The following is a 72,089-nucleotide window of genomic DNA, read 5'->3' on the forward strand; positions in this document are numbered from 1 at the left end:
TCACATGTCTGTCCTCTTCCTGTGCTGTGTTGTCCTCCCCAAGCTGCCATCCCCATACAACGCCTGCGGCGCTCTGCTCCTCCTCCTCAGCATTCAGGTTAGGGACCTCCAACTCCTCCCTCTCCTCCACTACCTGTGAACCCTCTTGTGCTGCCATCTGCTCCTTATCCAGCTGCCTCAGGGCTTCCTCCCCATGCTCAATTAAATTGCACATTGCCTGGTCCAGCAGGCAAACCATGGGCACCCACTGACACACGGAGGCCCACTCCTCGCTGACCATCTTGCTTGCCTCCAGGAAGGGACTCAGCACCAGGCATACTTGCTGCATCAATGTCCACTGAGTTGCACTGATGATGGGGACTTGCTGTTTGCTGGGAACACTTGGGTCTGAGGCCTGGTGCACACAAAAAACCGCTAGCAGATCCGCAAAATGCTAGCAGATTTTGAAACGCTTTTTCTTATTTTTCTGCAGCGTTTCAGCTAGCGTTTTGCGGTTTTGTGTAGCGGTTTTGGTGTAGTAGATTTCATGTATTGTTACAGTAAAGCTGTTACTGAACAGCTACTGTAACAAAAAACGCCTGGCAAACCGCTCTGAAGTGCCGTTTTTCAGAGCGGTTTGCGGTTTTCCTATACTTAACATTGAGGCAGAAACGTATCCGCAATCCAAAATCTGCAGCAGCCCGGGAGTATGCGTTTCTGCAAAATGCCTCCCGCTCTGGTGTGCACCAGCCCATTGAAATACATTACCCTAGCGGATCCGCACCCGCAAGCAGATCGCAAACCGCAGCGGAAACGCTCCGGTGGGCACTAGGCCTAAGGGTGGCCACTAATCATCCAATCTTTTTCATCCAATCTTAACAAATCTATGTTGTAAAAGAGTAAACTGATAGAATATATTAATTGGATACTATAGGCAGTTCCCTTATATTAGATAGAAATGGTAAGATTGGATGAAAAAGATTGGATCATTAGTGGCCGCCATAACATGTAGGCCCTAAAAGTGGCCACACACGATACAATAAAATTATCCAATTTTACAGTAATTCGATGAATAAATTTGGATTTCCAGAGAAATCGAAAGCTTTCTTTTCATTCGGGCAAGAAATCCGATCGGATTTTCCATTTTTATGTGATAAAAGTTGAGCAGGAGTGCTGGATTTTGCTGATCAATTTTTATGAAAATGTAATGTTGTGTGGTAGATTGTCAGTTTATTAATATATACACCCAAGCAACTTTCTCAGAGTTTCCAATCATTTTTATCATAATTGAGGAAAAATTGAACATACGTGTGTGGTACATTGGTCAGATTTTTGAAATGTTACAATCAGTCAGAGAAATTGATTGCAATCCTTGAATAGAACAGATATTTAAAAAAATTGTATGGTGCGTGGCCACCTTAAGATCCAGCCTGTGCTGACACAGCCGCTCCAACATGGCCCGAGTTGAATTCCAGCGAGTTGGCATATCTATTATCAGGTGGTGTGGCTTGCCATATTGCTGCTGTAAGGTGGACAGGAGTGCAGAGGCAGTGGCTGAGCAGCGTAAAAACCGTACCACCTCCCGGGCATCTTGCAGCAGGGCGTTCATCCCCTGGTAGGTGCGCAGGAAGCGCTGCAACACAAGATTCAGCACGTGGGCCAAGCAGGGGATGTGCTGGAGGTTTTACTGCTGCACTGAAGCCACCAGGATGAGTAGCTGACACCAAAAAGACTGAGACAGGTTATATATATATATATATATATATATATATATATATATATTCTCCTTTTTTTTTCCTTTTTGCAGCGATTGGAAGGATATGACTGCAGAGTTGTCAATGGACCCGGGCAGTGTGAAGGTAGACTTTAGCAGCGACTGAGTCAGGAGGACAAAGCGGACGGCCAGTGCGGCGCCCCAGAAGGGCCATGGCAACTAATTGATAGTACCACAGTTTGATAGTGCTGCCCAAAAAATGATATGCATCTGTGGACCCGGGCAGTGGGAACGCAGATTTTAGTACCTAAACACACGATATACAACATGTTTTCCGGGGTCTGAAGCACGTACAGATGTTCCCGATCATCATCATAGAACTCTTCTTCTCCTGACCCCTCCAACACTTCTGCCACCCCAACATCCCCAGACACAGACCCCTTATCATCCTCAACATAAACTTGGGATGCTGGCCCGAGCCCAACCTCCTCCTCCACATCAGGCCCCATCATCTCCTCAACGGCAGCCCTCAATAATCACCCAGACACCAGACCGAGGGACACAACGCACTCATCCGGGGAGGGCTGCTGACCAGTGACCACTGGCTGCTGGGGTGGATGTCATAACTTGCGTGGGGCGTTGGCTGTTGTTGCTGTTGGGAGTGCTGCTCACAGGTCTGTGAGAAACTCATGATGGGCTCACGAAACATGGTGAACGAACTGCAGTGGCAGTCTGACTGTCTGTAAATAGTAACTGAAGCGAATCACTGGCTAATGAGCTGAATAATACCAGTGAGCAGTACAACCTTAGTGAAGGGTATCACTGGGTAATGAGATGATTAATACCAGTGAGCACAGTACAACCTAAGTGAAGGGTATCACTGGGTAATGAGATGATTAACCACTTTACCCCTGCGCGTACGTATTTCTCCGCCCCTTTTTCCATCCTTTAACAACCAGGGACGGAGAAATACGTACTTTCCGCATTCCCGACGCTGCCCGCGCTCCCGCTCGTAAACACGCCGCCCGCCGCTAGTAAACACGCCGCCGCCCGCTCGCCCAGAGATCAATGAACGGGAAAATCCATTCTTGTTCGTTGATCTAAGCCCCGCAATGATCCGCTGCTCTCCTATGGGCAGCGCGATCATTGTGAGAAAAAACTCACGTGTCCAGCCTCCTTATTCTTCCTCCAAGCTTCCGGAAGGAAGCTTGGAGGTCGCATTAAAACAAAAAGTTACTGTGGCCATCTTGTGGCCAAATAGTAAACTACACCCTACACATTTTTCACATACAAATAAATGACTTTTACACATAAAATTAACTCATTACCTCCCACACTCACCATTTTTTTTTTTTTGTAATTAAAAAAAAAATTAAAAAATTTACAATTAAAAAAAATACATAAATAGTTACCTTAGGGACTGAACCCTCCTTCCAGGCTTTCCTCACACTGGGGGCAACTAAACTAGCTATACTGGGGGCAATTATACAAGCTATTCTGGGGGCAATTATACTAGCTATTCTGGGGGCAATTATACTAGCTATTCTGGGGGCAACTGTACTGGCTATACTGGGGGCAACTAAACTAGCTATACTGGGGGCAAATAAACTAGCTATACTGGGGGCAACTAAACTAGCTATACTGGGGGCAGCTATACTTGGGGCAGCTATACTAGCTATACTGGGGGAAACTAAACTAGCTATACTGGGGGCAGCTATACTGGGGGTAACTAAACTAGCTATACTGGGGGCAACTAAACTAGCTATACTGGGGGCAGCTATACTGGGGGCCAGCTATACTGGGGGCAACTAAACTAGCTATACTGGGGGCAGCTATACTAGCTATACTGGGGGCAGCTATACTAGCTATACTGGGGGCAGCTATACTGGGGCAGCTATACTAGCTATACTGGGGGCAGCTATACTAGCTATACTGGGGGCAGCTATACTAGCTATACTGGGGGCAGCTATACTAGCTATACTGGGGGCAGCTATACTAGGGGCAGCTATACTGGGGGGCAGCTATACTAGCTATACTGGGGGCAGCTATACTGGGGGCAGCTATACTAGCTATACTGGGGGCAACTATACTAGCTATACTGGGGGCAGCTATACTAGCTATACTGGGGGCAACTATACTAGCTATACTGGGGGCAGCTATACTAGCTATACTGGGGGCAATTATACAAGCTATTCTGGGGGCAATTATACTAGCTATTCTGGGGGCAATTATACTAGCTATTCTGGGGGCAACTGTACTGGCTATACTGGGGGCAACTAAACTAGCTATACTGGGGGCAACTAAACTAGCTATACTGGGGGCAACTAAACTAGCTATACTGGGGGCAGCTATACTTGGGGCAGCTATACTAGCTATACTGGGGGCAACTAAACTAGCTATACTGGGGGCAGCTATACTGGGGGTAACTAAACTAGCTATACTGAGGGCAACTAAACTAGCTATACTGGGGGCAGCTATACTGGGGGCCAGCTATACTGGGGGCAACTAAACTAGCTATACTGGGGGCAGCTATACTTGGGGCAGCTATACTAGCTATACTGGGGGCAACTAAACTAGCTATACTGGGGGCAGCTATACTGGGGGTAACTAAACTAGCTATACTGGGGGCAACTAAACTAGCTATACTGGGGGCAGCTATACTGGGGGCCAGCTATACTGGGGGCAACTAAACTAGCTATACTGGGGGCAGCTATACTAGCTATACTGGGGGCAGCTATACTAGCTATACTGGGGGCAGCTATACTGGGGCAGCTATACTAGCTATACTGGGGGCAGCTATACTAGCTATACTGGGGGCAGCTATACTAGCTATACTGGGGGCAGCTATACTAGCTATACTAGGGGCAGCTATACTAGGGGCAGCTATACTGGGGGGCAGCTATACTAGCTATACTGGGGGCAGCTATACTGGGGGCAGCTATACTAGCTATACTGGGGGCAACTATACTAGCTATACTGGGGGCAGCTATACTAGCTATACTGGGGGCAACTATACTAGCTATACTGGGGGCAGCTATACTAGCTATACTGGGGGCAGCTATACTAGCTATACTGGGGGCAGCTATACTAGCTATACTGGGGGCAGCTATACTAGCTATACTGGGGGGCAGCTATACTGGGGGCAGCTATACTAGCTATACTGGGGGGCAGCTATACTGGGGGCAGCTATACTAGCTATACTGGGGGCAGCTATACTAGCTATACTGGGGGCAGCTATACAGGGGGCAAATATACTAGCTATACAGGGGGCAAATATACTAGCTATACAGGGGGCAACTATACTAGCTATACTGGGGGCAACTATTGACGATTGAAGTGTTTTGTGGACAGGTCTGCCACACGATTGCATGTATTTTCTGGGCAAATCTGCCGACATGATTGCATGTATTTTCTGGGCAAATCTGCCGACATGATTGCATGTATTTTCTGGGCAAATCTGCCGACATGATTGCATGTATTTTCTGGGCAAATCTGCCGACATGATTGAACGTATTCTCTGGGCAAATCTGCAGACATGATTGCATGTATTTTCTGGGCAAATCTGCCGACATGATTGAACGTATTCTCTGGGCAAATCTGCAGACATGATTGCATGTATTTTCTGGGCAAATCTGCAGACATGATTGAACGTATTCTCTGGGCAAATCTGCAGACATGATTGAACGTATTCTCTGGGCAAATCTGCAGACATGATTGCATGTATTTTCTGGGCAAATCTGCAGACATGATTGAACGTATTCTCTGGGCAAATCTGCAGACATGATTGCATGTATTTCTGGGCAAATCTGCAGACATGATTGCATGTATTTTCTGGGCAAATCTGCCGACATGATTGCATGTATTTTCTGGGCAAATCTGCCGACATGATTGAACGTATTCTCTGGGCAAATCTGCAGACATGATTGCATGTATTTTCTGGGCAAATCTGCCGACATGATTGAACGTATTCTCTGGGCAAATCTGCAGACATGATTGCATGTATTTTCTGGGCAAATCTGCAGACATGATTGAACGTATTCTCTGGGCAAATCTGCAGACATGATTGAACGTATTCTCTGGGCAAATCTGCAGACATGATTGCATGTATTTTCTGGGCAAATCTGCAGACATGATTGAACGTATTCTCTGGGCAAATCTGCAGACATGATTGCATGTATTTCTGGGCAAATCTGCAGACATGATTGCATGTATTTTCTGGGCAAATCTGCCGACATGATTGAACGTATTCTCTGGGCAAATCTGCACACATTACGTGTATTTTCTTGAGAAAACCTGCACAATTATGTGAATTTTCTGGGGAAAGGGTCACCAAAACTTGGGCCCACTGTCTTTGCATTGCACTTTTAAAGGGAACCCGAGGTGAGAATAATATTGAGGCTGCCATATTTATCTCCTTTTAAGCAATACCAGTTGCCTGGCTGCCGTGCTGGTCCTCTGCCTCTAATTCTTTCAACCACAGACCCTGAACAAGCATGCTTGTTTCTGGTGTGATTCAGTTCACTACTGCAGCCAAATAGATTAGCAGGGCAACTAGTATTGTTTAAAAGGAAATAAATATGGCAGCCTCCATATCACTCTCACCCGGGTTCACGTCAAATTACAGTTAGCTCCGCCCTCATCCGGTTATGGCCACGCCCATTTTTTGCAGCGCCACCCATTTTTTGCCCCTTTGCTTTTTTTTGGGGGGGGGGGTGTGTCTTATAATACCCAGCACCGGGTGTCAAATGCCCTAGGTACGCCACTGAGCTGATTAATACCAGTAAGCACAGTACAACCTAAGTGAAGATTATCACTGGGTAATGAGATGAATAATACCAGTGAGCAGTGAGCACAGAGTACAACCTAAGTGAAGGGTATCACTGGGTAATGAGATGAATAATACCAGTGAGCAGTGAGCATAGTACAACCTAAGTGAAGGGTATTACTGCCAAATGAGATGATTAATACCAGTGAGCAGTGCGCACAGTACAACCTAAGTGAAGGGTATCACTGGGTGATGAGATGATTAATACCAGTGAGCAGAGTACAACGTAAGTGAAGGGTATCACTGGGTAATGAAATTATTAATACCAGTGAGCAGAGTACAATGTAAGTGAAGTGTATCACTGGGTAATGAGATGATTAATACCAGTGAGCAGTGAGCAGAGTACAACCTAACTGAAGGGTATCACTGCCAAATAAGATGATTAATACCAGTGAGCAGTGAGCAGAGTACAACCTAACTGAAGGATATCACTGCCAAATGAGATGAATAATACCAGTGAGCAGTGAGCACAGTACACAAAGGGCTTGATTCACAAAGCGGTGCTAACTGTTAGCACGCCTGTGAAAACCCCCTTAGCACGTCTAAACAAGCTTTTTGCGCATAAAACTTTACGCGCGCAAAACTTTATGCGCGTAAAACTTTACGCGCGTACTGCACAGAGCACAGGGCGCACCGCGCGAAGTGCCCATTAAAGCCTATGGGACTTAGCGCGCGTAAAACTTTGCGCGCGTAAAACTTTACGCGCGCAAAGTTAGCGCACGATCTGATTGAGAAATCCGGTGCTAACCTACTTAGCACCCTGGTTAGCACGTCTAAAGACTTTAGACGTGCTAAGTAGGTTAGCACCGCTTTGTGAATCAAGCCCAATGTCACTTACGAAACTTACTGAAAGACCAGCATTGGCAGTGGCAGTGTGACTGTCTGTAAGAAGTAGCTGAAGTGTATGACTGGCTAGCTAAATACAAGTGAGCAGTACTGAGCACTCTGAACCTGCCTGCCTGCACTAAACACACTAATCAATAGTACACTCTGACTACACTGACTACAGCAATGACTCACTGGCTAGTAGCTAACTAATACAACTGACAAGTACAATATAAGAGCACTGTTAGCAGTAAAAACGCTGGGTTTTGACACAGAAAACACGCTTGCTGAAGGAACAATGGCCAGGAGATGATCCTCTCAGTACCAGAGTCTAGCAAGGACGGAGCTTTTCAATCATGGCTGCCGCTTTATATGCAGGAGGGGAGGGCATAGCCTCCCCTCCTGTGATTGATTGCTAGGGCCTGGCTGGGGGCCTCTGGTTGAGCCAGGGAAGTCACTTCTGCCTACTTCCGCTATTCACGACCTAACCACGAGTTCTGCACCGTTTTCACGAGCGTGAATGCGTTCATTCATGGCCTGTCGAAGCGGCTTTTAGTGAATGAAAATTGACCCACGGCGACGAATACCTGTGGCGAATAGCTGAAACATGGTGGTGGAATCACGACCTCCATCCGAGCATCACTATTCACTGGTACAAACTTTTCTTTAATAAATATGGTATCATTTTCCATTGAGACCGAGCAAAAATAAACAAGATTAAATCAAAATAACATTCAGCACTAATTCACTGGAACATTCTACCTTTGATACGATACAGATATATACTGTATATACATACACATAGATAGATGGATAGATAGATAGATAGATAGATTAGATAGATAGATAGATAGATAGATAGATAGATAGATAGATAGATAGATAGATAGATAGATAGATAGATAGATAGATAGATAGATAGATAGATAGATAGATAGATTAGATAGATAGATAGATAGATAGATAGATAGATAGATAGATAGATAGATAGATAGATAGATAGATAGATAGATAGATAGATAGATAGATAGATAGATAGATAGATAGATAGATAGATAGATAGATAGATAGATAGATAGATAGATAGATAGATAGATAGATAGATAGACAAATAGATAGATAGATAGATAGACAGACAGACAGACAGACAGACAGACAGACAGACAGACAGACAGACAGACAGACAGACAGACAGACAGACAGACAGACAGACAGATAGATAGATAGATAGATAGATAGATAGATAGATAGATAGATAGATAGATAGATAGATAGATAGATAGATAGATAGATATACTGTATATACCACCAACCCATTTACATTATTATTCAGTAGTTGCAGAAGAACTGGCATTGCCTGGGTATGTATTTGGCTGTTGTTGGCTCCACCCACTTTTTCTAACCTTAGAACACAGACATTCAGTGACAAATTTGTGAGCTTTTGGGTTCCTCTGCATCAATTCAGATAATTAGAATAAATATTTGTTGGTTGCTTTGGGCTACAAGACTACACCTTTGTTCAGCACCATATCACAGAACTTGTGATAACTTGACACTCGTCACAGCAGCAGTAAAGGAGATAGAACTAATAGACATCTTCAAAGTTTAAGGAGTTTATTTGACAAGATAGATTTACAGGTGTGTGCATCAGTTATCTTTGTTAAATGTTCATACCTCAGCGAAGCAATCAGTCCTTAGTAAGTCATAATAAATATTTGTTGGTTGCTATGGGCTACAAGACTACACCTTTGTTTGGCACCATATCACGGAACTTGTGATAACCTCAGCGAAGCAATCAATCCTTAGTAAGTCATCTGAGGGCTGGAACCCACTAGAGCAATTTTATGAGCGTTTAGGGAGTGATTCAAACCGCTAGCGATTTTCCTAAACGCACAGCTAATGTTAATGGATGAGCCAAATTCCACTGCAGTGATTGCGAGTACCAAATCATAAAATGCAGGACATGCAGCATTTTTGGCGTTTAGCATTAGCGATTAGCATTAGCATTTTAGCAATGTAAAGTATATAAATGCTGGTGTAATCGCTCATCAAAACCTGCACAGAGCGATTTTGCTTGCGTTTTGAAATTACTGCACACTGTAACAAAATTAAAATTAATTGAAAGGACCAATCAGAATTAAAACTAATCGCTAATCGCTACACAACCGCTGGCAAACTGAATACACTTTTTAAAATCGCTCCTGAAAATGCCCATGAAATCGCTTGCAACCCGCTCGTACAAAATGCTAGCAATTGCGATAAGTTATAGCGTTTTGTAGTGGGTTCCCGGTCTTAAGCGTTTCAGGCACTTGAACTAGTCATTTATTTATTTATTTTTTCATCATAAAAGATTTTGTTGAGCAGATGTTAATTACAAAAATTCAAATAAACTTGTGGCTTTATCGTTCCTAATGTTTACTGTAATACATCTGTTATCTTACATATATTGTAGTCATATATAAGATTCATATCTTTTCAACTAGTCCTTTATGATTTATGATTAGCTCAAGCTTTCTCTTGCGAACATCTATGCAACGTTGCACTGAGACAGCATATAGATAGATGACGGGAAGTTACAAAGTGAATAGAAGTAGAAGTAACTAGAAGAGTAACTAGAAGTGAGCTCCCCGAGACTGCCCATTCCTTATAAACAGCCAGTCAAGGGTTAACACTGGGGACCACCCCGAGTGGGTGGAGTACGCTGTCCATCACATCCTCAGCCTGCCATTTGCTGACCGGAGCATGTGATGGAGTGACCAGCACAATCTTTACTGCGCATGCACTGGAAAATCCCATTGTCCAGTGATCTGTTCCCTTGTTCTTAGGAGAACATTGTTTTCTGTTCTCTGGCCACTGTTTATGGAAATATGAAAACACTTGATGTACACCTCGCTGCCGCCTGGATGCCAGTACATCTTGAGCTGATACCGCTCTCTGGCCTTGTGGAAGACACACAAAATTTTCTAGTGAACATTGTGCTTCTTGCAATGTCTCTATTTCTCTCTAAGAGAAGTTCTCCTTAAAGAGAAACTCTGCATAGAAAGTCTTCTTACTAAAACCAGTTATCTACAGTAACTGAGGGCCCAGAATTCAAGCATATCATCCTTAAATTCCAACAATAATCAGAAATCTGATTTGCTGTTTTTGGCTCAGCCTCCTTTTCTGAATTTGAACCCCAGTCGCCCAATGACCGACTGTAGCAGGTTTGAGGCCTCTGCTATTAACAATGTAAGAATGGTCACAATTTAAATATTTCCCTTGAAAACCAATAGGCGAAATTTGATTGGCTGTTGTAGGCTTCAGCCACTTTCGAAGAATATTAATCCCAGTCACCCAATGACCAACTGTCCGCAGTTTAAGAACCCTGCCATTAAAAGTGTAAGAATGGCTGCAGTTTACATTTTTTCATATGAAGTGTATTTTGGTTCTGCCCACTTTTTGTAACCTTGACACACAGTCACTCAATGACCAAGTATGTGAGCTTTTGTGTTCCTGACATCAAAAATGTGTGAATGGAAACAGTTTATCCAGTAAATAAATCTGATTGGCGGTTGGTGGCTCCACCCCCTTTAGTGAATTTGAGCCCCAGTCTTTATTGCTGTGAGAATAGCAGCCTTTTACATTTTTTTTCCATTGACATGAATTTATGAAATCTGACTGGCTGTTTGTGGTTCCTCACAGGTGAGCAGCGGTGAAACACAGCAGGAGCCGGCACCACCATAGGCCATAATAGTAATTAGGGCTAAAGCTGCGCTCAGTGCGTAATTTTGACGCCGTCAAAAGACGATGCTCAAATTACTTTTAAAACACACTAATTTGGCCGTCAGTAATAGCTTGAAGTCGAATTACATAATTTCCCACCATCCACGGTGACCTGGAGGGGGAATAGTAATAAGCACTGCTGGGACTTGTGCAGGAACAGGGTAAGCCATATATCGGCCTTAGAGATGGCCCGAACATCAGATTTTGGGTTCCCATACCGCGAACACAAACTTCCGCAAAAGTTTTAGTTTGCGCGAACTGAGCAAACTACCATAGACTTCAATGGCCACAAAAGTGATGGAAAAGTTGTTTCAAAGGGTCTAATATCTGGAGGGGAGCATGCCGGAGTGAGATACATGTCAAAAGTCCCTCGGAAAATTACGTATTTGACGCAGAGTAGGGTTATAATCCCTAAAGAGCAGAAATCACATTACATTCCTAAATTGGAGTCATAAGGGCTTTAAAACATCTTGCGTGTGATCAAGTAGTGTAAGTAGTGTGCAGTTTGGGTATCGCCTTTTTGGAAGAATAATTGTGGCCTGGTATTTTCCACTGTGGTGTTCGCCACAAATTTTCGGAAGGCCTCAGAGTCCACCAGCTTGTATGGTAACAGCTGGTGGGCTAGAAGTACTGCCAAGCAAGCTGCCAGACGCCAGGCAAGGGGATGACTGGCAGACATTGGCTTCTTCCGCTCAAATATTTCCTTGATGGACACCTGACTGCTGTGGGCAGAGGAGCAGGAACTGCTCAAGGTGAAAGGCGGAGTGGAGGAGGGTGGCTGTGAAGGTGCAAGGGCAGCAGAGGATAAATCGTCTGAAGATGCTTCACCTGGAGGAGGGAGAGGAGGTGGATGGTGGCTTTGCATTTGTGTGCTGCTTTTCCTCATGTGCTCTTCCTATTGGTGTTTGTGCTTCTTGATCAAGTGCCTTCATAAGGCAGTTGTCCCTAGGTGGGCGTTGCTTTTTCCCCGACTAAATTTTTGGTGGCAGAGAGTACAGATGGCATTGCTGTAATCTGAGGCAGACACACAAAAACATTTCCACACTGCTGAGCTCTGGGTTAACAGCATTCTGGTGGTGGCAGCAGCTGGCGTTGAAGGGTGTGTTGGCTGGCTGTCTCTAGGTGGCGATACATGTGGCTGGACACTGTCACAAGCTGTTTCCGTCAAGCTTCCCCTGCTTCTTAAAGCAACTTGTCTCCTCCTCCTACTCTGTGTCTCCCCCTCTGAACTGTCCCCCTGTTCAGCTTATCTTCTGGAATCCCACATGACATCCATACCATTATCATCATCATCATCCACAGCTTCACTTGTATCAGACACCTCCAAAACTGCATCAACAACAGGTACTTCATCATCTTCGCACCTTACTTCCATAGTGACACCTAACTGAGACATATGAGGTGGTGTAACATCCTTAGCGCCTTCATCTTGTACCAATAATGCTCCTGCATCAGTAAATTCACCACAAACCTGTGTGAATAACTCCTGCGAACTCTGAAATGGAGCGGCTGTGGTGCTAATAGTAGCGGTGATGGCTGCCGGCTGAGTGATAAGTAGTTGTGGGCTGCCCGAATCAGAGTAGGAGGAAGAAGGTGTGTCACAGTTCCGTCCGGAAGCTGAGGTGCTCTTTGTTATGAAGTCAACTATTTCCTCATAATCTTGGTGGTTGAGGGTACGTGCCCTCTGACCACTCTGCATTGGACAAGGGCCATACGAAATCACACCAGCACGACCTCTGCCTCTGCTTGTCATTTTTGTGTGTAATCACAAAGAGGCACGCAATCCGTGTCAAATACACAGCAGTTGTGTGTGTGTATCACAGGGCTGTGTACTTTAACACAGACAGAGACATATCGTATAGTACGTTCAATCACAAATACAGTTGCAAGCTAAGCGCTGCTTATGATACACCGTATGCTGGCGTGCTTGCAATATTGTTAGAGTATAGTAGAATTATACAGCCCAGCAATGACTGTGTGACCTGTATGCAGTGTAACTGTAACCCTGTAACGATTTAAAACGTTACCTCTGTGGTGGGAAGCAGCGCAGCTGCTTTCACACCTGATGTCACCTCTCTGGCCAAGCCATCCCGGGTGTCGCTTCCCGACTCAGCTGGGACAGGGATCTCTGTTGCAGCAGCTTGGGTCCACACGCCTGCACATGGAGCAAAAGGACCTTTACATGGAGCTAAAGGGCCTTAATGGGCAGAGGAGACAGATCAGCTGACTTTGTGGTCAGCTGACTTCCACCTGTCAATCTTCCTTGCAGGTTGGTTCAGCCCCTCGGGCGGGGCTGCTTGAATCTGCTGTCAGTATTTAAACCTGGAGTTGTTACTCTGTCTTTGTCTGTCATCGTGTACACTTGTGTGTCAGTACTCAGACCATAGTCAGATCCCAAAGTGTGCTAGAACCGGCCGGAGCCGGGGATCCACACTTAGCCAGATTCTGTTGATAGCTTAAAGTACTAATTGAATTGTATCTGTGTACTAGCATAGTTTCCAAAGGTGTTGACGGCCAAGGATCTCACACCTTAGCATTAGGAATTGAACTGTATTATTTGTTATGACTTTCTGCCTGCCTGACTAATCTTGTGAACTCTGATTCTGTACCTTGCTATTTCTGATATCCTGTTGCCAAACTCTGCTCGTTCCTGGACTCTGTATCTGCCTTCTGATTCTGGACCCTGCTAATCTGATACACCGTTGCCAAACCCTGCCTGTTCATTGGATTCCGTGTCTGTCTCCTGAGTCTGTACTTTGTCTGTCCGTGTGTTGACGACCTGGCTTGTCCGACCTCGAGAACTGGCCTTACTGTTAGAGGCAGTTCCCAGACCTGTAAGTGACACCCCCTCTTTGGTGTCACTCACGCTCTGTCCTTCCTACCTTCAGCTTAGCTCCTCCCCCGGGAAATTCTAGGCCTTGGAAGGAACTTTCCTCTGTGTATACTCAAAGTGTTACTATTGCCTAAACACTCACTTGTAACTCAGGTGTCCAGAGGTTAGAATATATATCTGATTATCGGTGATACTGCAGATCATCAATAATCGGGTATATTTTGCATTCTCGGTGATACTGCAGTTCACCGGTAATCAGACCCTCTCTGTGTTACACCGATCGTTACTGAACGCCAGACCTGTTAGTGACACCCTCTCTCTGATGTCACTCACGTTCTGTCCTTCCCTCTCCAAGTCTGACTCCTCCCCGTGGAGAGTCCAGACTACGGAAGGAACTTGTTGCTGAGCAGTGTTCCTATTGGCTCTTGCACCTGTCTTCCAGGTGCGGTCCTCAAGGTATTACTGTTTGCACCTTACACTTACACTCTCCACAGGTTAGAGCTGTGCTATTTGTATCTCTGAGACTGCAGTAAGGTCTGAATCACCTGCTCCACAGGTGACCATTAGAGCTGTGTTATTTGTATCTCTGAGACTGCAGTAAGGTCTGAATCACCTGCTCCACAGGTGATCATTAGAGCTGTGCTATTTGTATCTCTGCGACTGCAGTAAGTTCTGAATCACCTGCTCCACAGGTGACCGTTAGAACCGTATTTATCTGTCTGTGCCTTCCAGCCTCACTGGGGGGGCCTTGTGTCTAGTCTGTTCTGTTGGTGTCCTGAGTGTTCCTTAGTAACTCCTGTGGTAAGGTCTTGTAAAACCATTAGAGTTACGGTGGCACCAGACACACACTTACGCTCTGCTCTCGTTCTTGCTATACTGGCATTATTGGTGATTCTGCGGATCACACATAATCGAGCATAGCGCCTGTATTCTTGGTGATCCCGCAGATCACCAGTAATCAGTCATCTGCGTAGTGGCATTAACCGTCACAAACCCACACAGATATCAATAACAGATACAGTTGCAAACTAAGCACAGCTTATGATAGACAGTTTGCTGGCTTGCTTGCAATATAGATAGAAGAGTATAGTAGAACTACACAGCCCAGCAACTCACTGTGGCCTATAAGTGTACCCCACACAGATATCAATAACAGATACAGTTGCAAACTAAGCACAGCTTATGATAGACAGTGTGCTGGCTTGCTTGCAATATAGATAGAAGAGTATAGTAGAACTACACAGCCCAGCAATGACGTGGCCTGTGTGGCCTGTATGCAGTGTGACCAGTCTCACACACACACACACACACACACACACACACACACACACACACACACACACACACACACACACACACACACACACACACACACACACACACACACACACACACACACACACACACACACACACACACACACACACACATAGAACAATATTAGCCCTCAAAAGGGCTTTTGATTTGAGGTGCTTTCAGCAATAAGCAACAAACAGGAGCGCCTGGCTAACTGTCCCTGTCTCTGCAGCCATGTCTCTCCCTTCCACTCACTACAGCAGCAGCACCAGAATGAGAACATTGCCGGTGCTGCTGCATTTTTATAGGGGGGGCGGGGGTCCGTGGATGAGTGCAGCCTGACTGGCTGCCATGTGTCTGCTGACTGTGATGTAGAGGGTCACAGTTTAGCCCAATGACTAGGTATGGGAGGCGGGTCGAACACGCGATGTGTGTGCGTCCTGCCGCAGATGCGAACAGCTGAAATTCATGCGAACTACCCGCCAGGTGAACCATTTGGATCATCTCTAATCGGCTTTATCCTGCACTCAAATCTCCCAGTGGCTATTTCATAGGTATGCTGCAGGGGGGGGGGGGGAGTGAGACCCCCAGAACATATCATCCCAGGTAGTAAGGGATCTGTATACCAAGTTTCATTAAAATCGGTCAAGGCATTTTCGAGTGATCGTGGCTCATACACACACTCAATCATCTGATTTTATACTTATAGATTTAATGTACAGTATATATCAACAACATCTTTCCACGGTGCTTTACACAGTATATAATGCTTTTACTAACTGTCCCTCTGAGGAGCTCACAATCTATTCCCTATATGTCCATTGTAGTCTAGAGCCAATTTTACGGGGAAGCCAATTAACTTATCTGTAAGTTTTTGGGTTATGAGAGAAAACCATGTGTTTTGGGTCATTGTCAGGGTTGTGATGGGAAACCCATTCATAACTCATGTTCAATGTCCTGGTACATGGCCCCTTCGATACGGTGAAGGTGTCTTGTCCCCTTAGCATACAAATACCACTAAATCATGATGTGTCTCCCACCATGGTTGATGGTGGGGATGGCATTTTTTGGGTCATAGCCTAGGCAGCATTCTTTCTCCTCCATTCATGGCGAGTTGAGATGATGCCAAAGAGCTTAATGTTGCTCTCATCTGACCAAAAACACTTTAAGCCAGTTCTCCACTGGATCTTTCAGATGTGCACTCGCAAACTGCTGATGCTTTTTTTTATAACATTGCATCATTCTGTCATACTTGTAGTTTACAAATCACACTCTATATTTTAATTTGTAAACAACTGAGGAGTTTTTCCCCTTTAGGATCAATTTAGGAGTAAGTTTTACCTTTCAGCGCTCCTCCCTTTCATTTGCCAATTACTTTTTTACTACTAATCACAACAAAATTATCTATACCCTGTTTTTCCGCCACCAATTCGGATTTATTTGGGCAGTGCATTATGCTAAGAATTATTTTATTTTAAATGTGTTTTAACGGGAAAAGGAAGGAAAAAAATTAAAAAAAAATGCTTTTTTTCAGTTTTATGTGCTACTACAATAAAAACTCACACATTTTATTTGCCCATTTGTCCCGTTTATTACCCTGATTAAATTATGTCCCTATCACAATGTATGGACAATAATATTTTTTTTTCGAAATATAGGTGTAATTTCAATTTTTGACCTCTAGACACACTTTATTTTGCTCTTACATTGGAAGTAACGCATGTATGCAATACATTGATTTTTGTCCATGAACATTGGCATCTCATTGATGCTGGTATTCATTGATAAAGGGCACTTAGATCAGTGAATGGGAACTGTGTTCCCATTCACTGATCTGTATACTAAAGGATCCCGATGAGAACAGCAACTGACAGGAGCACCCACAGAGGCGATCATGGCAATAGACTAATATTTACGTCCCTGGAACTTCAGATGAATTCCTGCAGGATATACCGCATATGGACCCATATGCAATACATTTTTTCACCTGAGTTATCTCCTAGGAGATAATATTTATCTTCTCTGTAAACTAAATTTTCAGCATTTTACAAGTGAAAATGTACCCAAAAGTTGGTGAAAAAGTACTATCAAATTTATTTTGAGTATTTTCTTGCTTGCTGGTGACTTCAAAAGCATTTTATGACTAGAGATGGGCCAAACCTCCGATTTTCGTTTCTCGAACCCCGTTCGCGAACCTTCGCGGAAGGTTCGGTTCGCGGAAAAGTTCGCAAACCGCAATAGACTTCAATGGGGATGCGAACTTTGAAAAATAGAAAAAATTATGCTGGCCACAAAAGTGATGGAAAAGATGTTTCAAGGGGTCTAACACCTGGAGGGGGGCATGGCGGAGTGGGATACATGCCCAAACTCCCGGGGAAAAATCTGGATGTGACGCAAAGCAGCGTTTTAAGGGCAGAAATCCCATTGAATGCTAAATTGCAGGCCTAAAGTGCTTTCAAACATCTTGCATGGGTATACATCAATCAGGGAGTGTAATTAGAGTTCTGCTTCACACTGACACACCAAACTCCCTGTGTAACGCACCGCAAACAGCTGTTTGCGTAGTGACGGCCGTGCTGGACTGGTGTGCACCATGGCGAGAGTGTAGGCCGTGGTGGTTTTCAAGCCCATATGGTCGCCGGGCTGTGGTAGTTCAATGATAGAACAACAGTGACTGTCCAGCTGATCAAATTTGGTCTGACCACAATGAAGCAACGACCTTATTATCTACTTGTATGTAGGTAGGCATAGGTAGGAGTCCCAGTATAGGTAGGTAGGCATAGGTAGGAGTCCCAGTATAGGTAGGTAGGCATAGGTAGGTGCCTCACTAGTTAGCTAGGCATAGGTAGGAGTCCCAGTATAGGTAGGTAGGCATAGGTAGGTGTCCCAGTAGTTAGCTAGGCATAGGTAGGAGACCCAGTATAGGTAGGTAGGCATAGGTAGGAGTCCCAGTATAGGTAGGTAGGCATAGGTAGGTGTCTCAGTAGTTAGCTAGGCATAGGTAGGAGACCCAGTATAGGTAGGTAGGCATAGGTAGGTGTCCCAGTAGTTAGCTTGGGATAGGTAGGAGACCTAGTATAGGTAGGTAGGCATTAGTAATGGGCGAACAGTGTTCGCCACTGTTCGGGTTCGCCCGGATTTTGGCCTGTTCGGGTTCGGTTCGGCACCCCCGAACACCTCATGGTGTTCGGGAGGGTGCTCGGGCACGCTGCCCGAACCCGAACAGGCCTACTTTGTTCGGCCGAACACAGCCGTGTCTGGCCCAACATAACCCCCTATAGGGTCCCAGCATAAAGGGAGAGCATGCCCCGCGTCATCGCGTGTAAACAGGAAGTGCGTCAAGAGAGGGCGGAAGTACCAGATGGTACTAGCGTCTAGCATCTCTGGCTGCCCGCTTCCTGCCCTCCTCCTCAGGTACCTTTGGGGGGCTTAAATTTAACATTATTGGGAACCGGCAAAAGGGAGAGCTTAGCGGGGAGGGGTGGGGGGCATTTCCGACCCCCTCCCCCCCCGCGCGCGCTCGGGGCATGCTCTCCCTTCATGCTGGGACCCTATAGGGGCCCCAAAGGGACATGCTCGGGGTAGGTTCGGGGTTCGGCTCGAACATGCCGAACATCAGGGGCATGTTCGGCCGAACCACCCCGAACATCCAGATGTTCGCCCAACACTAGTAGGCATAGGTAGGAGTCCCAGTATAGATAGGTAGGCATAGGTAGGTCAATGAGGAAAAACAAAAGATGTGCAATCTTGCGCTAACGCAGGTGAGAGGTCAAAGTGGACCGCAGACTGATCACACACTGGCAGCTCCTCAAACACTCGGCTGTGAGCGGACTACTGGAAAAGGAAGCAAAAGACAGGAGGAGCGCTCCGTAGTGTGATACCGTTTAATAAAATGAAAACTGCGCAATAAAAGATACACTTACTAGATGTATATGAACAGTAGGCATTTAAAATTGGCATATAGCCCAGAATAAAAAAGGACATCCCCTCTTGGAAGCGAAACCTGAAGCTGCAGTGGCCAGCGGCAGCAAGGATCCAGATGGTAAATGGATGACAGGTGTCCCTTCGGGGTGACTGTGTGCAGGTTACGTCAAGACGCGTTTTGGCGTGTCCACTCCTTCGTCAGTTAACGTCGAAGGCGTGGACATGCCTACTGTTCATATACATCTAGTAAGTGTATATTTTATTGCGCAGTTTTCATTTTATTAAACGGTATCACACTACGGAGCGCTCCTCCTGTCTTTTGCTTCCTTTTCCAGGCATAGGTAGGTCCCCTAGTATAGGTAGGTAGGTAGGTGTCCCAGTGTAGGTAAGTAGGTGCCCCAGTTGTTAGGTAGGCATAGGTAGGTGTCCCAGTATAGATAGTTAGGCAGGGCCTGGCTGGCACAGTAATAACAATTGCCAAGGTCCAGCTGCAACAGATAGGGCTGTATAATGTCAGTGTCATTGAGCAACACACACACACACACAAAAAACACATCAGGAAAACATTAACTCTCAAAAGAGCTGTTGAGGGGTGCTATTTTAGCTATAACAATCAGCCAGGAGCAAGCCTAGAGCCTAACTAATCTTTCCCTAGGAGAAAAAATCTGCAGCAGCTCTCCCTAGTCTGTCTATTTGCAGCAGGCAGACGAGTGACTGTAATGGCCGCCGGAGGCGGGTGGGGCTCCAGGGCTTAGTGTAGCTGTGCCTGCTGACTGTGATGCAGAGGGTCAAAGTTGACCCTCATAGTGCATTATGGGCCGAATCGAATTTCCGCAAAAGTTCGCCTGGTCCAGGTGAACGCGAACCACCAAAGTTTGCTTGGAACCGTTCGCCGGCGAACCGTTCTGCCCATCGCTATTTATGACAAGTTGTAAAAATATCACCTAGGAGAAAACTCAGGAGAAAAACTGAATTGCATACGGGCCTCGGTGCAGTAAATAAATAAACTATAAAACAGAGCAGAGCTAATGAACCTTTGAACTTTCCTGCTGTAAAACCTTATGTCAAGCTGTCTCTCACTGCTTCATGTTTGTTTAAGTGCTGCAGAAGACAGGACTGTCTTCGACCCAAGTTGGGTCGCAGAGCTCAGAGAAGCTGTTTTGCATGGATAACAAACAACTGAATTTTCTTAATTCTTCCTGTACTGCAAAGCAATATGAGGCTAATTTAGTTGCTACCAACATTCTATTTCTTAGCTGTACTACACATGCAGTTCATTATATCATAAGTTTATTTTCACTTCAGGCTTGCTTTAATGATTGTTATACTAAAATATAAAAAATCTATGTAAGTAAAATAAAGTTCAGCCAGTAAGATTCTATATTTTTACAGAAAAAAATTTAATTAGTAAGCTTTTGTCTTGTGTTTTTAAGGTTCCAAGATCCCAGTGCTCACCGATGTGCCCTCCAGGGACAAGAAAAAAGCAGATCTCTTCACTATCTTCCTGTTGCTATGACTGCGTCCCATGTTCTGAGGGAGAAGTATCCAATAAATCTGGTATGGCTCACCAGTGCTGCTGTTTTTGTCAGGTTCACATAAAATTGAACAATAACATCAGAGATACAAGTATGGAAATGTAGCACTGAACATCTGATGAGTTTGGAATGTAAATACGTAATGTGCCAAGCCCACAGTAGTTAATCAGTTACTGGTACCTATGAAATCCTATGAGGAAAAATGTATCTCCCCAAATTGCCCCCATGACTATTTTAGTGGTGACAGACATCCTGCTAGATGCCAGTGACCATATGAGAAATAGCACCAACCAGAGCCTACTACAGCCTCAAGTCATTTGCAGCCTGGTAATCTAATGTGCTAGGTCAGTGCTGTGTTATAAGTGTGTGGATGGCAAGTTTTGGGGTTGCCTCTTATTCCCCACTTATATGCAGATGATACACAACTGTACCTCTCGGCCCCAGACCTTAGCTCCCTACTTACATGTGTTCCTGATGGTTTGTCTGCTATGTATCCTTTTTCATGACCTCTCACTTAAAACTTAATATCAGTTAAACGGAACTTATCATTTTTGACTCAACCCTGTTCAAACTCATACACCTAACCTACAAAACTCTCCACAGTCTCTCTCCCCTGTATGTCTCCTCACTACTAGTTTTCAGATACAAGCCCTATTGCAATCTCAGATCTGTACATGACCTTCTATTGTCCTTTTCTAGAATCACCTCCTCGCATTCACGTATACAGGATTTCTCACATGCTTCACCACTCCTCTGGAATCCCGTTTCACAACACATCCATCACTCTCCAACCTTTGATATCTGTAAATGATCCTGCAAAACTCACTTTCTCTGACATGCATACGCTCTACCTTCTTCCATTCTCCCTAAAACACACAGCCTCTCTAGGGGCCTGATTCACAAAGCGGTGATAACTCAGTTATCACGCCTAAAAGACTTTAGGCGTGATAAGCTTTGCACCACTGAGTTAGCACCGATTTGTGCTCTTTATCGCGCGCAAAGCCCCGCGCGCAAAGCTTTGCGCGCGCAATCGCGCAACTCCGCGCGCAGCGCCCATAGGGTTTAATGGGCGCATCGCGCGCACTGCACCATGCGCCGCGCGAATTCGCGCTAGTTTCTTCTTATCATGCCTAAACTGAGTTTAGGCGTGATAAAGGGCTTTTCACTGGCGTGCAAACACTTTGCACCGCTTTGTGAATCAGGCCCTTTGTGTCTTGGAATTTGTTACACAATGGGCTTGATTCACAAAAGAGTGCTAACTGTTAGCACAGCCGTTTTCGCATGAATTTTCGCATTGCGCGCGATCGCGAATTTTCGCGTGAAAACGATAGCGATTTAGTGCGCGTTTGCGCGTGAAAACATCATTATTGTTTCGCGCGAAAAATCACGACCGCGCGCAATGCAAATATTCGCGCGAAAACGGCCGTGCTAACAGTTAGCACTCTTTTGTGAATCAAGCCCATTGTATTCATCATGTTATTTTTGTCACTGTAATTACCAATTCCGTATTTTTTCACCAATTCTGTATCTTGTATATTGGTGTACACCATTGTCTGTATTATTATGTGTAACGTTTGCGGAATAGTTTTCGCGGTCAGCGCACAAGATGCGCACTGACACAGCGAAAACCCTCCACAAGCGTATAATTGGGTGAACCCAGGCTAGGTGCAATGCATCAGCAGAGGGCAATTCCCACCAGCAGATGGTGCTGTGGAGTGCAGACGAGCACAGCCTCTGCACGGCCACAAATGCCAGATGGGAATTGTACAGATCTAAGACAGTGCGGGGCTGAACAGCCCTTAAAGAGAAGAGCACAGAGATAGGCTAAATGTGTGTTCCCCAATCTAGTCGCCACCCAGCGACGGTGAACACACATTCGCAGAAACAAAGTATGAACGCGATCGCGAGAGAGGCGATTGCCAGAAGTGACACAAGACTGACCAGAACAGAACACAAGAGTAGCAAAGGTACAGCAAACGACAATGAGAAAATAACGAAAATAACAAACGCTAACTAAACGCGAACACCGCACTCATTCGCAACAGCGAACGCGTTTACAGCGTGATCTTCACACGTTAAGCGCAACAGAGACAAGCACGCCTAACCAACCACCGACAGACAAACACGAAACAGAGGACTGAGCGCTTGCTTAACGGTTACCTCACCGAGCCTACAGCAAGTGTTCGTATCAGACAAGACAGACAAACGGACGGGAAACAGGATAGGAAAGATCCACTGCTCTTTCCGCCAGAGCGAGTGCGATCCGGGTACAGGAACAAGAAAGCAGATCAGAAGGATCCACAACCGCCTCCGCTAGGGGCTAGTGCGATCCAAGCACGACAGACAGATAAGATAGCAGGGAGCAACCGCTGCTCCAGCTATACTCCAAGAACAAAGATCAGAAGGATCCACAGCCGCTACCGCTAGAGGCTAGTGCGATCCAAACAAGACAGACAGATTAACAGAAGGGGCTACCAGTAGCGACCGCTGCTCTGGTTAGCACCCCAGACAGACAGAATGATTTCCTGACAACCACCGTTGGTGACAGGACAATCGCAACAGAGAGGCAATACAGACAACACAGATAACAACCTAACTGCACTAGGGAAACTGCCTAGTGCAGTCCCAATAATTACTCTAAGATAACTTTGACAAGAAATAGCATGGCTGACACTCTAGGAGTGTTTCAACAAACCCTGAAGGGATGACCAGCAAAGGACTCTGGGAAACATAGCTTTTTATACTGCCAGCCTACAAAGGAGTTAGCTGGGTGATTTGCATAACCAATGTATGAAAATTCCTCAGCAGCAGAGCAGATCAGAAACTTGCAAAGGAAAGACAGGTCTATCTTCCAGAGACCTGCAGCCCACAGACTAGAGGAATGGTCAAACAGCTGTCTGCCTGTGCAGCCAGCTGAGCGAATCATTACATTATGTACCTCATGTTTGTTTCTTACTTTGTGCAGCGCCACAGAATATGTTGGTTGCTTGATAAATCAATAATAATATTAATAGTAATACATTTCTGAGTGTAAGGGGGCTCTATAATCAGAAACAAAGATGAAAGTGCCATATGATAATTAGTAAAAGTTAAGTATTTATCTTAATATTCATTTCCAAGCAGGCCGCTGTATGTCTGTCTGTGTGTCCTTCCGTCCCCATTGACTTTGACAGGGAAAATGTGCAAATCGCTGCCACTCATACAGTTTTGAAGCTACCAAAGCACCACACTTGGACCAAATATTCTTGATGTCAACCAGAATAAAAATGTAATTTTTGTGGGGGATGCCCAAAAGTGGGGGGAGCTAGTTTCTATATGCACCTCCTCCTACAATTTTAGGGGTACAGTTATTTAACTTTTCACACGCCTTCGGCCCATAGTGGTGTAGCTTTGCTTGGGCACTTTTTTAAGTGATACCATCCTTCGGCCCACCAAGGGTAGACTTTGGAAAATGTCAAACTGCATCAGCTCGTACCGCTCTGAAACTAAACACACCAAACATGGGTCACATATTCATGAGATCAACCTAAAAAATGTGATCACATCTTAGGGATTCAAAAAGTGGGTGGAACCACTAACTGCCAGTCTGATTTCACCCTTTGACTTCAATGAGAACATTTAAAAATGTGTCATTCACACAGTATTAAAGCCTAAATCCCCAAACTTGGCACAGTCGGTCACTGGGTGACTGTGGTTAAAATGAATAAAGTGTGGGTGGAGCCTACCACAGCCAGTGGGTAGAGCCTACCACAGCCAAACAAATTTCAGCCATCAATTTTAAATGGGAAAATTTAAACTGCAGCCCTTCTTGTTAATGGTCAAGTCACAATTGGACAAAATCAAATTGGAGAACTCAGATTTGGCCTATAAAATTGCACAGTTGGTCCAGTCTGTTTGGTCCAATTGTGCAATTTGATTGGTCCAATCGCGTTAGTCGCATAATCAATCTGATCCAAACCTGCAATTTGTTTGGTCCAATCATGCAAACAGATTGGTCTAATTATGCAGTTTGCTTGGTACAGTCATGCAAATCAATTAGTCAAGTCTGATTGGTCCAATTATGCAATTCAATTGGATCAATCTGAGTGATCCAATTGTGCAAATCATTTGGCCCAACCCTTTTGGTCCATTTGTGCATTCAGGTGTTGCTGCTCACAGTGAAAACTTGCTGCAGATTTCTATTGGGAGAGATAATACATGGTTTCTGCTGCTTGGCCAGCAGATGGATTTCCTCAGTTTTTTCACCTCCCAGTCCCATACTGTTTACAGTACTCGGGAATTAAGTATAGCACCATCTTGTGGCCAACAAGTTAAAATGCACCTGTCAGGAACCGGCCCGCGGCACGCCTGCGTATACGGTTCCCGACTGCGAGTTTGACTAGATCAAGCGGGGAGCAGCCTTATTCAAATTACAAACAAGGCTGTGACCCCTCAGAACACTTCTCACTGCCACCACTAGAAGTTTGCTAGACACGTCCACTCTGCTGTCGAGTGCTCAGCGCAATCCGCGTTTTCGTATTCGGGTCAGCTTTATGCTTTAGGCAGAATACGGGAACGGCACGCACACACACACACAGTTGCAATCTTACACTGTAGTGAAGCAAAACCTCTAACAGTCGTTCCGGACGATACTGTTAGCCACTCTGCTGTCAAGCTACTCGCACTGGCGTTTTCGTACGTTGGGTCAGCTACACGCTTTAGGCCAACGTATGACAAACGCCCCCACACACAATGTAATTACAATCTCATACGGTAGGGTTGCTCAAACATACAATTAGGCATGGATTTATACACAGTTGCACTTCAGTCTCTTCTAGGCTATGAGTGTTAGTTTAGTACAGTCGAAGTCAAGCTTATTAAATAAAGATTTAATATTCCAGGAAAACGTGGAACAGTGCAGAAAGCAATATATACAACAGATGTACAAAAACCAAAGTAAAAGTTACAAGATAAAAGTTACAAAAATACACGCAAGGATATTTGCGTAAAAATAAAAATTGGGGTTAAAACGTTACCAACTTGAAGGTCTAAACGTTGTCGGCGGGAGCACGCCATTTGTTTCGACCAGGAGTCGAGATCATCCCTAGCTATGCGCTATCTCCAGGAGAAGATACCTGTGACTGTCCTGGACCAACTTAAATAGTCCGAAGTGTCCCCTGGGGCATTTAATGTCCAGCCCCCAGGAACTAATGCAATTTCCCCATTTGTGACATCACCAAACGCTTGTCCTAGTTTTCCTGTGATATGCGAACTTTAAAGGGTTCCTTTTTTAGCTTTTTGAAGGTTGCAGAATTCACCAGGTAATATTGTATCCTAACAGACATCAAAAGGCTTCCTCAACATTATTTTCTAGCATCAAAGTTTTCCTGTCTCCGTTTTTAAAGTCTGCAGAGATTTCCAACCCCTTCCAGCCGGCTGTCATGTAAATTTCAAACCTTCAGGTGTCCACTTCTCCTGTCCCCAAGACTCTGGTAGTCTTGCTTTGTATAATGGGACAATGGCTGACTTTAGAGTTCAAAAGCCAGGCCGACCAGCCTATTCTTCCTCAATTGGCAGCTAATTAGCAGTAGACACCTCTTCCCCTGCTGGACAATGAGGGCAGAGGTAATGTACATTTACATACAGAATTTACATGTACATTCAGGCTCCCATTAACCGTTTCCTGGGGCCAGGTGGCACCTTCAAGAGCCAGACTAGCTTTTAGCAGACATAGTAGACAGAAAAATGACAGAAATATGTTCCTGTATTCCCTAACATCATCAGCACCCCAATGTATCACCACAGCACCCACATACACTATTGTATAGAAAAAGAAATATATTATTTTATTAATGTTTAACCCCTTTCACCCCTACCCTATAGTTACCAAAATAAAACACTCGTTAAAAAAAAAAAGAAAGAAATGGCATGATTTAAGAAAAAAATAATAGTTACCTTAGGGACTTTTTATGTATGTCATAAAGGGTATACTACTGTTATTGTAAAAAAAAAGGCTTGTAATTATTGTAGTATTATAAGTGTAAAAAATACACATTTGTTTCCAAATAAAATATTATTGCCTTACATTGTACTAAGGACATAATTTAAATGTTGTAATAACTAGGACAAATGAGCAAATAAAATGTGTAGGTTTTATCTATCGTAGCCCATTTTATTTTAAAACTATAATGCCTGAAAACTGAAAAATAATGATTTTTTCAATTTTTTGCTTATTACTAATGCATATAAAAGAAATGAATTCCTACCAAAAGTACCAGCCAAAGAAAGCCTAAAATATTTCACCAATTGACTCAGGAAAAAAAACTAAAGTAGTAGACTATAAAAAATATTTTAGTTTAACCACTCTGCGACCGACTAATGCAGAATGGTGGCCACAGAGTGGCTTCGTTGTTCCTCGGCGGCATCTCTGATCAGCGCTGGCAGGCTGCTTTTTCTATTTATGCGGCCAAACATTTTTACATAGCGCTGACATCTTATGCAGCGCTGCACCGAGGATTGTCTTGTCACTTAACTGTCCCTCTTATGGGCTCACAATCTAATCCCTACCATAGTTATATGGGCCAATTTAGGGGGAAGGGGGGGGATATAAAAATGCAAACATTTTGCGATTTCTTTATAAATAAAAATAGCAGCAGTCAAATACCACCAAAAAAGTATATTTGTCAGAAGAAAAGGGGGTAAAATATACCTTTTAATTTGTAAGTGCCGAATTGTAAAAAATAGCGTGGTCACTGGGGGGTATAAACCTCTGGTCCTCAAGTGGTTAAAGGGAACCTAAACTGAGAAGGATATATGGATTTTTCCTATTAAAATAATACCAGTTGCCTGGCTCTCCTGCTGATCCTGTGTCTCTAATACTTTTAGCCACAGCCTCTCAACAAGCATGCGGATCAGGTGCTCTGACTGAAGTCAGACTGGATTTGCTGAATGCTTGTTTCAGGTGTGTGATTCAGCCACTACTGCAGCCAAAGAGATCAGCAGGACTTACAAGCAACTGGTATTGTTTAAAAGGAAACATCCATATCCCTCTCAGTTAAGGTTCCCTTTAAAGTATTGGGAAGTTTAAATTTCCAAAACTCCTACCCTGCTCCGGAAAAAAAAGTATTTTCCCTCCTCCATTTTAAGATGTTCTCAAAAACTACAAGGTCTTTTTTGATCTTGTTCATATATCCGCATACATTGAGCCAGACATACATAGCAAATTTGGTGATGATACCATGTATGGGGGCTTCGCAAATTCGCAATTAACTGGGAAAGTGAGCTACATGGACATCAATGTAGACTGGTAGAAATACCCAAAACTTTGTGTTAAAGTCAGAATTCCAACTAGAAACTTGGCAATCCCAACCACCCTAGATAGATGTAGTCGATATAGGTTGTTTTGGGAAAATCCATTTATTTCTTTAAATCTTATTGCTCAAGTGAGCTTATTCAACTGCATTTAGAATGCTTGAAAACAGGCAGGGAGTTTTGTAAAATTTCATAGATTTAATCTTCATCTCTTGTCAGTTTGCCATTGAACTGCTTGTAGACCATATTAGAACAAGCAGGGAGGGAGTGCAGCAAAATTGTATTTCAACGCTCACTACCAAGTGTCATTGCTGTGATACTGATTATTAACCTGCTGAGCGGTCTGGACGAGCTCAGCTCGTCCAGTACCGCCGGAGCCTGCCGCTCAGGCCCTGCTAGGCCGATTTGGCTCAAATAAAAAGCAGCACACGCAGCCGGCACTTTGCCAGCCGCGTGTGCTACCTGATCGCCGCTGCAGTGCGGCGATCCGCCGCATGCAGGGACGAAAGAGGGTCCCCCCAGCCGCCTGAGCCCAGCGTAGCCGGAACAAAAAGTTCCGGTCAGCGCTAAGGGCTGGATCGAAGGCGGCTGACGTCAGGACGTCGGCTGACGTCCATGACGTCACTCCGCTCGTCGCCATGGCGACGAGGTAAGCGAAACACGGAAGGCCGCTTCCTTCCTCCTTCGGCCTTCCTTGTTACTTCTGGCCGCCGGAGGTGATCAGAAGAACGCATCCGGAGCGCCCTCTAGTGGGCTTTCATGCAGCCAACTTTCAGTTGGCTGCATGAAATAGTTTTTTTTTTATTAAAAAAAAAAACCCTCCCGCAGCCTCCCTGGCGATCTTAATAGAACGCCAGGGAGGTTAAACTGCAGACTAAATTGCAGCATGTAGATAAGGCCAGGAAGGGACTGGTGAATGATTTTATTTACTTTATGTGATACTCTGTCATTGCTGTGTCACGATATTACCATGGCACAGATTTTGATTTTTGATTTTTAATATGAACATGTTTCCCAGAGATTAAGGTGCTATTAATTAGGTCAAGCACCATAGTGGGTTATTTAGTAATAACACTATTACACTGTTATTTCTTAGCAAGGATTAAAGGAAACCAGAGATGAGAGGGATATGGAGGCTGCCATATTGATTTCCTTTTAACCAATACCAGTTGCCTGGTAATTCTCCTGATCCTGTGTCTCGAATACTATTAGCCATAGACCCTGATCAAGCATGCATCACCTCAGGTATTCTGACTCAGCTGACTAAGGTTTTACTGGATTAGCCATATGCTTGTTCCAGGGTTTTGACTAGTGTTGGGCGAACATCTAGATGTTCGGGTTTGGGCCGAACAGGCCGAACATGGCCGCGATGTTCGGGTGTTCGAGCCGAACTACGAACATAATGGAAGTCAATGGGGACCCGAACTTTCGTGTTTTTTAAAGCCTCCTTACATGCTACATACCCCAAATTTACAGGGTATGTGCACCTTGGGAGTGGGTACAAGAGGAAAAAAAATTAGCAAAAAGAGCTTATAGTTTTTGAGAAAATCGATTTTAAAGTTTCAAAGGCAAAACTGTCTTTTAAATGCGGGAAATGTCTGTTTTCTTTGCACAGGTAACATGCTTTTTGTCGGCATGCAGTCATAAATGTAATACAGATGAGAGGTTCCAGGAAAAGGGACCGGTAACGCTAACCCATCACAGATGTTCATTGTTCATGTTACTTGGTTGGGGTCCGGGAGTGTTGCGTAGTCGTTTCCAATCCAGGATTGATTCATTTTAATTTGAGTCAGACGGTCTGCATTTTCTGTGGAGAGGCGGATACGCCGATCTGTGACGATGCCTCCGGCAGCACTGAAACAGCGTTCCGACATAACGCTGGCTGCCGGGCAAGCCAGCACCTCTATTGCGTACATTGCCAGTTCGTGCCAGGTGTCTAGCTTCGATACCCAATAGTTGAAGGGGACACAGAGCACAATGCTATACAGTGGCGGGTGAGCGGTGTACTACTGTTCCCAGCAGAGACACAGAGTGGCAGTAAACACAATGCTATATAGTGTGGGGGAGCGGTGTACTACTGTTCCTAGCAGCGACACAGAGCACAATGCTATACAGTGGTGGGTGAGTGGTGTACTACTGTTCCCAGCAGCGACACAGAGCACAATGCTATACAGTGGTGGGTGAGCGGTGTACTACTGTTCCCAGCAGCGACACAGAGCACAATGCTATACAGTGGTGGGTGAGCGGTGTACTACTATTCCCAGCAGCGACATAGAGCACAATGCTATACAGTGGTGGGTGAGCGGTGTACTACTGTTCCCAGCAGAGACACAGAGTGACAGTAAACACAATGCTATATAGTGTGGGGGAGCGGTGTACTACTGTTCCCAGCAGTGACACAGAGCACAATGCTATACAGTGGTGGGTGAGTGGTGTACTACTGTTCCCAGCAGCGACACAGAGCACAATGCTATACAGTGGTGGGTGAGCGGTGTACTACTGTTCCCAGCAGCGACACAGAGCACAATGCTATACAGTGGTGGGTGAGCGGTGTACTACTATTCCCAGCAGCGACACAGAGCACAATGCTATACAGTGGTGGGTGGGTGAGCGGTGTACTACTGTTCCCAGCAGCGACACAGAGCACAATGCTATACAGTGGTGGGTGAGCGGTGTACTACTGTTCCCAGCAGAGACACAGAGTGGCAGTAAACACAATGCTATACAGTGGTGGTTGAGCGGTGTACTACTATTCCCAGCAGTGACACAGAGCACAATGCTATACAGGGTGAGCGGTGTACTACAGTTCCCAGCAGAGACACAGAGTGGCAGTAAACACAATGCTATATAGTGTGGGTGAGCGGTGTACTACTGTTCCCAGCAGCGACACAATGACTGGGGGGACCCTGGCTAGCCTGGCTGGAGATAGAACTACCCTGCCTGCCTACCCAAAGCTAAACCCACAGACAAATGGCGGAGAAATGACGTGGATCGGGTATTTATTTACCCGAACCACGTGACCCGTTCGGCCAATCAGAGCGCGTTCGGGTCCGAACCACGTGACCTGTTCGGCCAATCACAGCGCTAGCCGAACGTTCTGGGAACGTTCGGCTATGCGCTCTTAGTTCGGCCATATGGCCGAACAGTTTGGCCGAACACCATCAGGTGTTCGGCCGAACTCGAACATCACCCGAACAGGGTGATGTTCTGCAGAACCCGAACAGTGGCGAACACTGTTCGCCCAACACTAGTTTTGACTCAGACACTACTTATGTCAGATGATCAACAGGGCAGCCAGGCAACTGGCATTGTACACAAGGAAATAAATATGACAGCCTCCACATCCCTCTCACCTCAGGTTCCCTTTAACACTGCAGTAGAAACTGGCACTCTGCCGACTGTTGTCCATGAAAAACAAAAAAGTTTGTATTTTTTTTTTCCACAGACAGTGATAACTGCATAAAATGTCTGGACCATGAGTGGCCCAATGAGAACAGGACATCTTGCATTACCAAGACAATGGACTTTTTGTCTTACACCGATAATGGGATCTCTCTAGTGTCTATAACTGTTTCAATTCTGCTTTGCCTTTTGACAGCTGTGATATTGGGAGTTTTCATTGTGTATGAGAAGACACCTATAGTAAGGGCCAATAACAGAAACCTCAGTTATTTTCTTCTGGTTTCCATCATGTTGAGCTTCCTATGTGTATTTTTCTTCCTGGGTCGTCCTGTGGACATAACCTGCTGGCTGCGTCAAGTGTCCTTTGGTATCCTTTTCACATTTGCGCTTTCTTCATTGTTAGCCAAGACTGTCATGGTGTTTGTGGCCTTCAAAGCCTCCAGACCTGACAGTGGGTGGAGACAATTGATGGGTCTCAAACTATCTAATTATATAGTAGTCATTTGCTCGTCTGTCCAGTTTCTAAACTGCTTTGTATGGCTGACCATGTTTCCACCGTATCAGGAACTAGACACACGCTCGTATCAAGGAAAGATCATAGTTCAGTGTAACGAAGGTTCAGCTATTGCATTCTACTTAGTCCTCGGATACATGGGGATTCTGGCAACTGCTAGTTTCATTATAGCTTTTTTCACCAGGACATTACCGGACAGTTTCAATGAAGCCAAGTACATCACCTTCAGCATGCTGGTGTTCTGCAGCGTCTGGATTGCCATGATCCCTGCCTATCTGAGCACCAAAGGGAAATACATGGTTGCCGTGGAGATATTTGCCATATTGACCTCAAACTTTGGACTTCTAGCTTGCATATTCTTTCCAAAATTTTATATTATTTTTTGGCACCCTGAATTAAACACAAAAAAGCATTTGCTTGAAGACAGACACAAATAGTTGTTTATAATATAAATATACAAACATACAAACATACTATATATATATATATATATATATATATATATATATATATATATATATATATATATATATATATATATATATATATATAAATATATATATATATATATATATATATATATATATATATATATATATATATATATATATATATATTTCCAATGACTGATTAACCAGATAACCAGATGTGATATCTTCCTATCTATGTATAACCCATGTCTCCTACCACATCCTAGCTGTGTGCCTATACCTACCAGTTCTATCCTTAGGCTCCTGTTTGCTGCTACTTCTGTATTATCCTGAGCCTTTTCAAATATAAAGCTCCTTTAGAAGATCAGAGACACAGTGTTGGAATGTGTGGAGTCAATTCATCCCCATGTTGTTTATATAAGTGATAAGTTTGTAAAAGTGATTGCTTCTAAACACCTATAAGGTATTGCACTAATCCCAGGATAAAGTGCAACTTTAGTGCCAATAAAATCACTTCACTTAAAATCCATAACACTATTTCTGGTCATCAAAGGACTTGCCCATTCTCCTCTCTCCCGTCTGTAGTGATTATTACTTAGAGGGCCTGTATGAACGCTCACCCCTGAGCAGTATGTGGGACTGGATCAATCCCGGTAGTAGGAACCTTGTCATGTCAAGCAAAGCATGTATTAAAAAAAAGAAAAAAGAAAAGGAGCAGGCACTGCTCTCTTTACCAACTTTTACATTTATTTAATAGACATGGGCCCATATGCAATTAATCTTTTTCTCCTGAGTTTTCTCCTGGGAAATCATTTTTCATCTTGTATGTAAAATAAGTTTCAGCACTTTGCAATTGAATAAGTACCAAAAATAGGTGAAAAGTTGAAATACAAATTATTTGGGGTATTTTCTTGCTTGGTGGTGGTTCAAAAGACATTTTATTTACAAGTTGTAAAAATATCACCTAGGAGAAAACTCAGGTGAAAAAGTTAATTGCATATGAGCCCTGCTATGGTATATCTTAACCACGTCAGCCCTGGAAGCAATTCTCCCCTGTCAGTGCTCCTCCCATTCATTTGCCAATAACTTTATCTCTACTCATCACACGTAAATTTTCTATATCTTGGTTTTTTTTGCCACAAATTAGGCTTTCCTTGGGTGGTACATTTAGCTAAGAATTATTTTATTTCATATGCATTTTAACAGGAATAATAAGAAAAATGGAAAAAAAAACATTATATCTAAGTTTTCAGCCATTATAGTTTTAAAATAATACATGCTATCATAATTAAAATCTACACATTTTATTTGCCCATTTGTCCCGGGTTATTGCAACATTTAAATCATGTCCCTAGGACCATGTATAATAGAGTTAATAGTGTTTTAATAAATATTAAATGTATTTATTTTTATATTGTAACTTTAATATTACTTTTTGGCCCATAGATGGCACTGTACACTCTCCTGGAAGTTACCAGGAAGTGTACAATCCTTTTTTTGTTCTTTTTTTTTCTACTTTCCGTTTTATGAATCAACATACCTCTTGATTTGAGGCATGTTGATTTATTCACAGGAAATCAGTTGACTGGGGGGACACTCATTTCCCTTCCCTAATCGATCTCCTACAATAGCCGCTGGGACCAAGCGCGGACCCACCGGGAACAAGTGAGCACCCGCAACAACGTTGCTGTACGTATATCTATCCATCCAGATTGCTGATAAACGACTCCTGCTGGACGGATATACAGTATCCGTACAGTTAGGCATAACTGGTTAAAGGGCAGTCTCTACAGAGCAGACGTGTAAAACTATTTCTGCCTACAGTGGACATTTATGGGCAATTTTGATTCCTCATATTCCATTGCCACGGACATCTAAAAGGCATTTAGTGCAAAGTGTTGGTTCGGTGCTTACTTAATTAATTTCTTGTTAGTCTGTGAGTTTATTAGCTTCTGTACTGTGTAATAGTTACTTCACAGGCCAGCATCCGTTGTGATCTGTGACTGTCATCTGCCCGACCATATTGATTGATTGCGTCCGGCCGTGTTTGACCGACTTTAATTGTCACTCATTGTCACACGACTTAGTTATTGTGTAGTACACAAGGGATTTATAGTTATTTGCGTACTACTACTACCTAACACTACTACTACTCTTTTACTTCATTTCTACTGTTAGTCTGTGAGTTTATTAGCTTCTGTACTGTGTAATAGTTACTTCACAGGCAAGCATCCATTGTGATTTGTGACTGTCATCTGTCCGACCCTATTGATTGATTGCATCTGACCGTGTGTGACCAACTTTAATTGTCACTCACTGTCTGCCACACGACTTAGTTATTGTGTAGTACACTAGTGATTTATAGTTAGTTGCGTACTACTACTACTACTACCACTACTACTACTACTACTACTCCTTTACTTAATTTCTACTGTTATTCTGTGAGTTTATTAGCTTCTGTACTGTGTAATAGTTACTTCACAGGCCAATATCAGTTGTGACCTGTGACTTTCATCTGCCTGACCCTATTGACTGATTGTGTCCGACCTTGTGTGACCGACTTTAATTGTCACTCACTGTCTGCCACACGACTTAGTTATTGTGTAGTACACTAGGGATTTATAGTTAGTTCCGTACTACCAGTGGTGCTCAGCAGAGCTCGAATATTCGAGTAGCTCGAATATTCTAGCTCTTTTTCAGCTATCCGAGCTCGGTATTCGAGCTCCGAATAGCTGTAGCTATTCGAATGGGCTATCCGAGTACACTCGAATAGCCCATTCACTATTCGAGCTATTCGAGCAAACGGCGCTATTCGAGCTCGGTACCGAGCTCGAATAGCGTCATAGCCCAGATTGATGTCCTTAGAGCCAATCAGAGGGCTCCCAGGCCCTCTGACGGCAGCCAATCACAGAGGGGGACCCTGGCCAGCCCCTACCCTATAAATAGCGGCCGCCATGTTCCGTTTCTCCATGCTTGCCTGAGACTTGTACAGAGAGAGAGTTGCTCCTTTGTGCTTTGGCTTAGCAAGTGCTCTATTGTGATCATTTACCTAGCGTTTTTGCTCACCTACACCTGCCATATACACCTATATTGTTGTTAGTTAGATAGACATTGTATTTTAGTTAGTAGCTTGTGTGTTACATTAGAGACAGGCAGCTGCTGCAAGCTTACAGGTTTAGGCCTCAGGGGGGCCTTGCCTCTGTGGGCAGCTGTCCTCTGTTTATTTCTCTCATCTATACCAGTATTTCTGCTGTCCTTTACTAATAGTATTGTAGTTATACTGTACTAGGAGTAGGACACTCACTGACTGTCACTGTTTATAGGCTACTAGCTAGCTCCTGCGTGTGTGCACTCACTCACTGTCTGTGTGTACACACACTCTATTTCCTTCTGATTACTGATAGATTATTGTTAGTTAGTTGTACTTACTGTTACTACTTACTCTTACTGTACTAGGAGTCTAGGACACTTAGTCAGACAGTCACTGTGTTCATAGGCTACTAGCTCCTGCGTGCGGTCACTCACTGTCTGAGTGTACACACACCACCCACACTCCATTTCCTTCTGATCGCTGATTGATTATTGTAATTAGTTAGTTCTACTTACTGTTACTACTTACTCTTACTGTACTAGGAGTCTAGGACACTCAGTCACTGTGTTCATAGGCTACTAGCTCCTGCGTGCGGTCACTCACTGTCTGAGTGTACACACACCACCCACACTCCATTTCCTTCTGATCGCTGATTGATTATTAGTTAGTTCTACTTACTGTTACTACTTACTCTTACTGTACTAGGAGTCTAGGACACTCAGTCACTGTGTTCATAGGCTACTAGCTCCTGCGTGCGGTCACTCACTGTCTGAGTGTACACACACCACCCACACTCCATTTCCTTCTGATCGCTGATTGATTATTGTAATTAGTTAGTTCTACTTACTGTTACTACTTACTCTTACTGTACTAGGAGTCTAGGACACTCAGTCACTGTGTTCATAGGCTACTAGCTCCTGCGTGCGGTCACTCACTGTCTGAGTGTATACACACCACCCACACTCCATTTCCTTCTGATCGCTGATTGATTATTAGTTAGTTCTACTTACTGTTACTACTTACTCTTACTGTACTAGGAGTCTAGGACACTCAGTCACTGTGTTCATAGGCTACTAGCTCCTGCGTGCGGTCACTCACTGTCTGAGTGTACACACACCACCCACACTCCATTTCCTTCTGATCGCTGATTGATTATTGTAATTAGTTAGTTCTACTTACTGTTACTACTTACTCTTACTGTACTAGGAGTCTAGGACACTCAGTCACTGTGTTCATAGGCTACTAGCTCCTGCGTGCGGTCACTCACTGTCTGAGTGTACACACACCACCCACACTCCATTTCCTTCTGATCGCTGATTGATTATTAGTTAGTTCTACTTACTGTTACTACTTACTCTTACTGTACTAGGAGTCTAGGACACTCAGTCACTGTGTTCATAGGCTACTAGCTCCTGCGTGCGGTCACTCACTGTCTGAGTGTACACACACCACCCACACTCCATTTCCTTCTGATCGCTAATTGATTATTGTAATTAGTTAGTTCTACTTACTGTTACTACTTACTCTTACTGTACTAGGAGTCTAGGACACTCAGTCACTGTGTTCATAGGCTACTAGCTCCTGCGTGCGGTCACTCACTGTCTGAGTGTACACACACCACCCACACTCCATTACCTTCTGATCGCTGATTGATTATTGTAATTAGTTAGTTCTACTTACTGTTACTACTTACTCTTACTGTACTAGGAGTCTAGGACACTCAGTCACTGTGTTCATAGGCTACTAGCTCCTGCGTGCGGTCACTCACTGTCTGAGTGTACACACACTAAATTTACTTGTGATTACTACTGATTATTGTAACTGCTAGTTGTACTTCCTGACTGTTACTACTTACTTACTGTACTAGGGGACACTCACTCAGTCACCTCACCAACCAACCCACTCCATTAAAGTACCCCACTTTTCACCCGCCCTTTTACAAAACTTTTGTCTATACGCCCAAAACATTGAAGATGTCTGGAAGTGGCAGCCAGCGCGGTTTGGGCAAGGGGAAGGGCAGCAAGGGAATCAGGAGGAGAGGGAGCAGCATTGTGGCAAGCCGCGGCCGCGGGCGCGCCACCATGCACAGTTCCGCAGCAGCAGCAGCAGCGTCAGTGGCTAACATTCCTCCCATAGCCACTGGCCGTGGACGCCTTGGGCGCCGCCCAGCAGGAGCATCTGCAACTCACGCTGCAGAGACACAGCAGCAGCAGCGTGTAGCACCTGCTCCCATTTTCCTCCAGCCGGGTCGGAAACGTCCCATTGAGGAAAAGGATGCAGACACTGTGGTGCAACTCATGACGGAGGATGAGCAGCCCGCCATCAGCTCTGCATCCGAGGCCTCCACCCTCACCACCACCACCACCCCTGTTCGCAGCAGCCGCCCAGCAGGGTCTGGGGAGGAGGCCAGTTCACCGTCACTCGCCGACCTGTCATTCAGCAGTCTTTTGACCCCAGGCATCATGAGTAAATTGTCTGCTGTTGTTGGCGATCTTGAGGAGGAGATGCTGATGGGCACTTTGGGGGATGAGGGATTGGACAGCAAGACTGTGGCGACAGTCAAGCAGCCCATCCATGCATCAGGAGAGGAGTTTGGGGGGTCCTCATCCCAGCAGGACATGTTTCAGGAGGGGGAGGATGATGATGACCCGGTGACAGACAGAGACTGGGTGCCACCACCTCCAGGGGATGTCGTCCTCAGCAGCTCTGAGGAGGAGGAGGAGGATGCGCTTGTGGGCCTTGCAAGGAGGCGCATCATTGCAAGCATTGGCAGCGTCCCACAGCCTGCTGGTGTCTCAGGCTCAGCAGCAGCAGCAGCAGCATCAGCCAGTACCACCCCCAGCCGCACCCAAGCCCCCCCCCCAACCACCACAGGGAGACAGGCAGCAGCGCTTCCATGCCGTAGGGGGAAGTTTCTGTCACCAATCTGGCGGTTTTTCACCATGCCCACTGTGTACAGCAAGTACGCCACTTGCAACCACTGTCAGCGGAAGTTGAGCAGAGGTGCAGACCCCTTAAAGTTCAGCACCAGCTCGCTCATCAACCACCTTGCGGCTAAACATTTCCACCAGCATGAGGAGTTCCAGAGGCTGAAGGCATCTGCTGCTGGCAGTGGCACCACACCCATCACTGCACAGCCTTCAGCAGCAGCAGCAGCAACAGCAGCCACCCGCCCTCCTGCTCCTCCAGCAGCACCAGCAGGAGTGCGGAAACGCACTGCTCCTCCCCCCTCTGCAACTCCTGCCGCCGACACTGAGGCCTGTTCTGGCAGCCAGTCCTCAGTGGCCTCCTCTGCTGTGTCTGCTGATTCCCGTGTCAGCAAAAGGCCACGCCAGAGCCTTTTGAGCGAGTCCTTCCAGGGGGTGGTTAGGGCTCTGCCTCCCAGCAGCCGTCGCGTGCGGCAGCTGAACGGCTTGCTGGCACGGGCCATGTGCTCCCAACTCCTGCCGTACACGCTCGTGCAGGAGGGGAGCGACATTCGTGCGCTGCTTGCTTGCGCAGCCCCAGACTGGCAGCTCCCCAGCAGACACTTCTTTGCCCGCAAGGCCATTCCTGCACTGCACCGCTTTGTGATGGCCAATGTGGAGCGAGGGCTGGAGCACGCGGTTGGTGAAAGGGTCCACGTCACCATGGACTCCTGGAGCAGCCGCTTCGGGACAGGCCGCTACCTGTCCTTCACTGTCCACTGGGTCAGCTTGGTGGAAGGGGGTGAGGATGGGAGAGCAGCAGCGGGCACAGCAGCAGCAGCAACACAGTGGGTGGTGCCACCCCGCAGGCTCAGGGGAACTGCAGCAGGTTCCTCCGATCCTCTGCCATCCTCCGGCACACCTGGCCAAACCCCCCGCCTCAGCAGCAGCGTGAAGGCCCGCCACTGCCAAGCGCTGCTGCACTTGGTCAGCCTTGGGAAGACCAAGCTGACGGCAACCCATGTGTTGGCCAAACTCCAGGAGCAGGAGAGGATTTGGCTGACCCCCAGAGGCCTCAGAGTCGGAGAGGTGGTGGCCGACAATGGGGCCAATCTGGTTGCCGCAATAGACAGGGGAAACCTGACCCACATCCCCTGTCTTGCCCACGTGCTGAACCTGGTGGTGCAGAAGTTCCTGCGCACCTACCAGGGGATGGGCGAACTGCTGGAAACGGCAAGGAATGTTGTGCGTCACTTCCGGCGCTCGGCTGCAGCCTGTGCGAGCCTGGAAGATGTGCAAAAGGAGCTGGATCTGCCACGCCATCGGCTGATCCTTGACGTTCCGACTCGCTGGAACTCCACCCTGGCGATGTTGGAGCGTCTGGTTGAACAGAGGCGCGCTGTCAAACAGTACCTTGCCCTGGCCACTGTTTCCGCAGCTCTGAGAAGGGACAAGACCAGCAACTTCCCGTCCATCGTCCCCGATGATGACTGGAGGCACATGCAGCAGGTGTGCTTAGTGCTGGCTCCCTTCCTGCAGGCCACAAACATGGTGAGCAGGGACCATGCTATGGTCTGCGAGTGGGTGCCCCTGGTTTCTCTGCTGAACAGGGCCCTCGATGCTTTGCTGGAACAGGGAGCGGCAGCCTTGGACCAGCAGGAGCGGCAACCAGCTGCGCAGTCCACCTCTGAGGGGGAGGAGGAGGAGGACTTGGTGGAGGTCCCTGACCTGGCTGCTGATGAGGGGGATCAGCACAGCGCAGCTGAGTTGGTGCGGGGGTGGAGAGAGGATGAGGCGGCAGAGGAGGAGGATGAGGACAGCACTGACGTCGATGTGCCAGCAGACGTGGCCCGCCTCTTCCCAATGGCAGCGCACATGCTGACGTGCCTGCGCAGGGACCCCAGGGTGATCCAGATGAAGCAGAGGGAGGACATCTGGATCAGCATGATGTTGGACCCACGCCTCAAGGGGAAGTTGAGCCAGTTCCTGCCGCCTGCAGGAGGAGACCCAGCGCAACAAATAAGGAGCTTGCAGCAGGCCCTTGTTGAGCGCTTGGAGGAAGCCTTCCCCCAGCCTTCCACCCCCACTGTCCAGCAGCCAGCACAGAGGCAGCAGCAGGTGCCTGCATCCAGCAGCAGCAAGCGCCCCACAGACCTGCTGTCTCTCAGCCACGAGCTCTACAGGACTGTAGAGGCTCCGGCAGCAGTGACTAGAGAGGAGATGCATGCAGCAGCATCCTCCTCCGGTCACAGCCAGCGCCTGACCCGCATGGTGGCTGACTACATGGGGTCGTACAGCGGGCTTGACAGCGATGCCCCTGTTGATCCCATGGAGTATTGGGTCAAGCGCATGGAGATCTGGAGCGAGCTGGCGCAGTACGCCCTGGAAGTGCTGTCCTGCCCCCCTTCCAGCGTGCTGTCCGAGCGCTGCTTCAGTGCAGCTGGTGGCGTGGTCACCGAGAAACGCTCACGTCTGTCTCACAAGTCTGTGGACAGACTGACGTTTCTCAAGATGAACCAGGCGTGGGTGGAAGGCGAGTTCCTGGCCCCTGTTGTCGGCGAGAGGGGGACATGAACTGGCTGCCGGAACCATCGTTAATGTGCCTTACCACCCTTTACCACCTCCTGGCTCCTGCTCACTAAGCCAGCCTGGTTCACTTTGACTATTACGTCGCCTGCAGCCACACATTTTACACCTACAGTGGGCTGCTGTGTACTGCCCTTCTGCTGTCTGTCTGTGTTTCCCACTGCCAGGGTACACAGAATTACCTTCTTCTGCTGCCACTCTGCCACCAGCTATTACGTCAAACAATAGCTATATTGGTTGCAAAACCAAAAACCAAAAAACCATAAAAAAAAAAAAGGTTTAATTTTTCTGAGGTGCCCGGGTTGAAAACTGTGTTGTCCCAGTTGTGTATTGGACACAATGTGGGCTGCACGACCGCTGTCTGGGACCTCCTGTTGTGTTTATTTACAGCCCTGGTATCACCGCTAGGTACCAGGGCTATTATGTCACGCTGCCTACCTGCTGCCACACTCACACTGCTCCTCCATACCTCCTCCTGCTGCTGCTGCTGCTGTCTGTCTGTGTTTCCCACTGCCAGGGTACACAGATGATTTACCTTCTGCTGCCACTCTGCCACCAGCTATTACGTCAAACAATAGCTGCTCGCCTACTCCTCCATTCCTCCTCCTGCTGCTGCTTCCTGTCTGTGTTTCCCACTGCCAGGGTACACAGATGATTTACCTTCTGCTGCCACTCTGCCACCAGCTATTACGTCAAACAATAGCTGCTCGCCTACTCCTCCATTCCTCCTCCTGCTGCTGCTGTCTGTCTGTGTTTCCCACTGCCAGGGTACACAGAATTAACTTCTGCTGCCACTCTGCCACCAGCTATTACGTCAAACAATAGCTATATTGGTTGCAAAACCAAAACCAAACAAACCATTAAAAAAAAAAAAAAAAGGTTTAATTTTTCTGAGGTGCCCGGGTTGAAAACTGTGTTGTCCCAGTTGTGTATTGGACACAATGTGGGCTGCACGACCGCTGTCTGGGACCTCCTGTTGTGTTTATTTACAGCCCTGGTATCACCGCTAGGTACCAGGGCTATTATGTCACGCTGCCTACCTGCTGCCACACTCACACTGCTCCTCCATTCCTCCTCCTGCTGCTGCTGTCTGTCTGTGTTTCCCACTGCCAGGGTACACAGATGATTTACCTTCTGCTGCCACTCTGCCACCAGCTATTACGTCAAACAATAGCTATATTGGTTGCAAAACCAAAACCAAACAAACCATTAAAAAAAAAAAAAAAGGTTTAATTTTTCTGAGGTGCCCGGGTTGAAAACTGTGTTGTCCCAGTTGTGTATTGGACACAATGTGGGCTGCACGACCGCTGTCTGGGACCTCCTGTTGTGTTTATTTACAGCCCTGGTATCACCGCTAGGTACCAGGGCTATTATGTCACGCTGCCTACCTGCTGCCACACTCACACTGCTCCTCCATACCTCCTCCTGCTGCTGCTGCTGCTGTCTGTCTGTGTTTCCCACTGCCAGGGTACACAGATGATTTACCTTCTGCTGCCACTCTGCCACCAGCTATTACGTCAAACAATAGCTGCTCGCCTACTCCTCCATTCCTCCTCCTGCTGCTGCTGTCTGTCTGTGTTTCCCACTGCCAGGGTACACAGATGATTTACCTTCTGCTGCCACTCTGCCACCAGCTATTACGTCAAACAATAGCTATATTGGTTGCAAAACCAAAACCAAACAAACCATTAAAAAAAAAAAAAAAGGTTTAATTTTTCTGAGGTGCCCGGGTTGAAAACTGTGTTGTCCCAGTTGTGTATTGGACACAATGTGGGCTGCACGACCGCTGTCTGGGACCTCCTGTTGTGTTTATTTACAGCCCTGGTATCACCGCTAGGTACCAGGGCTATTATGTCACGGCGAGCTGCCTGCCTCATTGACTGCCTGCTGCCACACACTCATCCTCCTCCTCCTGCTGCTGAATTTACCTCCTGCTGTCTTTGTGTTTCCACTGCCAGGGAGCACATACAATGGCGCTTCCAACATGCGTGCGCCCACCAGCTATTTGTTACGCTCAAAAATAGCTGCATTTCTTTAAAAAAAAAATTGAAAAGAGAAATACGTGAAGAAGAAGAAGACGATATTGAAAAGGAAGGAGAAGATGAAGATGAAGAAGAAGAAGAAGATGAAGATGAAGAAGAAGAAGAAGATGAAGAAGAAGATGAAAAAGAAGAAGAAGATGAAGAAGATGAAGAAGATGAAGAAGATGAAGAAGAAGAAGATGAAGAAGAAGAAGAAGAAGATGAAGAAGAAGAAGAAGAAGAAGAAGAAGATGAAGAAGAAGAAGAAGAAGAAGAAGAAGAAGAAGAAGAAGAAGAAGAAGAAGAAGAAGAAGAAGAAGAAGAAGAAGAAGAAGAAGAAGAAGAAGAAGAAGAAGAAGAAGAAGAAGACAATATAGAAGAAGAAGAAGAAGATATAGAAGAAGAAGATCGAGAAGAAGAAGAAGAAAGATAAAGAAGAAGAAGAAGAACAAGTATATACAGTAACACTACTGAACAAAATTAAGGACACAACTTCTCTTTCCACATTTTTTTTTAAAGGAACATCCCCACATAATCACTTGCTGTTGTTACTTGGAAAAAAAGAGGTTTCTTGCATCATTCACCCTCAAAACAAGTGTTGGAAGCTATTTAAGGCCAATTCGAATAGTCAGCTCGAATAGTTAGCTCGAATACCGACTCGAATAGTGAGCTCGAAGTCCGAGGTCGAATCGAATAGTAAAAATTATTCGACTCGAATATTCGACTGACCTCGAATAATTTACTATTCGAATTCGACCAAACTCGAATTTTAAAAAGGGGTATTTGAGCATCACTACGTACTACTACTACCTACTACTCGTTTACTTAATTTCTACTAGTAGTCTGTGAGTTTATTAGCGTCTGTACTGTGTAATAGTTACTTCACAGGCCTGCATCCATTGTGATCTGTGACTGTCATCTGCCCGACCCTATTGATTGATTGCGTCTGACCGTGTGTGACCGACTTTAATTGTCACTGTCTGTCACACGAGTTAGTTAGTAGACTACACTACTGTTAGTAGTACTACTACTATTTAAATAAAAAAAACAAAAACCTTTCATTATTTTTGTTGTCACTCAGTCACCACCAGTCACCACCAACTCAGACTCTTTATTAAAGTTTACACCCTTTCCCGCCCTTTTCTACACATGTATATTTTTTTCTTATTGTATTTGTATAATTGTACAATGACTGGCAGAGGTAAAGGGCGAGGCACCAGCAGAAGAGGCAGCACCATTGCAGCAGCCACTGCCAGCACCAGCAGGTCTGTGACTGATCCGCCGTCAGCCACTGAGTGTAGAGTTGTGGAGGAGGGAGCAGAGGCGCAACAGCAGCGTGTTGCGCCCATCTTTGAGACGGGTCATCGCCCCGGCCCATTTCGGACAGTCAGGTGCTGGCTGTGGTGGAAATGATGGTGGAGTAGCAAGCCACCGTTTCTCCAGCACCAGTGAGACCAGTGCCACCACCACCAGCCTACAAATCCCTGTAAGACAAAATCAGAGAGAGAGATGAGGAGGAGGAGGTGTTTTTAGTGTGCAAAAATGCTTTTCAAGCATTTTAAAGGGTACTTCCGGTTTGTCTATCCGGATATCCGAATAGGTCAGATATCCGCGGATAATGCGTCCGGATATCTGCGTTCACGCGGATATCTAAAAGGTCGGATTCGGATATCCGAACCAGGTCTGGATATCTGGATATCGGGATCCGGATCAATTCGGATTTTAAAAAGTACTATCCGAGCATCCCTGGTGGCTTAATCACCGAGAAGCGCTCTCGTCTGTCCCCAGAGGGCGTGGACAGACTGACATTTTTGAAGACCAACCAGGTCTGGATTGAAGGCAGGTTCCAGGCACCTGTTGTCAGCGAGAGGAGGACATGAGGTGCCTGGGAATTATTGTTTGACATCAACCTTCAGTCCCTGGGTCCTGATAATTTGGCCTGGTTTTTCTTTAGTTGCTGTGGTACTAACGCTAGGTACCATGGCCTGTGACATGCCTGCTGACACACGTTACTCCTCCTGCTGCTGTATTTAACATTCTGCTGTCTGTGGTCCCACCGCCAGGGTCCACAGAATACATTGCCTGCTGCTAAACAGCACTCCTCCTCCTCTTGCTGCTGTATTTATTTATTTATTGTATTTATAAAGCACCAACATATTACGCAGTGCTGAGTTTTATCCTCCTGCTGTCTGTGTTCCAACTGCTAGGGTCCACAGAATACATTGCCTGCTGCCAAACGTCACTCCTCCTCCTCCTGCTGTAGTTATCCTCCTGCTATTTGTGTTCCCACTGCTAGGGTCCACAGAATTATGCGCTGCTGCCATGCGCCCACTAGCTATTATGCCACTACAATAGCTATATAGTGTTGTAAAAAAAAAATGTGCTGTCCCAGTTGTGCATTGGACACAATGTGGGCTTCATGACTGCTGTCTGGAACCTCCTGCTGTTGTTTTTTATTTACAGCTGTGGTACCAACGCTAGGTACCAAGGCCCCGTTACATTGCCTGCTACCAAATGTCACTCCTCCTCCTCCTGCTCCTCCTGCTGCTGCTATATTTAACCTCCTGCTGTCTGTGTTCCCACCGCCAGGGTCCACAGAATTATGCGCTGCTGCCATGCACCACTAGCTATTACGCCACAAATTTAGCTATGCTGGTGTTGAAGAAAAATGTTAACAACAGTAGAGTTCTGTAAGGAAAAAAACATCAAGTTGGGTACAAGAGGAAGAATATGAACACAAAACAAAAACAAAAAAAAAGATGGTGGTGGTGAAAAAGAAGAATAACCAGGTGCAGAAGAAGGAGGAGAAAAAGAAGAAGAAGAAGAAGAACCAGGTGAAGAAGAAGAACCAGGTGAAGAAGAACCAGGTGAAGAAGAAGAAGAAGAACTATGTGAAGAAGAAGAAGAACGAGGTGAAGAAGAAGAACCGGGTGAAGAAGAACTAGATGATGATGAAGAACAAGAACCAGATGATTGAAGAAGAAAAAGAAGAACCAGATGATGAAGAAGAAGAACCAGATGATGATGAAGAAGAACCAGATGATGATGATGAAGAAGAAGACGAAGAAGAACCAGGTAAAGAAGAAGATGAAAAACCAATTGAAGATGAACCAGAAGAAGAAGAACCAGGTGAAGAAGAAGAAGAAGAACTTGAAAAACCACATGCAAGTGAAGAAGAAAATGATGAAGATGACAGTAATGATTAATGATGAGAAAGAATATGGTAAAACAGAAAAAGAAGACGTTGAAGAAAAAGATGGAGAGAACAAAAAGAAGGTGAAGATGGAAGAAGAATAAACAAGAAATGCAGAAAAAAAGTTTTCCATCAATTTTTTTTAATTACACCTATTTAAATGTGATTTCCCTTTAAAAAAAAAAAAAAAAGGCCATCCGAATTTGCGAACACAAATTTTTCCCGAATTCAGTTACCAATCACGAATTAAATTTGAATCGAATTCAATGGTCGCGATCAAATTTGAATCCAAATTTGCCCCGGACCCGGATTCGAATGTACTCGAATTTAATTTGGGTACATTCGAGCACGCCTGCCAGTTACGCAGGAGTCCACCCGAATTCCACCACTCCATGCCAGGCTCCAGTAGCGTTCCTACAATAGGGCGCAGGGGGGCGTGGCGCACCGGGTGACAGCCAGCCAGGGGGTTGTCGCCACGACCCCCCATGCAGCCGCAGCAGGGGAAGAGCAGCGCTAGAAGGAGGGGTGACAGTGATAGCGGCGGGGAGGGGGGAAAGATCCCCCCTCCCTCACCTGGGTCCCCTCCTTCCGCCTCTCTTCCCCTCCAAATGACAGCGGGGGCAGCGGGCAACTTAGAGTAAGGGCGGGCGGGCGGGCAGAGACTACTCACTTTACGTCTGGCTGCGTTCCAGCAGCTGGAGCCAGTGGTGCTCAGCAGAGCTCGAATATTCGAGTAGCTCGAATATTCGAGCTCTTTTCCAGCTATTCGAGCTCGGTATTCGAGCTCCGAATAGCTGTAGCTATTCGAATGGGCTATTCGAGTACACTCGAATAGCCCATTCACTATTCGAGCTATTCGAGCAAACGGCGCTATTCGAGCTCGGTACCGAGCTCGAATAGCGTCATAGCCCAGATTGATGTCCTTAGAGCCAATCAGAGGGCTCCCAGGCCCTCTGACGGCAGCCAATCACAGAGGGGGACCCTGGCCAGCCCCTACCCTATAAATAGCGGCCGCCATGTTCCGTTTCTCCGTGCTTGCCTGAGACTTGTACAGAGAGAGAGTTGCTCCTTTGTGCTTTGGCTTAGCAAGAGCTCTATTGTGGTCATTTACCTAGCGTTTTTGCTCACATAGACCTCCTATACACACCTATATTGTTGTTAGTTAGTTAGACATTGTATTTTAGTTAGTAGCTTTTGTGTTACATAGAGACAGGCCAGCTGCTGCAGGCTTACAGCTTTAGGCCTCAGGGCCTTGCCTGTGTGGGCAGCTGTCCTCCTGTCCTCTGTTTATTTCTCTCTATTCTATACCACCAGTATTTCTGCTGTCCTTTACTACTGATTGTATTAGTATTGTAGTTATATACTGTAACTGTACTAGGACACTCACTGTCACTGTTCATAGGCTACTAGCTGCTCCTGCGTGTGTGCACTCACTTTCTGTGTACACACTACACACACTCTATTTCCTTCTGATAACTGATTGATTATTGTAATTGATTATTGTAATTAGTTAGTTGTACTTACTGTTACTACTTACTGTACTAGGAGTCTAGGACACTCAGTCACTGTTCATAGGCTACTAGCTCCTGCGTGTGTGCACTCACTGTCTGTGTACACACTACACACACTCTATTTCCTTCTGATATCTGATTGATTATTGTAATTAGTTAGTTGTTTGTACTTACTGTTACTACTTACTCTTACTGTACTAGGAGTCTAGGACACTCAGTCACTGTTCATAGGCTACTAGCTCCTGCGTGTGTGCACTCACTGTCTGTGTACACACTACACACACTCTATTTCCTTCTGATAACTGATTGATTATTGTAATTAGTTAGTTGTACTTACTGTTACTACTTACTGTACTAGGAGTCTAGGACACTCAGTCACTGTTCATAGGCTACTAGCTCCTGCGTGTGTGCACTCACTGTCTGTGTACACACTACACACACTCTATTTCCTTCTGATAACTGATTGATTATTGTAATTAGTTAGTTGTTTGTACTTACTGTTACTACTTACTCTTACTGTACTAGGAGTCTAGGACACTCAGTCACTGTTCATAGGCTACTAGCTCCTGCGTGTGTGCACTCACTTTCTGTGTACACACTACACACACTCTTTATTTCCTTCTGATAACTGATTGATTATTGTATTTGATTATTGTAATTAGTTAGTTGTACTTACTGTTACTACTTACTGTACTAGGAGTCTAGGACACTCAGTCACTGTTCATAGGCTACTAGCTCCTGCGTGTGTGCACTCACTGTCTGTGTACACACACTACACACACTCTATTTCCTTCTGATAACTGATTGATTATTGTAATTAGTTAGTTGTACTTACTGACTGTTACTACTTACTTACTTACTGTACTAGGGACACTCACTCAGTCACTGTTCATAGGCTAGCTCCTGCACGTGTTTGTGCGTGTGTGCACTCACTGTCTGTAGTGTACACACACTAAATTTACTTGTGATTACTACTGATTATTGTAACTGCTAGTTGTACTTCCTGACTGTTACTACTTACTTACTGTACTAGGGACACTCACTCAGTCACCTCACCCACCAACCCACTCCATTAACGTACCCCACTTTTCACCCGCCCTTTTAAAAAACTTTTGTCTATACGCCCAAAACATCGAAGATGTCTGGAAGTGGCAGCCAGCGCGGTTTGGGCAAGGGGAAGGGCAGCAAGGGAATCAGGAGGAGAGGGAGCAGCATTGTGGCAGGCCGCGGCCGCGCCACCATGCACAGTTCCGCAGCAGCAGCAGCAGCGTCAGTGGCTAACATTCCTCCCATAGCCACTGGCCGTGGACGCCTTGGGGGCCGCCCAGCAGGAGCATCTGCAACTCACGCTGCAGAGACACAGCAGCAGCAGCGTGTAGCACCTGCTCCGATTTTCCTCCAGCCGGGTCGGAAACGTCCCATTGAGGAAAAGCATGCAGACACTGTGGTGCAACTCATGACGGAGGATGAGCAGCCCGCCATCAGCTCTGCATCCGAGGCCTCCACCCTCACCACCACCACCACCACCACCCCTGTTCGCAGCAGCCGCCCAGCAGGGTCTGGGGAGGAGGCCAGTTCACCGTCACAAGTTGGCGACCTGTCACTCAGCAGTATTTTTACCCCAGGCACCATCAGGGTATTGTCTGCTGTTGTTGGCGATTTTGAGGAGGAGATGCTGATGGGCACTTTGGGGGATGAGGGATTGGACAGCAAGACTGTGGCGACAGTCAAGCAGCCCATCCATGCATCAGGAGAGGAGTTTGGGGGGTCATCATCCCAGCAGGACATGTTTCAGGAGGGGGAGGATGATGATGACCCGGTGACAGACAGAGACTGGGTGCCACCACCTCCAGGGGATGTCGTCCTCAGCAGCTCTGAGGAGGAGGAGGAGGATGCTCTTGTGGGCCTTGCAAGGAGGCGCATCATTGCAAGCATTGGCAGCAGTAGGCAGGTCCCACAGCCTGCTGGTGTCTCAGGCTCAGCAGCAGCAGCAGCAGTATCTGCCAGTACCACCACCAGCCGCACCCAAGCCCCCCAAGCCCCCCCCCCAACCACCACAGGGAGACAGGCAGCAGCGCTTCCATGCCGTAGGGGGATGTTTCTGTCACCAATCTGGCGATATTTTACCATGCCCACTGTGTACAGCAAGTACGCCACTTGCAACCACTGTCAGCGGAAGTTGAGCAGAGGTGCAGACCCCTTAAAGTTCAGCACCAGCTCGCTCATCAACCACCTTGCTGCGAAACATTTCCACCAGCATGAGAAGTTCCAGAGGCTGAAGGCATCTGGTGCTGGCAGTGGCACCACACCCATCACTGCACAGCCTTCAGCAGCAGCAGCAACAGCAGCCACCCGCCCTCCTGCTCCTCCAGCAGCACCAGCAGGAGTGCGGAAACGCACTGCTCCTCCCCCCTCTGCAACTCCTGCCGCCGACACTGAGGCCTGTTCTGGCAGCCAGTCCTCAGTGGCCTCCTCCGCTGTGTCTGCTGATTCCCGTGCCAGCAAAAGGCCACGCCAGAGCCTTTTGAGCGAGTCCTTCCAGGGGGTGGTTAGGGCTCTGCCTCCCAGCAGCCGTCGCGTGCGGCAGCTGAACGGCTTGCTGCCACGGGCCATGTGCTCCCAACTCCTGCCGTACACGCTCGTGCAGGAGGGGAGCGACATTCGTGCGTTGCTTGCTTGCGCAGCCCCAGACTGGCAGCTCCCCAGCAGACACTTTTTCTACCGCAAGGCCATTCCTGCACTGCACCGCTTTGTGATGGCCAATGTGGAGCGAGGGCTGGAGCACGCGGTTGGTGAAAGGGTCCACGTCACCATGGACTCCTGGAGCAGCCGCTTCGGGACAGGCCGCTACCTGTCCTTCACTGTCCACTGGGTCAGCTTGGTGGAAGGGGGTGAGGATGGGAGAGCAGCAGCGGGCACAGCAGCAGCAGCAACACAGTGGGTGGTGCCACCCCGCAGGGTCAGGGGAACTGCAGCAGGTTCCTCCGATCCTCTGCCATCCTCCGGCACACCTGGCCAAACCCCCCGCCTCAGCAGCAGCGTGAAGGCCCGCCACTGCCAAGCGCTGCTGCACTTGGTCAGCCTTGGGAAGACCAAGCTGACGGCAACCCATGTGTTGGCCAAACTCCAGGAGCAGGAGAGGATTTGGCTGACCCCCAGAGGCCTCAGAGTCGGAGAGGTGGTGGCCGACAATGGGGCCAATCTGGTTGCCGCAATAGACAGGGGAAACCTGACCCACATCCCCTGTCTTGCCCACATGCTGAACCTGGTGGTGCAGAAGTTCTTGCGCACCTACCAGGGGATGGGCGAACTGCTGGAAACGGCAAGGAACGTTGTGCGTCACTTCCGGCGCTCGGCTGCTCGGAACTCCACCCTGGCGATGTTGGAGCGTCTGGTTGAACAGAAGCACGCTGTCAACCAGTACCTTGCCCTGGCCACTGTTTCCGCCGCTCAGAGAAGGGACAAGACCAGCAACATCCCGTCCATCGTCCCCGATGATGACTGGAGGCACATGCAGCAGGTGTGCTTAGTGCTGGCTCCCTTTCTGCAGGCCACTAACATGGTGAGCAGGGACCATGCTATGGTCTGCGAGTGGGTGCCCCTGGTTTGTCTGCTGAACAGGGCCCTTGATGCTTTGCTGGAACAGGGAGCGGCAGCCTTGGACCAGCAGGAGCGGCAAGCAGCTGCACAGTCCACCTCTGAGGGGGAGGAGGAGGAGGACTTGGTGGAGGTCCCTGACCTTGCTGGTGATGAGGGGGAGCAGCACAGTGCAGCTGAGTTGGTGCGGGGGTGGAGAGAGGATGAGGCTGACGAGGCAGAGGAGGAGGATGAGGACAGCAGCACTGCCGTCGATGTGCCAGCAGACGTGGCCCGCCTCTTCCCAATGGCAGCGCACATGCTGACGTGCCTGCGCAGAGACCCCAGGGTGATCCAGATGAAGCAGAGGGAGGACATCTGGATCAGCATGATGTTGGACCCACGCCTCAAGGGGAAGTTGAGCCAGTTCCTGCCGCCTGCAGGAGGAGACCCAGCGCAACAAATAAGGAGCTTGCAGCAGGCCCTTGTTGAGCGCTTGGAGGAAGCCTTCCCCCAGCCTTCCACCCCCACTGTCCAGCAGCCAGCACAGAGGCAGCAGCAGGTGCCTGCATCCAGCAGCAAGCGCCCCACAGACCTGCTGTCTCTCAGCCACGAGCTCTACAGGACTGTAGAGGCTCCGGCAGCAGTGACTAGAGAGGAGGTGCATGCAGCAGCATCCTCCACCGGTCACAGCCAGCGCCTGACCCGCATGGTGGCTGACTACATGGGGTCCTACAGCGGGCTTGACAGCGATGCCCCTGTTGATCCCATGGAGTATTGGGTCAAGCGCCTGGAGATCTGGAGCGAGCTGGCGCAGTACGCCCTGGAAGTGCTGTCCTGCCCCCCTTCCAGCGTGCTGTCCGAGCGCTGCTTCAGTGCAGCTGGTGGTGTGGTCACCGAGAAACGCTCACGTCTGTCTCACAAGTCTGTGGACAGACTGACGTTTCTCAAGATGAACCAGGCGTGGGTGGAAGGCGAGTTCCTGGCCCCTGTTGTCGGCGAGAGGGGGACATGAACTGGCTAAGAACCATCGTTAATGTGCCTTACCACCCTTTACCACCTCCTGGCTCCTGCTCACTAAGCCAGCCTGGTTCACTTTGACTATTACGTCGCCTGCAGCCACACATTTTACACCTACAGTGGGCTGCTGTGTACTGCCCTTCTGCTGTCTGTCTGTGTTTCCCACTGCCAGGGTACACAGATTTACCTTCTGCTGCCACTCTGCCACCAGCTATTACGTCAAACAATAGCTATATATCTGTGTAATTTGTTTTACAAACAAAACCAAAAAACCATTAAAAAAAAAAAAGGTTTAATTTTTCTGAGGTGCCCGGGTTGAAAACTGTGTTGTCCCAGTTGTGTATTGGACACGATGTGGGCTGCACGACCGCTGTCTGGGACCTCCTGTTGTGTTCATTTACGGCCTGGTATCACCGCTAGGTACCAGGGCTATTATGTCACGCTGCCTGCCTGCTGCCACACTCACACTACTCCTCCATTCCTCCTGCTGCTGCTGTCTGTCTGTGTTTCCCACTGCCAGGGTACACAGAATTACCTTCTGCTGCCAGTCTGCCACCAGCTATTACGTCAAACAATAGCTGCACACATAATTACTCCTCCATTCCTCCTGCTGCTGCTGCTGTCTGTCTGTCTGTGTTTCCCACTGCCAGGGTACACAGATTTACCTTCTGCTGCCACTCTGCCACCACCAGCTATTACGTCAAACAATAGCTATATATCTGTGTAATTTGTTTTACAAACAAAACCAAAAAACCATTAAAAAAAAAAAGGTTTAATTTTTCTGAGGTGCCCGGGTTGAAAACTGTGTTGTCCCAGTTGTGTATTGGACACGATGTGGGCTGCACGACCGCTGTCTGGGACCTCCTGTTGTGTTCATTTACGGCCTGGTATCACCGCTAGGTACCAGGGCTATTATGTCACGCTGCCTACCTGCTGCCACACTCACACTACTCCTCCATTCCTCCTGCTGATGCTGCTGTCTGTCTGTGTTTCCCACTGCCAGGGTACACAGAATTAGCTTCTGCTGCCACTCTGCCACCAGCTATTACGTCAAACAATAGCTGCTCACATTACTCCTCCATTCCTCCTGCTGCTGCTGCTGTCTGTCTGTGTTTCCCACTGCCAGGGTACACAGATTTACCTTCTGCTGCCACTCTGCCACCAGCTATTACGTCAAACAATAGCTGCACACATAATTACTCCTCCATTCCTCCTGCTGCTGCTGCTGTCTGTCTGTGTTTCCCACTGCCAGGGTACACAGATTTACCTTCTGCTGCCACTCTGCCACCAGCTATTACGTCAAAAAATAGCTATATCTGTGTAATTTGTTGTAAAAACAAAACAAAAAAAACCAAAAAAAAAAAAAGGTTTAATTTTTCAGAGGTGCCCGGGTTGAAAACTGTGTTGTCCCAGTTGTGTATTGGACACAATGTGGGCTGCACGACCGCTGTCTGGGACCTCCTGCCTGCTGTGTTTATTTACAGCCCTGGTATCACCGCTAGGTACCAGGGCTATTATGTCACGCTGCCTGCCTCATTGACTGCCTGCTGCCACACACTCATCCTCCTCCTCCTGCTGCTGAATTTACCTCCTGCTGTCTGTGTGTTTCCACTGCCAGGGAGCACATACAATGGCGCTTCCAACATGCGTGCGCCACCAGCTATTTGTTACGCTCAAAAATAGCTGCATTTCTTTAAAAAAAAAAAATTTGAAAAGAGAAATAAGTGAAGAAGAAGACGATATAGAAGAAGATGAAGAAGATGAAGAAGAAGAAGATGAAGAAGAAGAAAAAGAAGAAGAAGAAGAAGAAGGAGAAGAAGATGAAGAAGAAGTAGATGAAGAAGAAAAAGATGAAGAAGAAGAAGATGAAGATGATGAAGAAGAAGAAGATGAAGAAGATGAAGAAGATGAAGATGAAGAAGAAGAAGATGATGAAGAAGAAGAAGAAGATGAAGAAGAAGAAGAAGAAGATGAAGAAGAAGATGAAGAAGATGAAGAAGATGAAGAAGATGAAGAAGAAGATGAAGAAGATGAAGAAGAAGATGAAGAAGATGAAGAAGATGAAGAAGAAGAAGATGATGAAGAAGAAGAAGATGAAGAAGATGAAGATGAAGAAGATGAAGAAGATGAAGAAGAAGAAGATGAAGAAGATGAAGAAGATGAAGAAGAAGATGAAGAAGATGAATAAGAAGATGAAGAAGATCAAGAAAAAGAAGATGAAGAAGAAGAAGATGATGATGAAGAAGATGAAGAAGATGAAGAAGAAGAAGAAGACAATATAAAAGAAGAAGAAGATATAGAAGAAGAAGATATAGAAGAAGAAGATACAGAAGAAGAAGAAGAAGAAGATATAGAAGATAAAGAAGAAGAAGAAGAAGTATATACAGTACTGAACAAATTTCTGGACACAACTTCTCTTTTCAACTTTTTTTTTTTAAAGGAACATCCCCACATAATCACTTGCTGTTGTTACTTGGAAAAAAAGAGGTTTCTTGCATCATTCACCCTCAAAACAAGTGTTGGAAGCTATTTAAGGCCATTTCGAATAGTCAGCTCGAATAATGAGCTCGAATACCGACTCGAATAGTGAGCTCGAATTCCGAGGTCGAATCGAATAGTAAAAATTATTCGACTCGAATATTCGACTGACCTCGAATAATTTGCTATTCGAATTCGACCTAACTCGAATTTTGAAAAGGGGTATTTGAGCACCACTGGCTGGAGCGCTCCGTCGCCGTCACATGCCTCTTCTCCGCCTCCAATGCTGTGACACGCATTGGAGGCGGAGAAGAGGCACGTGACGGCGACGGAGCGCTCCAGCTGCTGGAACGCAGCCAGACGTAAAGTGAGTAGTCTTTGCACGCCCGCCCGCCCTTACTCTAAGTTGCCCGCTGCCCCCGCTGTCATTTGGAAGGGAAGAGAGGCGGAAGGAGGGGACCCAGGTGAGGGAGGGGGGGATCTTTCCACCCTCCCCGCCGCTATCCCTGTCACCCCTCCTTCCAGCGCTGCTTACCCCCTCCTGGAGCAGCTATACTGGGGGCAACTAAACTAGCTATACTGCGGGCAGCTATACTAGCTGTACTGGGGGCAACTAAACTAGCTATACTGGGGGCAGCTATACTGGGAGCAGCTATACTGGGGGCAACTATACTAGCTATACTGGGGGCAACTAAACTAGCTATACTGGGGGCATCTATACTGGGGGCAACTATACTAGCTATACTGGGGGCAACTAAACTAGCTATACTGGGGGCATCTATACTAGCTATACTGGGGGCAGCTATACTGGGGGCAACTATACTAGCTATACTGGGGGCAGCTATACTGGGGGCAACTATACTAGCTATACTGGGGGCAACTATACTAGCTATACTGGGGGCAACTATACTAGCTATACTGGGGGCAACTATACTGGGAGCAACTAAACTAGCTATACTGGGGGCATCTATACTAGCTATACTGGGGCAACTAAACTAGCTATACTTGGGGCAACTATACTAGCTATACTGGGGCAACTATACTAGCTATACTGGGGCATCTATACTAGCTATACTGGGGCAGCTATACTGGGGGCATCTATACTAGCTATACTGGGGCAACTAAACTAGCTATACTGGGGGCATCTATACTAGCTATACTGGGGGCATCTATACTAGCTATACTGGGGCAACTAAACTAGCTATACTTGGGGCAACTATACTAGCTATACTGGGGGCAACTATACTAGCTATACTGGGGCAACTATACTAGCTATACTGGGGCAGCTCTGGAGGCAACTATACTAGCTATACTGGGGGCAACTATACTATCTATACTGGGGGCAGCTATACTATCTATACTGGGGGCAGCTATACTAGCTATACTGGGGGCAGCTATACTAGCTATACTGGGGCAACTATACCAGCTATACTGGGGGCAACTATACTAGCTATACTGGGGGCAGCTATACTGGGGGCAACTATACTAGCTATACTGGGGACAACTATACTGGGGGCAACTATACTAGCTATACTGGGACAACTATACTGGGGGCAACTAAACTAGCTATACTGGGGGCAACTATACTATCTATACTGGGGCAGCTCTGGGGGCAACTATACTATCTATACTGGGGGCAACTATACTAGCTATACTGGGGGCAACTATACTAGCTTCACTGGGGCAGCTATACTGGGGGCAACTGTACTAGCTATACTGGGGGCAACTGTACTAGCTATACTGGGGGACAACTATACTAGCTAATACTTTAAATTACAGTTAGCTCCGCCCTCATGCGGTCATGACTACGCCCATTTTTTTGCCGGCTGTGGCCACGCCCATTTTTAAGGGGGGTGTGTCTTTTAATACCCAGCACCGGGTGCCAAATGCCCTAGGTATGCCACTGCCAGGCTCACTTGTCATGATCACTCTCTGTCACTTCCTGTTGCTCTACACTAACTCATTGGACCTTCTGGGATCACCCCCATTGATCTCTGCTGTGTCTTCTAACAATGGAGCCCTGGCAAAAGCATCTTCATAGCTTCCACTGGGGCTCCCCTTCGCTCCGCTAGGTGGACCAATAAGAATCATCCTCTTAATTCTCAAACATTGCTCAGTTAAAGCTGACAATTGAATTTACCAGCAAATCCTAAACATTGTCTTGCAAGCTTCTTATGACCTCAAATTGCATATGTGTCTGCTAAAATCAGAATTTTTGCTAAAGGTTCTTGCAAAATGTAAATGTGACTTTCTTTGTACGTATAAAACAAAGAGATTCTAGAAAAGAACACAGAACAAAAAACTACTGAACACAATAAAGCTGCAGCTATGCCTAAATTTGTTTGTCATTGGATTGTATTATACTGATCTCTATAGAATCCCAGAGAAAAGCTCATCTCTCTGTAACACTTGGAGCCTGGGTAGGACTATGTTGCCGAGTCTTACGGAAGATGTTTTGCTTACCTTCATCCTGGGATTTGTTCTACTCTCAGCTCGGGTGTTAAACACATCAGCACCTTTAATGTGTTCCCTAGTGTTGGGCGAACACCTAGATGTTCGGGTTCGCGAACGTTCGCCGAACATCGCCGCGATGTTCGGGTGTTCGCGCCGAACTCCGAACATAATGGAAGTCAATGGGGACCCGAACTTTCATGCTTTGTAAAGCTTCCTTACATGCTACATACCCCAAATTTGCAGGGTATGTGCACCTTGGGAGTGGGTACAAGAGGAAAAAAAATATTTGAAAAAGAGCTTATAGTTTTTGAGAAAATTGATTGTAAAGTTTCAAAGGAAAAACTGTCTTTTAAATGTGGAAAATGTCATGTTTCTTTGCACAGGTAACATGCTTTTTGTCGCTATGCAGTCATAAATGTAATACAGAGAAGAGGTTCCAGAAAAAGGGACCGGTAACGCTAACCCAGCACCAGCAGCAGCACACGTGATGGAACAGGAGGAGGAGGCGCAGAAGGAGAAGGCCACGCTTTTTGAGACACAACAACCCAGGCCTTGCATGAGGACAAGAAGCGTGCGGATAGCATGCTTTTTACCGCCATGCAGTCATAAATGTAATAAAGATGAGAGGTTCCATAAACAGGGACCGGCAACGCTAACCCAGCAGCAGCACACGTGATGGAACAGGAGGAGGCGCAGGAGGAGAAGGCCACGCTTTGAGACACAACAACCCAGGCCTTGCAGGAGGACAAGAAGCGTGCGAATAGCATGCTTTTTACCGCCATGCAGTCATAAATGTAATAAAGATGAGAGGTTCCATAAACAGGGACCGGCAACGCTAACCCAGCAGCAGCAGCAGCACACGTAATGGAACAGGAGGAGGCGCAGGAGGAGAAGGCCACGCTTTGAGACACAACAACCCAGGCCTTGCATGAGGACAAGAAGCGTGCGGATAGCATGCTTTGTACCGCCATGCAGTCATAAATGTAATAAAGATAAGAGGTTCAATAAACAGGGACCGGGCGGCAACGCTAACCCAGCAGCAGCAGACGTGATGGACAGGAGGAGGCGCAGGAGGAGAAGGCCACGCTTTCAGGCGCAACTCAGGCCTTGCATGAGGACAAAAAAATGCGTGCGCAAAGCAATGCAATGAGTAGTTTTCAGGACACAATGGGCTATTCGGAGGAGCTATTCCCACCCCCACAATCTTCTACCTGTGAAAGGTCAATGGAACAGCCACATATGTTGTGCCCGGATTCACAACCTTTTTCTGTGGAAAATGCACCTCGCACTGAAATGCAAGGCGAGGCCGAGGATGAACATGACGTCAACAACTCAACATGACGCAAAATGGGGGGCGGAACAGAAAGCTGCTTTCAATGTTTTGAAGGCCTTAATTGCCTCCGGTGGCCAGTTAGATGCATCATTCATCACACCCAAATCCCAGAGCAATGTGTGCAGGAATTTGAATCGCAGGAGGTGTACCGAGATCATCTGGACAAGTGACCAAGTGACCAAGTGACCAAGTGACAAGTGACCAAGTGACAAGTGACAAAGTGAAAAGTGACAAAGTGACCAGTGACAAAGTGACAAAGTGACAAAGTGACTGACAAAGTGACAAAATGACAAAGTGACAAAATGACAAATTGACAAGTGACAAGTTACAAAGTGACAAGTGACAAGTGACAAAGTGACAAGTGACAAAGTGACAAAATGACAAAGTGACAAAGTGACAAAGTGACCAGTGACAAAGTGACAAGTGAGAGGTTGTTCTGGGGAGCTCTACTCCACTGCACACAGTCACATATGAGGAGAGGTCTCGTCGGGACTGCTGATCCTCCTCAGCTTGCTCAAAGCCTTGAGGGTTCCTGAAGATCCTCTGCTTGCAGTTCGCCGGGGTTCAGCTTGGTGTCGGGGTCGGCGGCGTCCTCCTCACTCCAACGTGGCAGATCTTCTGTTGAAGTAAAAAAAAACAACATTTTTTAAAGTCCAGTACCGCTTCTGAAGGACTCACCAAGAGATGCAGGAGCGCTTCAATCTAGCGCACCATCGCTCGCTGGGTGATGTCCCTCCCTACGCGCTGGAATTCTACGCTGCACATGCTAGCACGCTTTTGCGCAGTGCCGAGGCACATTCCAGCAGCTAGCTACCAAGCTTCTGTGGATCTGATTGGGCCACCATGTTGGATCTCTGCCAAGTCCTCCAAAATTTTGAGCAATTCACGTTGCTTGTGACTGAGCAGTGACAACTCTACAGTCAGCATTACAATACCACTGCTGTGTTTACTGAAGAAATCAATGTTGAAGATGGAAACCGCTGGCATGATGCAAGTGGGGGAATCTGAAGATGAAAACGATCAGCGTGATGATACCAACATCAGGCAACCTGCCTCAGGAAACGCTGGTCCCAGCTATGACAAAGAACAGGACGAGGAACAGCTGGAGTTGGAGCAGGAATTGGATGCCCCCACTGCCGAGGGACAGAGCGGTGCACGTTGGACTTCCACAATTTAGCGGGAATGGACAGCAGAAGAGGAAGAAAGTGATTCTGGTGACGAATATGGTGCATCACAACAATCACAACGCTCACAAGAACATGAAGACAGAGGAGTCTGGCAGGATTCTCTGGCACACATGGCTCAATTCATGCTAGACTGCATTGAACGCGGCCCGCGCATTATTCACTATTCATTATTATTCATTATTCTGGACAACACCAATTACTGGGTTTATACCCAGTTTATACAAACACAATGTTAAAAAACTGATTGAAGAAAGTGTCAGACAGGTCAAAAATGGAACAATTCCAGCAGGCCCTTGAGGATGGAGACTTTAGAGAGGAGATTGACATCCTCCTCCTTCTCTAGCCAGTTGTACGCCGACAGACTGACTTCAGCAAACCCAGGAGGACCAGGAGGGCAGCAAAGAACACAAGCTGCTGCTAGTGCCCAAAAGGGAATGGTATTGGCAGTGTCCTTGGAGTGGGAACATTTTCTGACACCCATGCAGCAGCCCACAGAACAGCAATCGGGCAGTTCCACGTCCTCCAACACCAATCGCCTGGAGAAGATGGTCAAGGACTACATGTCAGATGGCGTAGCTGTGTTGAACAATCCATCTGCAGACAGACGGTGAGTGTGACAGCACAGAAGGACCATGGCAACTCACTCATAGTACCACAGTTTGATAGTGCTGCCCAAAAAATTATATGGATCCGTGGACCCGGGCAGTACTGGGAAGTGGGAACGCAGATTTTAGTACCTAAACACACGATACAACATGTTTTCCGGGGTCGGACTCTGAGGCACATACAGATGGTCCCCGATCATCATCCTCATCATATAACTCTTCTCCTGAGTCTGACCCACCCACCACCTCTGCCACCCCAACATCCCCAGACACAGACCCCTAATTGTCCTCAACATTAACTTGGGATGCTGGCCTGAGCCCGACCTCCTCCTCCACATCAGGCCCCATCATCTCCTCAATGGCAGCCCTCAATAATCGCTCTGGCGCCGGACCGATGGACACAACGTTCTCCTCCGGGGAGGGCTGCTGCTGACCACTGGCTGCTGGGGTGGATGTTATAGCTTGCGTGGGGCGTTGGCTGTTGCTGTTGTTGGGAGTGCTGCTCACAGCGGAGGTCTCTGAGGAACTCATGGTGAGCTCATATAGTGGTTGACGTTGAGTGGAGTATTACTGATCCCAGCAATATACACACTGACTGGCAGAGTACGCAATGCTATATAGTGGTTGACGGTGAGTGAAGTACTACAGATCCCAGCAATATACACAGTGACTGGCAGTACAATGGTATGGGTGGGTGAGCAGAGTACTACAGATCCCAGCAATGCTATATAGTAATGGGGTGACTGAGTGAGCGGCAGTGTACTACTGTTCCCAGCAGACACAGAGTGGCAGTAAACACAATGCTATATAGTGTGGCTGAGCGAGCGGTGTACTACTGTTCCCAGCAGACACAGAGTGGCAGTAAACACAATGCTATATAGTGTGGCTGAGCAAGGTACACAGAGTGGCAGTAAACACAATGCTATATAGTGTGGCTGAGCGAGCGGTGTAGTACTGTTCCCAGCAGACACAGAGTGGCAGTAAACACAATGCTATATAGTGTGGCTGAGCAAGGTACACAGAGTGGCAGTAAATACAATGCTATATAGTGTGGCTGAGCGAGCGGTGTTCTACTGTTCCCAGCAGACACAGAGTGGCAGTAAACACAATGCTATATAGTGTGGCTGAGCGAGCGGTGTACTACTGTTCCCAGCAGACACAGAGTGGCAGTAAACACAATGCTATATAGTGTGGCTGAGCAAGGTACACAGAGTGGCAGTAAACACAATGCTATATAGTGTGGCTGAGCGAGCGGTGTAGTACTGTTCCCAGCAGACACAGAGTGGCAGTAAACAGAATGCTATATAGTGTGGCTGAGCGAGCGGTGTAGTACTGTTCCCAGCAGACACAGAGTGGCAGTAAACACAATGCTATATAGTGTGGCTGAGCGAGGTACACAGAGTGGCAGTAAACACAATGCTACAGTGGTGTGAAAAACTATTTGCCCCCTTCCTCATTTCTTATTCTTTTGCATTTTTGTCACACTTAAATGTTTCTGCTCATCAAAAACTGTTAACTATTAGTCAAAGATAACATAATTGAACACAAAATACAGTGTTAAATGATGGTTTTTATTATTAAGTGAGAAAAAAACTCAAAACCTACATGGCCCTGTGTGAAAAAGAAATTGCCCCCTGATCCTAATAACTGGTTGGGCCACCCTTAGCAGCAATAACTGCAATCAAGCGTTTGCGATAACTTGCAACGAGTCTTTTACAGTGCTCTGGAGGAATTTTGGCCCACTCATCTTTGCAGAATTGTTGTAATTCAGCTTTATTTAAGGGTTTTCTAGCATGTACCGCCTTTTTAAGGTCATGCCACAACATCTCAATAGGATCCAGGTCAGGACTTTGACTAGGCCACTCCAAAGTCTTCTTTTTGTTTTTCTTCAGCCATTCAGAGGTGGATTTGCTGGTGTGTTTTGGGTCATTGTCCTGCTGCAGCACCCAAGATCACTTCAGCTTGAGTTGACGAACAGATGGCCGGACATTCTCCTTCAGGATTTTTTGGTAGACAGTAGAATTCATGGTTCCATCTATCACAGCAAGCCTTCCAGGTCCTGAAGCAGCAAAACAACCCCAGACCATCACACTACCACCACCATATTTTACTGTTGGTATGATGTTCTTTTGCTAAAATGCTGTGTTACTTCTACACCAGATGTAACGGGACACGCACCTTCCAAAAAGTTCAACTTTTGTCTCGTCGGTCCACATGGTATTTTCCCAAAAGTCTTGGCAATCATCGAGATGTTTTTTAGCAAAATTGAGATGAGACTTAATGTTCTTTTTGCTTAAAAGTGGTTTGCGCCTTGGATATCTGCCATGCAGGCTGTTTTTGCCCAGTCTCTTTCTTATGGTGGAGTTGTGAACACTGACCTTAATTGAGGCAAGTGAGGCCTGCAGTTCTTTAGATGTTGTCCTGGGGTCTTTTGTGGCCTCTCCGATGAGTTTTCTCTGCGCTCTTGGGGTAATTTTGGTCGGCCGGCCACTCCTGGGAAGGTTCATCACTGTTCCATGTTTTTGCCATTTGTGGATAATGGCTCTCACTGTGATTCGCTGGAGTCCCAAAGCTTTAGAAATGGCTTTATAACCTTTACCAAACTGATAGATCTCAATTACAGTACTTTTGTTCTCAATTGTTCCTGAATTTCTTTGGATCTTGGCATGATGTCTAGCTTTTGAGGTGCTTTTGGTCTACTTCTCTGTGTCAGATAGCTCCTATTTAAGTGATTTCTTGATTGAAACAGGTGTGGCAGTAATCAGGCCTGGGGGTGACTACAGAAATTGAACTCAGGTGTGATAAACCACAGTTAAGTTATTTTTTAATAAGGGGGGCAATTACTTTTTCACACAGGGCCATGTAGATTTGGAGGTTTTTATCTTACTAAATAATAAAAACCATCATTTAAAACTGCATTTTGTGTTCAATTATGTTATCTTTGACTAATAGTTAACAGTTTTTAATGAGCAGAAACATTTAAGTGTGACAAACATGCAAAAGAATAAGAAATCAGGAAGGGGGCACATAGTTTTTCACATCACTGTATATAGTGTGGCTGAGCGAACGGTGTACTACTATTCCCAGCAGACACAAAGTGGCAGTAAACACAATGCTATATAGTGTGGCTGAGCGAGCGGTGTAGTACTGTTCCCAGCAGACACAGAGTGGCAGTAAACAGAATGCTATATAGTGTGGCTGAGCAAGGTACACAGAGTGGCAGTAAACACAATGCTATATAGTGTGGCTGAGCGAGCGGTGTACTACTATTCCCAGCAGACACAAAGTGGCAGTAAACACAATGCTACATAGTGTGGCTGAGCGAGGTACACAGAGTGGCAGTAAACAGAATGCTATATAGTGTGGCTGAGCGAGCGGTGTACTACTATTCCCAGCAGACACAGAGTGGCAGTAAACACAATGCTATATAGTGTGGCTGAGCGAGGTACACAGAGTGGCAGTAAACAGAATGCTATATAGTGTGGCTGAGCGAGCGGTGTACTACTATTCCCAGCAGACACAGAGTGGCAGTAAACAGAATGCTATATAGTGTGGCTGAGCGAGGTACACAGAGTGGCAGTAAACACAATGCTATATAGTGTGGCTGAGCGAGCGGTGTACTACTATTCCCAGCAGACACAGAGTGGCAGTAAACAGAATGCTATATAGTGTGGCTGAGCGAGGTACACAGAGTGGCAGTAAACACAATGCTATATAGTGTGGCTGAGCGAGCAGTGTACTACTATTCCCAGCAGACACAGAGTGGCAGTAAACAGAATGCTATATAGTGTGGCTGAGCGAGGTACACAGAGTGGCAGTAAACACAATGCTATATAGTGTGGCTGAGCGAGCGGTGTACTACTATTCCCAGCAGTGACACAATGACTGGGGGGACCCTAGCTAGCGTGGCTGGAGCACGAACTACCCTGCCTGCCTACCCAAAGCTAAACCCACAGACAAATTGCGGAGATATGACGTGGTTCGGGTATTTATTTACCCGAACCACGTGACAGTTCGGACAATCAGTGCGCGTTCGTGTCCGAACCACGAGACCCGTTCGGCCAATCACAGCGCTAGCCGAACGTTCGGGGAACGTTCGGCCATGCGCTCTTAGTTCGGCCGTGTGGCCGAACGGTTTGGCCGAACACCATCAGGTGTTCAGCCGAACTCGAACATCACCCGAACAGGGTGATGTTCTGCAGAACCCGAACAGTGGCGAACACTGTTCGCCCAACACTAGTGTTCCCTGCTGTACCTGCTCTTCCTCTGTGTGACACCTTGCAGTGCTTTACATAGAGAATGATCTCTAGCCTGCAGGCTCCTAGCTAAAGAGGCGTTGGAGGATTATTAATATGTTCAGCATGGGGAAATCATTATTGGAGGAATTTTCACTGTAAACTGTGCAATGGAGGAATTTGGAAACAAGTTCACAACCAATTTTCTATGCTTAAAGTAAGTTAACCCAGCTTTAGTTAAGTCAAGAGGTGCAGGCGCTGCTACGGTCTCCCGGGGTATTGTTTCACACAGTTCCTTCTCCTCACTCCCTCCGTAAGGTATCCAGAAAGTGCAAGCAGCCCTCAGGTCGGTTTTGCATAAAGGGGAAAAAAACAAATAACACGCCACATAGGGTAATAACGTCTAGCATCAAGTATTATAACCTTCACCTGCCCCACATCACACCGGTGTAGCACACTTCAATCACAGTGTATATAGATTGCGCTCACCAGATAATGTGGCTGCTCGGTCACAAACAGCACAAACGCTTGTCATCAATAGCCAATCGATCATGGAGCTCCTTGATCTTGCTTCAAATAGCCTCCAATCCTCCACTCACTGGTACCTCCAGGTATATTGAGAGAGAATACACAATAGTGCAATATCTTAACACTTTCTTTGGCACCTCCACCTCACCCTAGTGTGGCACCCTGTGCAGTAACTGCAATGCGCTCACCAGATGCATTGGCTGCTCAATCACAAACAGCAATAACGGCCCAGCAGTTGTAGCCCCTGAACTCCTATTTCTCTTCCTTGGCTGCAGTAGCTTCTAGTAGTGCAGATATCTTCAATTCTCAACTTAAAAACAAAAATGGGCGCAACACATAGTGTAATATCCAAGACAGAGATACACCTCCACCTTTTCCTCTGTGCGAACACAGCAACCATGCACCCCACCCTGGGTGTGAGTATCAAGTAAACCTATACGCTCACCAGATCCTGATGCTGCCCATCCACAAACAGCAATAAAAACGTTTTGATATTCAGGTTTGGCTCCTGGTCCTTTGAATATGGCTTCCTTAAAAACTAAGCAGACACTTCCATTGCGCAGTACTAATGCAGCAGACCCCCGCACCTCTGCTTAATCTCCCCTCCACCCAGCTTTAGCCCAGTACAGGTACAACTAAAGCCTAGTTTGAAATGTAGGACACAGGACAGAACAAAAAGTTTTTAATTGATACCTTTAAAGAGAACCCGAGGTGTGTTTAAAGAATGTTATCTGCATACAGAGGCTGGATCTGCCTATACAGCCCAGCCTCTGTTGCTATCCCAAACCCCACTAAGGTCCCCCTGCACTCTGCAATCCCTCATAAATCACAGCCATGGTGTGAGGCTGTGTTTACATCTGTAGTGTCAGTCTCAGCTGCTCCCCCGCCTCCTGCATAGCTCCGGTCCCTGCCCCCGTCCCTTCCCTCCAATCAGCAGGGAGGGAAGGGATGCAGGCAGGGACGGGAGTTCTGCAGGAGGCGGGGAGAGCAGCAGACTGACACTATAGAGATAAACACAGCCAGCTCTGACAAGTTGTTTGTCAGCAGCGTGGCTGTGATTTATGAGGGATTGCAGAGTGCAGGGGGACCTTAGGGGGGTTTGGGATAGCAACAGAGGCTGGGTTGTATAGGCAGATCCAGCCTCTGTATGCAGATAATATTCTTCAAACCCACCTCGGGTTCTCTTTAAGACATTTTGGGGCTGATTCATGAAGCTGTGCTGCTATAGCAGTGCGAGCTCCATGACCAGCACCGCAAGCTAAATTCAAGGCTGCACGTTACACTTCCTCTTGCAGCTAAGCGTGCCTTCACACTTCAAACACATTTTTCCACTAAAATATTTATTTATAAAAAAAATCCAGTTATTGATTCTTTTTTTACTGGATACATGTTTCTATATGTAAAGACAAAAAAGATAAGGACACTTAGAGCCCAATATAGTGTAGTATGTATTGGTATATAAGGGGAATGTTAGAGTAAGTATAGTAATACTCACAAACCAGAGTTACCGCTTAGGCAACCACTGTAAATGCACGTGGGAAGAATAAGCCTGTTCCCCCTCATGACTAAGGCCCCTTTCACGCTACAGCCTGCGTTTTGACGAAAAGTCAAAACGCAGAGTTGACCAAGGTAAAATGAAAGTCCATAGACTTACATTTTACCTTTCACACCCGAAGCTGCGTTTCGATGCGTTGTGGTACGACACACCCAAGAGCATTTTAACGTCGGGGAATCAGCGTTTCCCCGTCGGGTTAATTACTACTGCCGCTACTCAGCATCATACCGCAGATTCCCGACGACACGCCACAGCCTATTCAACGCATGCAGGAGCCGTTGTAATGTGAAAGAAGCCTAAGCAGTCTCTCTCTGTGGATAGGAAAAAAAAAGGGTTTTTTTTCTCCCCTCCACCAGGGGTGGACTTGTACAATATGCGAGTCAACAGAGGCGCCGAAAGAATAAAACATCATAAAATGTTTCCAAAATGGAATCGTTAGTGGTGGACTCTCACTCACTCCAAAGGACATGACAGTAAAAACGTATTAACGTTTAACAGGAAAAAAAATGTATACACGCCACAATCTTTGCAATGCTTTTCGCAGGCGTGACCCTGCTTCATCAGGCAGTCAGAGCGGAGTATACAGCACTAGCTGTCCAGGTCTATGCCAAAGAGGTGCTTGGCATAGACCTGGACAGTTAGTGCTGTATACTCCGATCTGACTGCCTGATGAAGCAGGATCATGCCTGCAAAATGTGTTGCAAAAATTGTGTAGTGTATAAATAAACTTCCTGTTAAACTTTAATACGTTTGTACTGTCGTGTCCTTTGGAGTGAGTGAGAGTCCACCACTACAGATTCCATTTTTTAAACATTTTATGATATTTTATTCTTTTGGCACCTCTGTTCACTCGCATATATGTTTCTATATGTGTGCCTAGTCTCTGTTTTCTTTTGCAACTTTGGTGACAATAGCATGTTCAAGGGTTTTGCAATTGAAGCAGGACATGATGAGATAAACACTAAAACAGATAGTTCGTCTCCTACTGATAATTGTCTGAGGTGTGCTTTTATGTATTTATTCTTTATAATTTCAAGGATTTAACCCATTAGCAGCCAAATAACTTTATTTGGCTGCAGGGCAACATTTTTATACCGCTGGGGAAGTTTGTCTTTCCCAGCCTGGCAGGCGCTGCAGGGTATGCAGAGTGGTTGGCAGTGAACTTTTACAGTTACCTTACCTGTCCAGACGGCTGGATTAGCTCCTTTTTCCTCCACCATGGTGGCGATGTAATCTTGACATGTCTTCTCGGTTTCGGAGTGATGGAAGAGACCTCCTCCACCACCAGGTGGTCTCCTGGATCCCAGTCACATCATATTATATGCAGTGTTGCTTGCAAATTTTTCAGCAAAGTAATTTTTGCTCCAAAAATGCTATTTTCGATTTGGAGAAATTTTCATGAAGAAAGGCTTGTAATTTCAATTTATTTTTACCACAAAAACATTTTTTTTAAAAGTGCGACAAGTGCGATAATTTTACCACAATAATGTTAAACACAAAAATTTGAAAAATTATATTTGTACCACAAAAATTAGCAAAATACACAAAAAGTTAGAAAAACATGAAAAATAACCAAAAATTTAATTTTCCCTCGAAAATCGAATTTAACATTATTTTCACAAAAATGAATGCGAAAAGAACAATGGCATTTTTGCTCATTGATGCTCATGTGATCGGATGTGATCAGGACCCAGAAGACCTGTCGGAAGTTCAGAGCCGACAGTGAAGGAAGAGAAGAAACCATCTGGAGCAGGTAACTAACTGCTCCCTGCGGCACAAGGCAGCCAAATTTTTGCGCAAGTCATTTTCGACGCGAAAATCCCGTTTTCGATTTCGTTAAATTTTCGCGAAAATCTACTATTTTCGTTTCGTAAGGCAAAAATTTGCCTAACGTCCTTCTTTCCATTTAATATCTAAGCCTCCTTACAAGCTACAATCACCAAATTTACAGAATATATTAAGGAGATATGTGGGTACAAGAGGAAATTTTTTTTTCAAAAAGACCTTATAAAACCAAGTGCAAAGGGCCAAGTGCAAAGGGCCAAGTGTCAAGTGCCAAGTGCTAGTGCCAAGGGCCAAGTGCCAAGTGCAAGGTCCAAGAGCCAAGTGCCAAGGGCCAAGTGCAAGTGCCAAGTGCAAAGGGCCAAGTGCAAAGGGCAAAGTGCCATGCAAAGTGCAAAATGCAAAGTGCCAAGTGCTTTGCACTTGGCCCTTGCACTTGGCCCTTTGCACTTGGCACTTGGCCCTTTGCACTTGGCCCTTTGCACTTGTACTTGGCCCTTTGCACTTGGCCCTTTGCACTTGGCACTTGCACTTGGCCCTTTGCACTTGCACGCAATTGCACTTGGCCCTTTGCAATTGCACTTGGCCCTTTGCAATTGACACTTGGCCCTTTGCACTTGGCTCTTTGCACTTGGCCCTTGCACTTGGCCCTTTGCACTTGGCACTTGCACTTGGCCCTTTGCACTTGGCATTTGCACTTGGCCCTTTGCACTTGGCACTTGCACGCAATTGCACTTGGCCCTTTGCACTTGGCACTTGCACTTGGCCCTTTGCAATTGTACTTGGCACTTTGCATTTGACACTTTGCACTTAGCCCTTGGCCCTTTGCACTTGGCCCTTTGCATTTGGGCCCTTTGCACTTGGCCCTTTGCACTTGCACTTTGCACTTGACCCTTTGCACTTGGCACTTGCTCTTGGCCCTTTGCACTTGCACTTTGCCCTTTGCACTTGGCCCTTTCCACTTGGCACTTGCACTTGGCCCTTTGAACTTGCACTTGGCCCTTTGCACTTTGAATTTGACACTTTGCACTTGCACTTGGCCCTTTGCACTTGGTACTTGGCCCTATGCACTTGGCAGTTTGCACTTGGCCCATGGCACTTGCACTTGGCCCTTTGCACTTGGCCCTTTCTTTTGATATTAGTAAATTTACATTACCGATAGGTTTGCTACAGTAACTGTCATTTACCGCATTTAAATGTACTTTTTTCCTTTGAAACTTTAAAATCGATTTTCTCAAAAACTATAAGGTCTTTTTGAAATAAAAATTTCCTCTTGTACCCACATATCTCCTTAACCACCCTGGCGTTCTATTAAGATCGCCAGGGCGGCTGTGGGAGGGTTTTTTTTAAATTAAAAAAAAAACTATTTCATGCAGCCAACTGAAAGTTGGCTGCATGAAAGCCCACTAGAGGGCGCTCCGGAGGCGTTCTTCTGATCGCCTCCGGCGGCCAGAAGTAACACGGAAGGCCGCAATGAGCGGCCTTCCGTGTTTTGCTTACTTCGTCGCCATGGCGACGAGCGGAGTGACGTCATGGACGTCAGCCGACGTCCTGACGTCAGCCGCCTCCGATCCAGCCCTTAGCGCTGGCCGGAACTATTTGTTCCGGCTGCGCAGGGCTCAGGCGGCTGGGGGGACCCTCTTTCGCCGCTGCTCGCGGTGGATCGCCGCAGAGCGGCGGCGATCAGGCAGCACACGCGGCTGGCAAAGTGCTGGCTGCGTGTGCTGCTTTTTATTTGATCAAAATCGGCCCAGCAGGGCCTGAGCGGCACCCTCTGGTGGTAATGGATGAGCTGAGCTCGTCCATACCGCTAAGGTGGTTAATATACCCTGCAAATTTGGTGATTCTAGCTTGTAAGGGGGCTTAAATATTAAACGTGAAAAAAACCGGACATTAGGCGAAAATTAATGCTAAAATATTCAGGCGAATTTTCGCCTTTCGAAACGAAAATAGCACTTATTTTCACGAAAAATTGTCGAAAAGAATATTTGCATTTTCGCTCATCACTAAGCCAAACGAGATATACCGGCAGAGGTGTAGAATGCACCAGGAGTTTTTAAACAAAAATTTTGTTTGAAGCTGCTAATAGCTAGATTTACCAAAAAATGGTGCTTTTATCTTTGCTAATGAGGCAGTCATACAGCAGTGGAATAAAGAAGTTTTCTGAAAAAGGTTAGTATAAAACACAGTTAGTGTTGTCAAACACATGTATTTACTGAGAGCGGGATCATGCAGCAGGCAACCTAGGCAAGTGCTTGGGGCCTCATGGGCCTTATGTCAAGGGGCCCACCTGTCACCTTCTTTGACCTCTCTCCAGTTCAGCATTCCAAAAGGAACAGAAGGAGGCCTCCAAATGTATGACCTTGCCGAGGGCCCCATTACATCTTAATCCATGTCTGTATTTACTGCACAAAAAAGATTGGACAAATACAGATAATAAGCAACAGCGTGTGATGCATATCCTTAAAACTCTGTACAGACAACACAATTAAAACAAGGAGACCCTGTCTGTCTACTCAGGGAAATGGCAACTGACAATTTGAGTACATGCTCCACTATAATACAACAAACTGACAGCGCTCGCACACCATGTGACCAGGCACATTTCACATGCTCTGAAATAAATTATCCAGCAGCTGCCTCCCTCTTTCAGAGATATTGCACAGTCCAGTTACTCTGTTGAGAGGATCAATTCTGAGGGTATTTGTGCTGTGTTCCAAAACCAAATGTGTGCTGAAACCATAAGGACATAACCAAGCATTAGCCTCACTTTTGTGCAGTGTATGATAGTTAGAGATGTCGCAAACCCACAAAAATTTGTTCGCGAACCGCAAACGTGAACTTGCAAAAAGCTTCACGAACTGGCGAACTTTGAGAACCGCCATAGACTTCAATGGGCAGACGAACTTGAAAAACTTCAAACATTATTTCTTGCCACAAAAGTGATGGAAAAGATGTTTCAAGGGGTCTAACACCTGGAGGGGGGCATGGCGGAGTGGGATACATGCCAAAAGTGCCGGGGAAAAATCCGGATTTGGCACACAGCAGGGTTTTAAGGGCAGAAATCACATTGCATGCTAAATTGGAGGCATAAATTGCTTTAAAACATCTTGCGTGTGTATACATCAATCAGGTAGTGTAATTAGTGTACTGCTTCACACTGACAGACCAAACTTAATGTGTAACGCACCGCAAACAGCTGTTTGTGTAGTGATGGCCGTGCTGGACTGGTGCGCACCATGGCGAGAGTGCAGGCGATGGTGGTTTTCAAGCCCATATGGTCGCCGGGCTGATGTGGCTCAGTAATAAAGCAACAGTGACTGTCCAGCTGATCGAATTTGGTCTTTTCACAATGAAGAAACAACCTTATTATCTTGGGTGTGCCCTCCCAACACATTCATATAGCCGGCGGTCATTGCTTCATTGTGATACGCAAGCCCCTTCATCGCGGCAAGGTAACGATCACGAAGCGGAATTGACACATGTCCATGCCTTTTGTTTTGTTGTTGCAGCCGCAGTGCAGCCAGAAAAATTAGGCAGGCATGAACACGCACTAGAAAAAAATATTATTGTTTTTAAAAATTCAGGAATCCGCTTGGAGTCCTGGTGGACCCTGTTGATGGTGGCAGAGAAGGCAGTCAAGTGGCCTGCAGGCAGAGATACTGTGTGGGGCAGGCAGTCACACAGCGTGCAGACCG

The 72,089-nt window shown here is 46.4% G+C and overlaps 1 protein-coding gene across 1 annotated transcript; it reads left to right on the top strand.

Annotated features, from left to right (window-relative positions):
* Window positions 1-19,380: 19,380 nt before the first annotated feature.
* LOC137537942 (vomeronasal type-2 receptor 26-like) lies at window positions 19,381-32,336 on the top strand. Its single transcript, XM_068259870.1, has 3 exons — window positions 19,381-19,404; window positions 20,592-20,715; window positions 31,429-32,336. Exons 1-3 carry the CDS (start codon window positions 19,381-19,383, stop codon window positions 32,334-32,336), a joined length of 1,056 nt encoding a protein of 351 aa, XP_068115971.1.
* Window positions 32,337-72,089: the final 39,753 nt, after the last annotated feature.

This window comes from Hyperolius riggenbachi, chromosome 11 (assembly GCF_040937935.1).
Source record: "Hyperolius riggenbachi isolate aHypRig1 chromosome 11, aHypRig1.pri, whole genome shotgun sequence".
Classification (NCBI taxonomy): domain Eukaryota; kingdom Metazoa; phylum Chordata; class Amphibia; order Anura; family Hyperoliidae; genus Hyperolius; species Hyperolius riggenbachi.

Bases quoted from the DNA above. Each gene is read 5' to 3' on its own strand.
- LOC137537942 (XM_068259870.1), top strand. From the start codon at position 19,381: ATGCCTACTGTTCATATACATCTA. The intron at 19,405-20,591 runs GTAAGTGTATAT...TGTGTTTTTAAG, and splicing joins CTACTGTTCATATACATCTA to GTTCCAAGATCCCAGTGCTC. The intron at 20,716-31,428 runs GTATGGCTCACC...TTTTTTCCACAG, and splicing joins AGAAGTATCCAATAAATCTG to ACAGTGATAACTGCATAAAA.